General features: G+C 35.7%; 1 protein-coding gene and 1 pseudogene across 1 annotated transcript; both read left to right on the top strand.

The window, feature by feature from the left end:
* The first annotated feature begins 13773 nt into the window (after positions 1-13773).
* RASSF9 (Ras association domain family member 9) lies at positions 13774-57761 on the top strand. Its single transcript, XM_003809889.6, has 2 exons — positions 13774-14539; positions 45140-57761. The coding sequence occupies exons 1-2, from the start codon at positions 14493-14495 to the stop codon at positions 46398-46400; spliced, it is 1308 nt and encodes a 435-aa protein (XP_003809937.1). The 5' UTR covers positions 13774-14492; the 3' UTR covers positions 46401-57761.
* Positions 57762-65999: 8238 nt separating this feature from the next.
* On the top strand, positions 66000-69224 carry LOC100994334 (TM2 domain-containing protein 3-like; annotated as a pseudogene).
* Positions 69225-72089: the final 2865 nt, after the last annotated feature.

Below are 72089 nucleotides of genomic sequence, written 5' to 3'. Positions count from 1 at the left end.
CAGATGATGGTGTGGTTATGGAGAAAAGTGAATGCTTATATATTGTTGATGGGAATGTAAATGAGCTCAGACACTGTGGAAAGCAGTTTGGAGATTTCTCAAGGAATTCAAAAATAGAACTACTACCTTTCAACCTACCAACTCCATTACTGATTATATACCCAAAGGAAAATCAATTATTCTACCAAAATGACATGTCCAGTCATATGTTTATCATATTGTTACTCATGATAGCAAAGACATGGAATCAACTCATATGCCCATCAATGGTGGACTGGATAAAGAAAATGTGGTCCATGTATACCATGGAATACTACACAGCCATAAAAATAAACAAAATTGTTTCCTTTGCAGCAACATGGATATAGCTAAAGGTCATTATCCTAAGCAAATTATTGAATAAACAGAAAACCAAATACCACGTGTTCTCACTTATAAGAAAAAGCTCAACATTGGGTACACACAGACGTAAAGATGACAACAATAGACACTTGGAACTACTGGGGCCTGAGGGGAGAGAGAGGGGCAAGGGTTGAAAAACTATTTATTGTATACTATGCTTACAACCTGGGTGATGGGATCGAATGTGCCTAACCCTCAACTTCATGCAATATTTCCATGTAACAAACATGCACATATATCCTCTGAATCTAAAATAAATGTTGAAATTAAACATAAGTGGATTGCAGGCTCAAAATTAAATCCACACATTTATTACAGCCAATTGATTTTCAACAAAGATGCCAAGTATAACAATAGGAAAAAGGCAGGTTTTTCAATAAATGGTAATGGAAAAACTGATATGAACATGCAGAAGAATGAAATTAGATTCTTATATCACACTGTATAAAAAAACAGCTCAAAATGAACAAAAATCTTAAATATAACACTTCAAACTCTAAAACTGCTAGAAGAAAACATAAGGGAAAAACTTCATCATATTGGTCTGGGCAATGATTTCTTTAATAGGATGCCAAAAAAAAAAAAAAAAAACCAGACAACAAAAGTAGAAATAGACAAATGAGATTATATCAAACTAAAAAGATACTTCACAGCAAAGGAAACAATCAATATAGTTGTATTAGTCCATTCTGACACTACTGTAAAGAGCTGCCTAAGAGGGTAATTTATAAAGGAAAGAGTCTTAATTGACTCAGAGTTCTGCAGGGCTGGAGAGGTCTCAGGAACCATATAATCATGACAAAGGGGAAAGTAAACATGTCCTTCACATGGTGGCAGGAAGGAGAATTGCAGAGCAAAGTGAGGAAAGTGCAGAAACCCTTATAAAACCATGAGAACTCACTCGCTATCATGAGAACAGCATGGGGAAACATCCCCATGATCTAATCACCTCTCCACGGGGTCCCTCTCCCAACATGTGGGGGTTACAATTGGGATTACAATTTAAGATAGGATTTTGGTGTGGACACAGAGCCAGACCATATCAATAGTGAATATGCAATTGATAGAATGGGAGACAATATCTGCAAACTATGCATCTGTAAAGGTGCTAATATCCAAAATATATAAGTAACTCAACTCAATACCAAGTAAATAAATAAGCCAATTAAAAAATAGGCAAAAGGGCCAGGCGCAGTGGCTCACACCTGTAACCCCAGCACTTTGGGAGGCAGAAGTGGGCAGAACACCTGAAGTCGGGAGTTTGAGACCAGCCAGACCAACGTGGAAAAACCCTGTCTCTACCAAAAGAAAAAAAAAAAAATTAGCCAGGCATGGTGGTGCACGCCTGTAGTCCCAGCTACTAGGGAGGCTGAGGGATGAGAATCGCTTGAACCCAGGAGGTGGAGGTTGCGGTGAGCCGAGATCGCACCATTGCACTCCTGCCTGGGCAACAAGAGAACTCTGTCCAAAAAAATATATATATATATATGCAAAGGACTTGAACAGTTATTTCTCCCAATGAGACAAAATGCCCAACAAGTGTAAGTGTGTGTGTGTGTGTGTGTCTGTATGTAGTGCTCTACATCAAGGGAAATGCAAATTAAAAACACAATGAGATGTTGCCTCGCACCTGTTGGAATGACTATTATAAAAAAAAAGATAACAAGTGTTGACTAGGATGTGGGGAAAAGGAAGTCCTCACACAGTTAGTGGGAATGTAATTATGGAAAATTGTATGGAGGTCTCTCAAAAAATAAAAAAATAAAACTGCCATCTGATCCATTAATTTAACTACTGGGCATATATCCAAAGGAAAAGAGATCTGTATTTCAAAGAGATATCTGCACCTCTATGTTTATTGCAACATTATTCACAATAGCTAAAATGGGGAATCTACCAAAATGTCTATCAATGGATGAATGAATAAAGAAAATGTGATAAATATACACAATAAAATAGTATTTAGCTATAAAAATAAGGGAATTATATGGTTTTTGACAGCATGAATAAACCTGAAGGATGTTACATTAAGTGAAATAAGCCAGGTACGAAAGGAAAAATATGCATAATCTGAAAGAGTTGAACTCAGATAAGTAGAAAGTAGAACGATGGTTACCAGGGACTGGAATGGTTTTGGGGGTGGGTGTTTGGAAATGTTGATAACAGGACACAAAGTTTCAATTAGACAGGAGACATATGTTCAAGAGATCTATTGTACAACATATTGGCCATAGTTAACAATATATTGTATTCTTGAAAATACTGAATGGATGTAAAGGGTCCTTACGACAAAAATAACTATGTAAGGTGATACATATATTAATTAACCAAGTTAGTCATTCCACAATGTATGTATACTCCAAAAAATATTTTGTAAATAGTAAGAACATACAATTTTATCTGTTGATTTAAAAAATAAAAGTAAAATGTAGCAATTTTTAAAAATATACTAAGATCTTTACTACAGTGTTTGCTTTCACACCTTCAGGCCAAGACATTCTTTCATTGCACACAAGTGATTATAATCAGGAATTGTTTTGTGAGAATGAAGTCAGCAGAAAGGCTAGTAAATAATAAGAATGTTTTCTGGCACCTGGTTGTGGTAATACAATACTTTATCTCCACATTAATAATAGCTGGTATTTATGGAGTCATTGTTTTCTTACAGCATCTCTATGGGATTCAATTATATCCTGCTTTACAAATAGAGACACAGAGGCCCAGAGTTTGAATAAGCAGTTTGTGGTGGAACTGTGCTTCAAACACATGTAGTCTAGCTCAAGAGTCCACGTTCTCAACCGTTCTGCTATAAACATATGCAGGGTCCACAATATGTAAGTACCTGATATATAGATTCTTGGGATGGCAATACTTGTATTGAGATTGCTTGGGTGCAGCACTTCTTTCTCTCTCTTTTACTCTGCTTCCAGTGTGTGGTCAATGTCATTTTAACTAAGGCATTATTTATTTAGATGTGATAATGGAGTCAATCATGTTTCAGTGAAGTTTTGTCAGGTGGCTTTGAATAACTGTTCTTAATTTATTATTGTTAATGTACAGGGAGATTGCAATCTGGAACACAGTGGATGGCGTCTGCATTCAGAAATGTCATATTTGATTTTAGATTTTTAAGAATATAATTTATTACCATTCATTTAATATGACAAGATTTCACTTTTAAAAAGTCAGATTTTTAGGGTTTCTCTCTCGAAAAAATAATCAGAAACTGCAGAAATAATGGACCCATGTTCCACATAGGGGCAATCTGCTAGAGCTATCTAGGTCGCTATATTCATTAGCATAACCTGTTTAACACCCTTCAGAAATTTAGTTAGAGGCCATTGATATGTAGTTTCACTTGAAAGAAAAATATTCACTGACATCACTTTGTAAAATTGTCTACAGATCTACCTTATTCTTTTAAACATTTGTATCAAAAGGTCCATAACTGGGGTGTGTTTTTGTATTTAAACATTCACTTATTAAAGTACATTCAATATATTTCTTTATACAAGAGGCTGCCTATTGTAATTGCTAAAAGCACAGCTTTATATCTCTTCTCTGCCTCTTAGTAGCTTTGCAACCCCAAGCAAGTTATTTCACATCTCTTTTCCGAGTTTCCCTTATCATAAAACAGATTTGAACATGAGCCTATCTCATAGGCTTTTGTAAACATTAAGGCAAGTGCCTGACATATAATAGATAGTTGTTAGACAATTCATTTTTTACTATTGCATGCAATGATGCCAAAATATACCTTTTGGGGCATTTACAATGTTCAACTCCTTTAGGTTAGATTTTTAGAATTAGAACCATTAAGTAAAAAAAGAAAGAAATGTGCACTTTAAAGTTTTACAGATGTAATTTTGGAAAATTATTCCCCAAGCAGGGAGTTTCAATTAAATACACATCAATAGTGTGTGCCTGGTAGATACTGGGGAGGATTATTCTTTTAAAATTTGGCGAATCTAATATTTAAAAAGTGGCTTGCTTTTGTTGTTTTATGCTACCTTTCTCTGATACCTACTAAGTCTAATTGTAACAGTTATTTAACTCTGTGTAACAATTTACTCCAAAACTTAGCATCTTGGAACATTTATTAACTAAAGCAGTTTGTAAGAGTCAAGAATCTGGGAGCAGCTTTGCTAGATGCTAAGGCCTCAAGGTGTCTCACGAGATTGCAGGTAAACTGTAGACCAGGGCTGCCATCTCTGAAGGGACTGGAGTATCTAAATTGACTCCTATGGCTATTGGCAGGGGGCTTCAGTTCCTCACCATGTGCACCTCTCCATAGGGCTGGTCACAAAATGGCTTCCCCCAGAGCAAGACAGAAGCCAGTCTTTTAAAACCTAATACTGAAAATGATACACCATTACTTCTGCCAGTATTTGTTAGAAGCTAACCCACTTTTATTCATTACAAGTATTTTAATAAGACCTTCTACACTTGGCCAGGCACGGTGGCTCACACATGTAATCCCAGAACTTTAGAAGGCTGACGAGGGTGGGTCATTTGAGGTCAGGATTCAAGACCAGTCTGGCCAACATGGTTGAAACCCTGTCTCTACTAAAAATACAAAAATTAGCCGGGTGGTAGTGGTGCACGCCTGTAATCCCAGCTACTCGGGAAGCTGAGGCAGGAGAATTGCTTGATCCTGGGAAGTGGAGGTTTCAGTGAGCCGAGATTGACAAATGTGAACAGCTTACCTGCAGTTCTAGCTTTTTAGCTGCCCTGCTTTCTATTGCTCTCAAAGGTTTCAATCTCAAAAACTAGGTGAACAAAGTCAGATCTGCGACCACTGCCCTAACAAGCTCAGACCCCTGCAAGTGCAGAAGAAGTAACCTTAAGGTCATGTAGTCAAACATTACTTCCTGATGTTCTCTCAGAAACTCGCACACTTAGCTAGAATCTGAAGATCCATAGTGGTTGTATTTTGAGTGGTTTCCAGAAAAAAATCCTTGCTCATAAGCCTGCAGGTTTTTCTGTTGAACTCTAGTGAGAAAGCTGTAACCTGAGAAATTTCTTATGTCACAGGATCCGTCAGGTGTCGTTTTTCTGGCCAGAAACCTCTGTGAACAGTGGTATCTTTGCCGAGTTTTGCTTAGGTCCACTGGGTTTGTTCTGCCCACTCAGCCTGGTAGGCTGTGCTCGGCTCACGCTACCTGCCTGGATTCCATTCCTGCTAAGGGCAAGCCAGATGTGGAGTGGTGAGGTGTGTGAGAGCAAGGGAGCATGGGGTCCGACCACTGCACAAAGTCAGGCACGCTGGCTACTGCAGTGGATGGGCAGCTCCAGGTGCTGGCATGGGCACCAGCTCACTGAGAGGCTGTGGCTGGACCAGGTACGCTGCAAGCAGCTTCCATGGCTGACACTGGGGAATGTGGTGGTGCCGAGAAGCTTGGAGACTCCAGGACCTGCAGGGCCCCAAAGAGAGAGTAACAGCCCTGGCTCGGGGAGCTTCCCAGGTCTGGGGTCCCCGAAGGGCCATAGTTCTTCTCTCCCCTTCATCTGCAATGTGGTGAGCAAGGAGTGTTTCAGACCTGTTATAGCTCTTTCAACCCTGCCATTTGGCAGGTCCTGAGTTCTTGTCCTGCCTCCAGGAAGAATGAGGTATGTGGACAAGTAGAGGGTGAGCAAGTTGAAGAGGAGCTTTACTGAGTGCCAGAATAGCTCAGAGGAGACCCTGGAGTGGATAGCTCCTCTCTGCAGGCAGGTTGTCCCATCCAGTGTTCAACTGTCAGCTGAGAGGAGGCATTGGAGTAGGTAGCTCCTCTCTGCAGGCAAGTCATCCCATTGTCTCCCCAAATCTGGCTGAGTCTGGGGTTTCTATGGGCCTCAGAGGGGAGGAAGTACCTGCTGATTGGTCCATGGGCTGCCATGGGCGGGCACAGGATAAAACACCACAGGTTCCCTCTGTGGTCCAGGAGACTGGCGCCTGGCCCCCAGGCTTTAGGCTTTCCCCAGTCTGAAGGTGGGACTTCACAAGGGACCCATCCCTTTCTTCCTTGGAGCCTGTCTGCCTTCTACTGCTTTCTATGGTGCCCAGGCTGTTCATGAAGAAGGTCCAGGCAGGCCAGTGCCGAGCTTCCCTCAGTCCCCACTTGGCCTCCCTCTTGTGCTTATCAGAGCCCAAAGTCCAGAGGGGGCTGAGACAGCAGAGGTCTGGCATGTCAGTGCTGCCCCAAGTGTGCACACACCCGACTGGGCTGTGACAGCACCGGGGCTCAGCCCCAATCTTGCTCTGAGATCAGAGCGGTGCCGAGAGTTGGGAGAGGCCAGGCAGTTGGAGCTGACACCTTCAAGCCTGCTGAGGCATGAAAGGGGGTATTTCTGGATCCCCAAGACTTAGAGATGCCCAGGTCCTCAGTCACGGCTGGGGTAACTGCATCTGGGCCCGGAAGGGCGGGGCTCCCGCCTCTTTCCGGCCCCCAGGAGCACAGGGAGGCCCAGGTCTGCAGCTGTGACTTGGGTGGCTTCAGCTGTGCCCAGGAGGGCAGACAGGAGGCCTGCTCCCAGCCTCCAAGAGCACAGGAAGGCCCGGGTCCGCAGCCATGGTTTGGACAGCAGCAGTTGCTCCCAGGGAGCTCCTGCCCTGCCACCTCGGTAGGGCGGGGTTGCCACTTGTCCCTGGCTCCCGCTGGCTCTGTGGAGCATGCAACCCCGGCTGTGCCTTCCCATTGCAGCCTGAGCCGTGGCAGCGGCTGCTTCAGATGGTCTGCCACTGCTATTACTTACATTTGGATTTGGATCACTTTTAGCATCACTGGTATCTTTTCAGTTCAATAGGAAACCTTAATTCATTGAAAAATTCTGTAACATTGCTGCTCAAAGGGTAAGTGTGGATTCAGAACCCTGCGCTTCCCAGGAGGCTCCTAGGTGCAGGTGCAAATCATCCACCTCTTCTTCCAGAATACAAAAGCATAGTAAGAGGGGGTAGTTTTTACTCAAAGGGCAAATGGTACTATGGTGTCCTTCTCCAAGGAAAGTCAGCCCAATTTCATCTGCTTCATATTATTGGTGTATTAGTCTGCTGTCATGAGCAAATGACACAGACTGGGTGGCTTCAACAACATAAATTCATATTCTCACAGTTCTAGAGGCTAAAAGTCCGTAATCAAAGTGTCCAAAAATAGTTTCTGGTGAGGGTTCTCTTCCAGGCTTGTAGATGGCCACCGTCTCTGGCTGAATCCTCACACGACTTTTTATCTGTTTATGAGTAATGAGAGAGAGAACTCTGCTGTCTCTTCCTCCTCTTGTAAGAACACCAACCCTATCAGTTTAGAGACCCACCCGTATGCCCTCATTTAACTTTAATTATTGCCATAAAGGCTCTCTGTTTAAATACAGTCACATTGGGTTTAGGGCTTCAACATATGAATTTTGTGGAGGACACAATTCAATCAGTAACAATTAGTATTAGTGCTCTGATACATATGAGCCTATGATGTTCTCCAAATCATAAGGAAATAAAATTTGTACAGTGTTGAATTCACATTACATTCACAGAATCTTTAATAAGTCTTAAAAAGGAAAGAGTCCCAAATCTACTTAATAAAAGTAAAGTATCACTTAAGGAAAATTTCCAAAGGCAATTAAGTGATTATATTATAATTATAAATTATTATTTTTGTTAACAGCAATAGGTTGGTCTTGATTTGGTTTTGATTAATTATTCAATCATCACATAGCTCTCAACCTCACTTTTCTTATCTGTAAATTTGAGATTCTATTTTCTTTCCTGCTCAGCATGCTGTGACCAAATAAGACACCAAATATAAAAACGCCTATGTAAAGCACTACAACATAATATTACATCATTTACCATAGAAGGTGAATGTATATTTGGTGGTGTTTATATACTTACATGCACATATTTTATGTTATGTGCATATTTTGTGTTTTATAGCCTTCAAAATTTCTTCGAAGTAGAGCAATTTCCACCAGTAGCCAGGCTTATATGGATTTATCTCATCAGATACATTAGATACATACTCATTAACACATTAGATACATTAGATACATACTCATTAATAACAGTCATAGCTCCTAAGTGAAGACATTTGGCCTTTTATTTAGGACACAGGTATCTGGCCAACATTCAGCCAGTCAGCTACTCAAATATTAAGTTTAATTTATTAAAATATATTTTTAATGGAATCGCCTATTGTAACTGGATGACTAATTATACCATCTGACTATATGTAATTACTTCAAAGCTTAGTAGTGCCATTCTAAACTTCTATAGAGAATCAAAAGAGCATTGACACCATAGAAACCTAGAGTTGAAAGGGAATCCCTGCTTCTGAGATATACCTAATCCATTCAAGATAGTTATTTCTTCTTTGCTTAAAACCTTTTAGAGAGGTTAATTTACAACCCATGACACCTACTACCCATATTTAAAAGGCTTTGTGAGAGAAGCCTCATCCATTCCAATTTTTAGAGACAGTTTCCTATTACCATGAGCAAATTTAAGACAGGAACGAACTGCTGAAGAGAGGTACTTGTAGATAATGATAATAATTGTAGTAGCTCTGGTATTCTATTTAAGAATTTATTTTTACTGACTTTTGGGGGCTTTCCTACTTTTTGTTGTAAATGGCTCTGTTTTGCACAATGCCCTTTCGCCACAATCTGTTGTCTGAAGATTCTCACTCCAATTATGGTCCTACCCTCTGGCCAGCTCTAATTATTTCTGAGTTTTTCTCTCTCTTTTCCATACAAAAGAAGTTCTATTTTATTATTATTTGCTTGATTGAGAATGGGATTTTGAGTAAATCAGATAAACTGATTGATTATAACAAGCTCTCTAGTATGTTATTTCCTCACAGATTACCGTGTAAGTGGCGACAAATTGGCTCACAGTCAAGTATCTGTGTAATCAGAAGAATTTCAGCTCTGCTGTTTTTTTTATGAAGGCCCTGGGGACAACTGGCTGTTATCACAGATGCCTATTGTAATTATATCAGTAACCCAATTTAATAATTAAAATGTGAAAAGTAAATTTCTAGCAATAAGAAGAGAGCTCATCTGTATAAGAGATTTTTAGAAGAAAAATTCTCTCAGACTTATATTTAATAAGAAAATGAGGTTGCATTATTATTATTTTCTCCATTTATCAGATCAGAAAACTGAGGCTCGGAAGGTTAAATAATTTACCCAAGGTCTCTACTAGGAAGTGACAGAGCCGTGACATGGATCCTTGTCTGTACAGCTCCAAAACTTAACACTCTTAACTCTCACGCCATATCTGCCGCCCCTTTAGTGAAGTCATGTATACTAAAGCTAAAAGTCAGAAAAGCTTGTGTAATAAAGAGCCTTGAATGATAACCTACAGAGTTTGTGCTGAATTCTAAGAGTCTTTAAAGGATTTAAGATGAAAATGAGAGTGATATTTTTAAAACTTTAGTTTTATAACGTATTGCAGGAGGAAGAAAATCAAGACATTGATGTAAACGGTCAGGGAGCTGTACAAAGACTTTGCTCTCCATTCTTTGCATGCGTTAGATCAGCCCAAATAATTGTTAAATTTAATTGTCAGAAAGGAAATTAACACATCTTCATATGGGTCAGGTGCAGTGGTTCATACCTGTAATCCCAGCATATTGCGAGGCTGAGGCAGGTGGATCGCTTGATCCCAGGAGTTCGAGATCAGCTTGGACAACATGTCAAAACCCCATCTCTACAAAAAAATACAGAAAATAGCTGTGTGTGGTGGTGCATGTCTATAGTCCCAGCTACTCAGGAGGCTGAGGTGGAAGAATCACCTGAGTCCCTTAGGTCGAGGCTACAGTGAGCCAAGATCGGTGTCACTGCACTCCAGCTTGGGTGACAGAGTGACACTATCTCAAAACAAACAAACAAACAAATAAGACTTTATATGGTAACAGGCCGGGTCTCTACCAGACTACATGTTTTAACAATGCCTAGCTTTTGATATCAAGTCAACCAAAGATTAAATAATTTTCATTTAATTGCGGGGAATATACATTTATTCCTTTTCAGGTATAATGTGTCATCTTCAGTGTTGATTTTTCATATGTTAATCTATTTGTAAGGGAATACATCTTTTCTATCATTTTGGCTGAGCTTCATATCATAAATGAATGAAAGGACATTCTATTTTCTACTATCAAACCCTTTTTGCACATTTTATGTTTTAAGAAAAGTAGAAATTATATGGATAAGTAACCATTTTTCTTCTATAAAGACTTCTTATTTGTTCAGAAAAGGGATTAATGTATTCTCATAGTTTTTCAGGATGTAATTTTCAGGAAGGCAAAACATGAATTTCATACAATTATGTAGCGAGCAAGTGACAAAATTGACTTAACTCGTTAGTGAAGGATCCAGCAGAATTATAAAGCTGGTCCAAAAGAGAGTAAGAAAGACTGTTATGGATAAACAGTGAATTAAAGACAGAATGCTGAAAGAAAATTAAATAAAGGTAAAGTTGGTTGATGTTCTACAAGGCAATAAAACTACAATTTTTGTGTTATCTTTTCTACTAGATAAAATAATTAGTATTGCTACTGAACAACAAAATTTACTCTTTTTTTAAAAAACAATTTAACATCTAATCTCATGGACTCTCAGCCTAATAAAAATAGTAAGTAAGAAAAAACGCATTCTTCCAGAGAATCGTTGAAAGTGTCTATTAGACAATAGTCCATTATATCTTTGAAATAACATGCAGTCATCCATTTGTTTTATTTTCAAGTGTGAGATAATTTATCCAACCCTATAATAAAAACAGTACTTAGGTTAACACTATATGTCAGCAATTGGTATGCATTATTTCATTTAGTTCTCAGAATTAATATCAATTAGCATAAGACTTTTTCTGAAACTTATTATTTTCTTCCAAGAAGTTTTTATGAGAAAAACTTGAATGAGAGTTTGAATATTTTGAAGGTTATTGCTCTACATAGCCAAATTCATTTCTCAAAAAAGATATGCCAATTTTTAACATTTATGCAGAGTAGTATACTATGATCATAATATGAACACTATTGAGCATCATCATTTTAAAAAGTAGTCAATTTGGTAGATGTGAAACAAAGTCTTGTTTCAATGTAACTATACAATACCTAGTTACTAGTGAAGGTTACTTAAAAGTATTAGTACATATATGGGGTATATATTTATGGGGTACATGAGATATTTTGATACACGCATACAGTGTGTAATAATCACCTCAGGGTACATGAAGTTTTCAGTTCTTCAAGCATTCATTATTTGTGTTTCAAACATTTTAAATTGTACTCCTGTTATTCATTATTCTAAAATATACAACAAATTATTGCTGATTGTAGTCAATTTTTTAAAGCATGGTTTTAACTGGACATGGTGGAACATACCTGTAGTACTAGCTACTTAGATGAGAGACAAAACGATTTCCTGAGTTCAGGAGTTTGAGGCTGTAGTGTGTAACAATTGTGCCTGTGAATAGCCACTGCACTCTAGCCTGGGCCACACAGGAAGATCCTAACTCAAAAAAATAAAAAAATTAAAAATTAAAAAAAAACAATGGTTTTGTTACTTTCTTTTAAGATTGCTTTTGCTTATTTTTCTATTAAGGCATTAGTATTCATGTTGTTTTTATTCCTTTCCGCTTCTATCTGAGAGACATTAACCCTTTGTGCTTTTTCTTTCAGCTTTATTAAGGTATAATTGTCAAATAAAAATGGTATATATTTAATGTGTACAAACCCTTTTATGTGTAATTCTTATACATCAAAGAGCTTGTCATGAAAAATATTAACAGGGCATTTTGTGTGAGGATTAATGACACCTAAATGAAACTCATTTGTGATAACCTGAAACTCAACGCAAGATTATGCTAGTAAAGATATAGTGTTGTTTCCCCATTCCCCATTAAAACTCTTTTATTGAAAAATATAATACACATATGTATATAAATAATGTTAATAAGCATGGAGAACCAAAACTAAAGGAAACAGGGATATTTGTAAATGTGAAATTATTTGCAAATTGACTGCAACAATTATATTAATAAGTAAACAGTATAGCTTTAAGGGATTACATTTTGAACAACTTAGAATAACTAGGTAAATTTCCATAACAGTTTAAATCATTTCTTGTGAGGTGCTAGTAAAACAAAATCAAGAACGGAAACAGAAACACACCCAAGATTATGTAGCTTACGTTGCATGTGAAGTGCATATATACATAGCATGTAATACATATATATATATACACACACACATATATATAACTTATGTTTACAAAGATGAAGATGTTTATACAGATGTTTATACATGTATATATGTGTACATATATACATATATATACACAGAACATGTCATTACTATTTTTGGTGTCTTGATTTTCTCTGGAATCACTGACCATATCAAATTAATATGGGTATGTATTTTTTAGTTATCCTAACTCCCAGGGATATAAAAAGGTAACTAAACTTTAACATTGGCTATTGTAATGTTTTTCACTTCATAATGATTTGGGTGCATATATGGATATAATATATGATTTATTATATAAAATTATAAAGAAAATATTATAAATAATAAAATAGTATATGACACATGTGTATATGCACATACGGAAACATGAAATATAGATGAATAGAGAAAGATTATGATAATAAATAATGAAAAACATGATTTATCTGAGCACTGCATAAATCAGTGTGTATCAGAATCATGGAAGACCTTGACATTATTTTTTTGTTTGGTGTTGTTGGGGGTAGGGGATAAACTCCCAAAGTAAGTACGAGCCATTCATATTCTTTGCCAAGGCTCAGAAAGAACTCACAAGTTTGTTGGCTTTCTTTTCCCTCCCTCCCTCATCGTCTGCCTGGGAAGCCCATGATTAGAAGCCTGGCGGGGTGGAGGGTGGTGGGGTGGTTTTAGGAGGGGCAAAATCCCAGTAAAACACGTCCATGAGAAAGCTCTCCTGGCCCTTGCCCCTAAACAGTGCTTTCCCATGAGTGCCAGGTACCTGGTGGGAGCTGCGCTGGGCCTCCCACAGGCACCTGAACTCTCCCAGCTCCATTCCTCTGCCCTGCTTCTGGATTCGAGCTCTCCTGGGACCAGATGAAGCCCTCCCTCCCTTAGACTTCCACTTCACATTTCGAGTTCCAGCAGATCCCCTAGGTGTGTCTTCTTTACTCCTTGAGGGGCAGGAGCAGTTTGCTTTTCCTCTGAAATTCCCAGGGCTCTGAAGGCCCAATGAATGTCAAAGATGGGGTAGGGGTCAACATAAACGCCTTGGGAGTCAAACACTAAACTCCAGCTGGTTCCTAGACCAAACTGTGATGCATCAGCCCTGGAGCCCTGTGGTCCTTCAGGTCCTTCGACTTTTGCAAGATGAACTTGAGAGTGTGGAGGAGGGGCCTGGAAGAAACTCTTAAGACCGTGAACTCAGGGACTTAACAATTCTAAGTGGTGTGTGAGTCCACCTTGATCCGGTTTCCAGCTTCGCTCTCCCTAACATATTTTAAAGTCCTGACACCCTGGCAGGGGATCTGGGGTCGAATGAGTTGGCAAAGAGAGTTCTCAGCTCTCCCTCATGCTTGCCATGATCAGATGAGTTTTCACAGACTGAAGCTGACCAGGAGTTGGGGGATATTTACTTTTAATCCTTTTATGTGCGTTCAGTACACCTTGTGTGGTTGGGTGTGGAAAGCGGGGGAGGGTGGATTTCCAGATCGAGTGAAATTCCCATTCCATTGGTATTACCATGCTCGTGGGGTTGGCAGTTCTTTAAGTCTGCAAATAACTACAGAACACAATAGAGTCCTCCTCCCTTCCTCTCTCTCTCTTTCTTTTTTTTTCTTTTCCTGCTTCCAAACGCCTTCTTCGAGGCTGAAGCTGGGCAGGTCTCCAAAGGTGCAGCAGCCACAACAATCCCGCAGTTCAAAGTTAAGCAGCAGTTGCACAACTTCCAGCAACTTTCTCAGCCGGCTACTAATGAGCTGAAAGCCAGCAACATCCGAGGAGAAGAGAAAGCTTCCAGCCCTCCTCCCTTCACCCTGGAAATCCAGACACCCCCACCCCCACCCTCAGATCGCTTTAAGATAATTTCTTTATTCGTTTGCCCGACAGACCATGGCTCCCTTTGGAAGAAACTTGCTAAAGACTCGGCATAAAAACAGGTAAAGTCAAGCGTGTGAGTAAGTGTGTGTGTGTGTCTCTGTGTGTGTGTGTGTGTGTGTGTGTGTGTGTCTTGTGTGTGTAGTCTGGACCCTACCTGTGTAAGTATGTGTTTTGTGGTTGTTAGATTCTGATAAAAAAGGCTTCGTGGGGACAAAGTCCTAGCCTAAGGAGTTAGGCTAGTATGAACACCTAGATAGTAAGGATATTCTCCCAGTATTGATGATGGGAGTGACCAGCTCAAGGATCGCAGAGAATAAAGAGTGATTATATTTGACTCCTTTCTCCCCTTTTGACCAGTCCTGTTTCCACAACTAGCAACATAAACAGTTTCTCTTTTTGTTGCCCTGGGCATTTGAGGGTAGTACAATAAAAAGTGTCATTTTGTTTCAAACAGAACTTTAGAATATTGTAGAAATAATTAAAACTTTGATAAAGATGTAACTAGTATTTATAGCCACTAAGTAGGATGAAAAATAAAACTGCTGATACAATTCAGAAACAATGCTTTGGCTCCCCTGAGAGTGAGGCATTCCTGAAACCTGGAATGTTCCCAAAGTGGAAACACTCTGGAGAGAAACTTTGTTTAAACTGATTCTTTAAAAAATCTTTGAGAATTTTAGGTAGTTTTAAGCACTAAAGAAGGATTCAAGCAGCTATCCTCTCTAATCCTTATTATTACTGTTTTACTTTGATTTGATTTGATATTTCAAGCTTGAAATGCCCATAGTATAAATAAGTTACTCAAAACACACATACACACACGTATTTTTCTAGGGACAGTATGTCTGTAGCAGTCTTATTAAATATTTTATTTACACATCAAATGTTACATTTTCATGCCAAAAACTTGAGAATAAATTTAGACATGGGCTATATTTTTTAAAAATATATTTATTTTGGCATAGGGTCTTGTCCACCACTTTTCTCTCAATCATGCCTGTTTGTACTTGTCATAATTTGCTCAGTGCAGATTCAAAAGGATACAATTACATGGTAGGAAATGATATAATTATTTTAAAGTGTCTACATGACAATATAGAGTAATACAACTTTAAAGTAAATCTCCATACTTTATTTTGTGCACACATGTCTACTTTGAAAATCCTGTTTTTAACTCATTCCAAATGTATTCATGATTTAGCTGACAAAATTTCCTTTAGAAAGTAAATGGCCTTAATAAATACTGTAAAAGTTTCTAAGTAAGCTTTATTTTCTAATAATTTGACAATATTTCACAAATATGCTATTTATGGTAATTAAAGATAATGAAACTATATTAAAATAAAGTGGTTTGAGTATTTAAAATTTGTGTTTTGATGGTGACAATGCATTTAAAAATATTCTAGAATATTCCAGAAAAGCCTCCCCCAAGCCAAAAATAAAAATACTCTGTTTTTTAAATGATATTTTTGTAGTGGTATTTTTGTAGTATTATTTTGGCATTTGTTTAAATGTCATCAAAATGTATAAAAATACTCTGGAAAACTTTATGGTTTCATAAATCAAGTTGTGTTTCTGGCATACTATCCCTGCAGTCAGGGCTTTCTGTTTGTTTGTTTCAGGTTTTTTTGTTTTGCTTTAGCAATTTGAGATTTCTGTCATTGGTATGCCAAATACAGGGCAATAAAACTTTGCATGCGCCCCTGAGTTTCCCTCAGGGAAGTGCATTCTTCAATTTCATTACATCAGTTCTGCCACTCTACTATCTACTCTACCTATAAAACTAGCTTTCTTTCGAGGAGGTGAGTATACAAACATTTTTTAAAAGTTTTCTATGCAAAATTATGAAAAGGTGAAAATAAAAATAAAAAAGAGAATTTAATAGTGTTGAATTTCAAGTTTCTCAGAAAATGGAATGGCTTCTGAAGATGATATTTGTTATAAATGCAAATGTTTTGGAAAAGGTGGCAATAGTAAGGATATGCGTAAGCTTCTCTAATGAAAGTATTTCCCTCTACAGATTTGTATTTTTCAATCCTTAAGAAAGATTTAAACCACAGCAGTGGTCTAGGACACAAAAATATGGATATTTCAAATTAAGCAGTGAAAAGATCACAGAGTGTATTGAAATAGAATTAATATTTGTTTTGGTATTTAGTAATGCTATATACAGGGTCTTTTGTTTTGTTGTTTCACCTTAGCAGAGGTGAGACCACAGGTGAAAATTACTTGCAAGATTAAGTTTACTCATTTTGTTTACAGTTTCCGTAATGATTTGAATAACCACATTCTAAAGCACAGAAACAAAATATCTTTTCTTAAATGATGAGTGATTTATCCTTTCTTGGAAAATGTGATTTATGATAAGACAGTTATCTGATAAGAGTCACTATATTCTTCAAATACAGACATATAAAATTTATTGTACAATGTAAAGTAAGAATTTGGATAACAAATATATTTCTATGCCTTATGATATATAACAGGCAACAATAACAAAAAACTACTTGAGCATAATTGCATCTTTATCAGCAGGAAAATATATGAACTGTTAGAAGGAACATTGGGGATTAAAGATCATAAAATTTTGAGAAAGTCTGCTTACAGAATTTTTCTGCATGCTATTCTCTGCCTCTCTTTTCATTTTTGGTCACTCTTGGAGTGATATTTAATCACCCAAAATTGAACCTCATGAGATAGTACTATAAATGTGCTTATAATAAATGGATAGTTGAGAGTTTTAGAGACAGACAGGATGCAATTAAAACTTCAAAGTATGAGGCAATACAAAATTTTAGAAAATACAAACCATAAAGCTTGGAGAAGGTGGGGTCATATCTGTCTAGACACCATTGTGTTTTCATGTCCAGGACAGTGCCTGCCATGTGGTAGACCTACAATACAATTGTTTATTCAGTTTTGTAAACTGAATTATAATTTTTACTCAAACCATAAATATACTAATTATTTTATTCTCTATTCATCATGTGATATCAGCTGGTATTATATAAAAGTGAATACTTTTTAAAGGATTAGTTGATATTTAATATAATTCAAAACCTAAAGAGATGGACACATAATTATATGGATTTTGAAACCAACCTAATCTTATCCTACTACATACTTTTTTTTCTAAATTTAAAGATTATTTAGTTCAACAATTTGGGAAATAGTATTCAGGAAATTTGAGAATAATAGATGCCTAAATATAAAGCCTAAAAAGTTTGTATGCCCAAATATAATCAGGCTTTTCATTTCAAACTTTCATATAAAGACATGGAACCAACCTAAATTCTTTCTGTTTACAATGAGAGTTAATCTTTAGAATTTTTCTAACTGTAGTAATGTTTAATTGGAAGACTTCGGTTTTAAGAGAATCTGTTGCTTTTAGGAGATGAATTATTCATTTTGATTCCAGAAAAACAGAATATTCTATGACTGAATTCCAAAGATTCTTGATGCATATCTTCTTCATCAGACTTTTTGTTCAACATGAAGAATACAAATGTTTGAGAGTCTAGATATTTTTTCAGTAAGCTGTTCAAGTTCTGAAAGTGTTTTCTAAAAGTCGCGAGGGAACCAGTGTTCCTCACATAAAAGCTAAAGTAGTAAATAATGAAACACCAGTCCATTTGAGATTCATGTGGACATTCAACAATTGGATTTAGATTATGAACCTATTTACCATTCACATAGATTCCATTTGTGAATGTGATTGTCTTTATATTAGATTAGGTTTTCAAGGTAAGGATTGTTTTAATGTTAATGTGTCTAAATAGCAATCAGAAATTTTGTAAAAGTTCAGATAACTAGAATGTTATTATAAAGCTTTTTTTTGGAATACTTGGTTGTAAGGTATGATTTCTTAGTGTTTTAATTAATAAGATTTGGAGACAGAGAATTGGTTGGTACTTTCACCAAACCTTGCTAGAAGCATAACATTGCCATAATGAAATAGTGTCCAATATATTTTTCAAAATAGGAAATTAGAATAGTTTGCATAGGTGATTTGTAAGATAAAAAATAATGAATGTAAAAATATTGAATCCAGTTTAAAGGGCACTTAAAATTATTTTGAAGTGCTATTTAGTTTTCTCTTCATTTTCCCTTAAGTCATCTCAAGGGTTCCCTTCGGCTTTCACAAAACGTACTGATATATGAATATCCACCACAGGCTATAGCAGACATGCTTGTAATATCAACCTAAAATTAAAAGACTCCAAAAAATTTGCTTGTCCTGAATTTATTAGCATAAAATATTATAGCTTTATTGTTTTATAATTGATACATAAAATTTGCATTCCAGGTTGCTTTTGCATCAATTAGAACATATTTAGACAACAGTTCTTAAGGCCAAGTACATTATATTGTCACTAGAAGTAAATCATTCAATGATTGCTTCATCAGAAGAAAGAATTAAATTTTGTGGTTAGGGTAAAAGTTGCTGACAAGAAGGATGTCTTCTCTCTGTTATTAGAAGTATGGTAATTTGTGAATTCTGCAGAGTGGGAAATTATTATGCACTATTTTGTTTATCCTTCCAATCAAGATTTAAAATGTATCCAAAATTGTATGGAGAAGTGTCAGATATTTGAGTATGTAAATCTTCAAAATTCTCAGGAGTTCCTGAAAGTGATTTCCCCTGATTATACCTGGTAACTTAAGTAGTTATTAGTTGGCAGTGGATAGCTCATTAGGAACAATGACTGGAATGCTTTATCCCTAACAAAAATATCCTGAGAGCTGTGCCAAGGGTGAAATTGAGCTCTAGGTTAAACCTGAATTGTTTTTCAAGAAAATCTAAGCCAGCTTTGTACTACATAAAATGTATTATCTACAGTGTCAGTGCCTGACACATGTCAAGGCGAGAAGTACTTAAATTAATTTTTTGGAGAAAAGTTTTAAAAAGTTTGAAGCTGTCTAACAATTTAATTTAGATAATGTGTTCGTTGGCTGTATAACTCAGGAAGTTTTGATGTTATGTTGTTGGCGTGTAGTTCCAGGAGATCTGATGATAACTCTAAATAATTCACAAATATGTGGCTCTATTCTTTTGATAGTAGTTCTGAAAATGAAATAAGGTTGAAGTAAGGGTATGTGTTTACCTCTTGCAGGTGTATATGAATACCAGTCCTTGACAAGGAATCTCTTTGCCTCTTACATATCAGCTTTCTAAAATGAAACCTCATGATATCTGCACCATGTATATGTCAGAGGAAAAAGTTCAGCTTACTTCTGCATTCTAATGACTTTAATGTATGGTTGCTTAATTAATTTCTTGACATCCAAACACAACATTGGCAAAACACAACATTGATTTCTTAAATGCTAATTCTTTACTATTTTTAATATATTGTGACTCCATTCTTGTAGAGTCTGTTGTAGTACTACACCATCTAGAGAAAGTTTGTGTATTTGTTGGATAAAATTGAAAGCGATTACTAATATAAATGATCATACAAGTACAAAGTATTTATGCAAGTGGAGTAGAGCCTTGGGAAGATGTTTAGCACTGGCAGTAATAAACAAGATATTTCAAGTATAAGAATGAGCAATGCAAATTAAATCTGCTGACAAACAAGGAAAATTATACTCAGAGGTTTATATCTTCAGACTAGAATGCACCCTGCTTTTATAAATGAAGTGATTTAAGCATTCTGTTAAAAAAATCATTGAGTATAGGTCCAATCAGAGCAGGGACCTTACTTGTATCTTTCCTTCCTAGATAGCCAGAGAGTAAGTGCTCAAAAAATATTTGTTGATTGAATAAAGAAATTCAACATATACTCTTAAAATACAGCTGATCAGTAGTGCATTTATGTTAAGTGGATACATGGGTAACTTAAAGAATGAATCCATAAATGCAAGGTTGACCTCTCATCTTCCTTGCTCCTAGGCCCAGCTCCTGGCTTTCAAGTGGTAAAGGGCCATATCTAATAAACAGATGATATACAACTTTACCAGACTTTTGGTAGAAAAACAAATCAAGAATCATGGTCATTTGTTCTTCTCTATGGATGCTCTTACCTCCCCTCATCCCCCTAGAACACAGCCAGGTATGCATATGAGTGAAGTTGGGTGGGTGAGACTGAATGGGTTCCACAGACCTCACTGTTGAATGTGGAGCATATCTCCTACTCATTTGAGATAGTTTAGCAACACAGTTATAGGAATGTTCTGAGTGGCTACCTTTTAATTTTGTTTCTTTAGGATGGGTAAACTGTGTTTAGTACTGTACCAGACATGCAAAGACAAAACCCCATTCCTAAGAGATTAAACTCCTAATTGAGAAAACAGTATTATAGTAAAATAGTTCATGCAAGAACTTTTTTAAAATCACTCTTCCATGGAAAACTATCTTTGACAGGGTAGACAAAATCATAATTTTTGCAATATAATTAAGAAAATTAGAGTACAATCTCTTGGAGTTGATGAAGGCTATTCCTCTGTAGAGTAGGTGCTCAATAAATGTTGATTAACTCTATGTAGAAATATTTAAGAGAGGAGTAAATGGAGGTAAAGGAAAATAAAATGAGCATCATCATAATTAGCTAGCATTTATTAAACTCCCACAGGCGACAGGCTTGAACAAGAGAAGGGAATGCAATAAGATTTAGAAAAATATGTAGGAGGGGGCTGAATCACACAGGGCTAAGACTGACTCACATATGATAATCAAAAGAATCCAAGAAACGGGCAGTAATATGGTCAGTTTGGCAATCCATAATCTTAGTTGAGTTGGTGGAAAACAATATTTTACAATTACAATAGAAGTATTTAAAATAATTTTGTGTATTTATACAACATTGTCAGCTGAAAGTCAATGGCAGTTGACTTCTGTTTATTCTAATAATCATATTAAATTGGTCCGTGTATCAGATCTTGAAACTGAGTAACTCTACCATTTTATGAGTCTTTTAAATTTTATTTCCATTGATGCAGATAGTGGTCCAACTTCAGCAAATTTTCAGGCTCATTAATTATGGCGTATGACTGCTAGAAGCTTTGTGTGAGAGGCCTATTGATATGCCCTCTGGTGCATGTTTATTGTTCTCAACCAATGGTTGGGACATTTTGTAGCCACCTCATATACCTTTAGTTACTCTTAATGCTCCTTATTTACTCTGATCTTTTTCAGTCCCACTGGAATCCCTGAAATTATGGTTAAGTGTGGTAATTTAGCATTCAGTAGAAGAGCGTTTGTTTTGGGAAAACACAGTCTTCCACAGTAAAGCCTAAAAGGATATCTATTTCAGCTCTGCACATGAGACCTTGTGTTTTTCTGGAAGATAAGAGAGATTCTATTGATAAACCATGGACCTTTTTATGGGGTAGACATGTAATAACTACCTTCTCCTATGGAGAAGAATTATACATGATTAGTAAAAACACTTAAAAGGCCATAGTAGAATTTTGAGGTTTCATCTTTGTTAATAGTGCAGGAAACTACGCACATTACAGAGGTAGACCACAAAGTAGTCAGCTTTGTTCCTTGACTGCCTGTTCTTCCAGCAGTGAAAGTTGAGGAATTTCTTCCTAGAACTGTAATTAATAGCCATGAGACATAGATTAAGTTACTGTTTTAACAATGTTAAGAAATTTTTGTGGTTCTACTTTTAATTAGGAGAACTTGCTGTAATCACAATTTAGAAGATTAAGTAAAATGGTTGACTGTGGAATGTATTGTTTTACAGAATATGCTCATAATATTTTATTTTTCATTTTTGTGGGTACATAGTAAGTGTATATATATATTTATGTGATACATGAGATATTTTGATACAAGCATACAATGCATAATAATCACATCAGGATAAATGAGGTATCTACCACCTCAAATATTTATCCTTGTGTTACAATCTGATTACACTCTTTTAGTTATTTTAATATGTACAATTAAATTATTACTGCCTACAACCACACTGTTGTGCTATTAGATACTAGAAAACCTATTTTATCATCTCAGAAAAAAATATACATGATGTTCTAAGTAGATCACAAATCTCACTCTGTCAGACTTGTGATCTACTTAAATACACACACACATACACACATATATATTTATATCGAGTTATATTGTGAAATATTAATGATAAATCAGGTATGGATTATGTTTTTAAGGAGCTTGCTGATTAACAAGACACACAAGCCATATGTAAACAATTGAAATACAAAACAAGCATTTTAAAGTGTCATAATAAAATCCATATGTTGAATAATAAATATTTATTTACTTTGTAGTATGTGCCATATATTTTTCTAGATGCTAAGGATAAAGTAGTGAGAAAGATAATCAAGGTTTTTCCTCTGATCGAATGTATAATGCAGTGGTAGATGGACAGACAATGCAAAAACAATATGTGAATTAGACATTTGAGATAGTAATTACTGTTATCAGGAAAAACTAGATTCATGTAGTGGAGAGTGGTCTGGGAAGAGTTGCCTTGTTAGTTAAGACTGTAATGAACCAAAGAAATCAGGCATGTCAGGCTTGTGGTAGAAGACTGTTTTAGCCAGGTTGAACAGAAGGTATAAATGCACTGAGACAGAATATGGTTTGGAGCTGTGGAAAACATGAAGGAAAACCAGTTAGTAAGGGGCTTACGAGTAGGGAATGTAGTTGAGGACCTAGATGGAGTATGATTATTTAGATATTTGTGGATCATAAGGGATGTTGATTGTACTTTAAATGCAAGGGAAATCCATTGAAGGGTGCTAACCAGGGGAATTATAGAATCTTATTTACATTTTTCAAAAGGTCAACTTGCCTAGGATGTAGAGAGGTAATTGTAGTAGGACGAGGAGTGAAAGCAGGGACTCTAGTTGCGGTGACATTACAGTAGTATAGGCAAAATATGATGACTAGTGTAATGATAGTAGAGAAGGAATGTAGGTGACAAAATTGATACAGTTTAGAAAGAGAACTTAAATTTGTACTGAGTGAGTGAAGATGAAAAATGAGGGATGATTCTGAGGGTTTTAACAGGGATGATTCTGAAGATACTTGTCAAACAGCAGATGTTGGGAAGAATGTGTGGAAAATTAATGATTCTTCTCTAGCCTTGCTAAGTTTCAGATGCCAGTTAAATACATAAAGTAGAGGTATTCAGTAAGATATTGGGCCTGAAGCTCAAGACTGAGATAGAGTGGTATGTTAGGTGACAAGGAGAAGCAACCTCTGTGGGTTTTACAAAACAGCATCTATACTAGAATCTAAATGAGAGGGAAGATTAGAATATAAAAAGTTGGGAAAAAGAATATTGTAGGTAAAGGAGAAAGAGGAAGAAATGTAAAATATTTGGCATAATAGTATCAGTGAGTTTGTGAATGGCCAAACTGATTATTTTATTTTTTAAATTTAATTTAATTTTTCTTTATATTGTGGTGGGAACCATTGAAGGGCTATGAGCAAGAAAATGATATAATCATTATGTCACATAAATATTGAACTTGAAGAAATATATTTAAAAATATTGGAAGGGATGGGCCAGGCACGGTGGCTCATGCCTGTAATCCCAGCACTTTGGGAGGCTGAGGCAGGCAGATCACGAGGTCAGGAGATCGAGACCTGGCTAACATAGTGAAACCCCGACTCTACTAAAAATACAAAAAATTAGCCAGGCACGGTGGTGGGTGCCTGTAATCCCAGCTACTCGGGAGGCTGAGGCAGGAGAATGGCGTGAACCTGGGAGGCGGAGCTTGCAGTGAACCGAAGTCGTGCCACTGCACTCCAGCCTGGGCGACAGAGCGAGATTCTGCCTCAAAAAAAAAATATATATATATATTGGAAGGAATGGAGAAAGAATACGAGTGGGCCAGGTACGAGGGAGTTAAAGGACTTTCTTAAATAGAAAGAGAAGAATGATTCAAGAGTCACCATGGAGGCGGAATTTATAGGAATTCAAAATTCAATGCATGGGGCCAATATCAGGATGGAAAAAAGAACCATTGGTGACTAGATTTTGGTTCTGAGTAACTGGACATACATGTGTGTCATCATAAAGAACAGAAAATATGGCAGAGATAGGCTTGGTGAGGGAAGAACATCAGGGTGAAGAGTGAAGAAAATTAAGGTGTGATTTGAATGTTTCTAAATATTCCACCAGTAAACACCTGGTGTTTGGACACACTGCATCTGAGATGGGACTGTGAAAGCAGCCTTTCATCCAACCCACTCTCATCCCTCCTGACATTCATATGGGGCTGATTAATACAGAATAGCACAGTGCACCTGGAGTGGGGCTTTCAAGGCAAAACACAAACTGGTTTCCCAGTCAGGGCTGTCAGGCTGACTAATCTTATATTAATCACAGTCAGGCCACATAAGGCAGTCACCCTTTTAATGATCCTTTAATCATTACCTTTGGTTGAAATTGCTTTCAAACATAGCCATTATTTCCACTAGACTGTAAGGGTGTGTGTGTGTGTGTGTGTGTAAAGATCACATTATTTTTACCTTTTTATCTCCTAGAGAATGGTACAGAGAAAACTTGTGTAGATATTGAAGTTCAATAAACATTTTATTATTTAAATAAATACAGTGCAGATTTCTGGGGCAGCCAAATTATCTAGGACAAGAGTTGTCAAACTTTTTGTGTAAAAAACATAATAAATATTTTATATTTTCCCAGTCATAATGTCTCCATCTCAACTACTCTGTCCTTGTAGTATGAAAACAGCTATAGATAATACATAATGAAATTGATGTGGCTGTGTTTCAATAAAACTTTTATTTACAAAAACAGGTGGTGGGGCAGTTATAACCACGAGGTCCTTAGTTTTCAGACACTTGATCTAGATTATTGACTGAGAAATTCCCTTTATATATCTCCCTAAAACTCCCCCTTCTCATCTCTACCCCACTCCCAAGTTTAATACCTACTGTATTAGGCATTTAGACTTCAAAAGTGAGACTTAGCCCAGGACTTGACTGGCAAACTAGCAAAAAAGGATGCATTATCCAAAGTACAAAGTGCTGCTACTAAGTGTACATTAGATTTTGTAGAATTATCAACATGGTGAAACCCTGTCTCTACTAAAAATACAAAAATTAATCAGGCATAGTGGCACGTGCCTGTAATCCTAGCTACCAGGGAGGGTGAGGCAGGAGACTCACTTGAACCTGGGAGGTAGAGGTTGCAGTGAGCCGAGATCGCACCACTGTACTCCAGCCTGGTCACGGAGTGAGACTTCCTCTCATAAATAAATAAATAAATAAATAAATGAGCACACATTTCCATTTGGGTTTGTGGGAGTGGGGTTATTCAGAGAAGGTCAGAGAACTTTCCTGAAAGCAACACTTAACACCTAAAGCAGAGTAAGAGTTAGATGGAGAAGGGATCAAAGAGTGTTTCAGGACAAGGCAACAGGTTATGGAAAAGCTCGAAGTCAAAATAAAAGCGTAGCAGATGCAGTCCATTCCAGTCTAGCAATCAATAATGTAATATGTGTAACAGCAGGTTGTTCTCATAGTAGATCTGTCAGAGATCAGCAAGAAGTAAGGAATGGCTAACTCAATGTGTATATTAATTAATGCTTGGCTATGAGTTAGAGGAGTCAGATTATGGAAGCAATCCTAGGAGCAGACAAGAGATAGTGGGATAAAGAGAGACAGAGACAGGTTTAAAATGCAGGACTTAGAAATAGTTTAAAGATTTCAATAAAAAAATTTAAAAAATAGATTTGCAGTTTAAAAATGACAGTCTGGTAAGATTACGGGGCACAAATGTGAAGGGGAAAGATTTTATAACAACCTACAATATCTTACTGCAGTAATATATAGTAAAACAGAGTTATCTGAATTGTGGTAGGGGTGATGAATATGAGGGCAGATATTTGGGACATTTAAGAGAAAGGATAAAACAAACAGTGATTGGTTGTTAAAGTAAGAGGAGAGAGGCAAAGGAAAGTGTTTAGGAAAACTCAGTTTTCAAGCTGGGTAGACAGGTGGGGAACACTATTTTTGCATTCACTATAATTGCATTCAGTAGGATGGGAACTCAGGCAATGGAATAGTTTGATATTTTAGAGAAGAGTATGATGAATTAGTTTTCATGGGTCAAATTTGAGGTGTCTGTAAGTTATGAAAATGAAAATATCAAGATGCAAAAAAAAAAAAAAGTTGGGAATATAGGTCTAGAGCTCAAGGTCGTAATAGTTAGATTTGAGAACCATCATCATACAATTGGTTTACAGACTGCAACTATTATTGCAGTCACCCACAAGAATGTGTATAGTGAGACAAGAAATGAGTCACAGTCGAAAACCTAGGGGATGCCAATTGTATCAGTTATCACTTACTGCACAATAAAACACTCCCAAAATTAGTGGCTGAAAGAACAATTTATTATTTTCCATAATTCTGTGGGTCAGCAAGACTGGTTCTTCTGCTGGCTTCACCTGGGCTCTCTCATGAGCAGCTGATTGGCTGAGGGCTCAGTTCAGGTAGAGCAACTTGATTTCGATGGTTTGCCTCTTTTCTCTCCATATAATCTTTGAACTCAGGCTTTTTCATCAAACAGCAGTCTCAGGACTGCATTTCAAAAAGAATTAAGCAGAAGATACAAGGCTTCTTGAAGCCTGAACTCCAGAACATGCAAACATGTTTTTGCCACATTCCATTGGTCATAGCAAGTTCCAAGGTCTATTCAAGGGGTGAAGAAATAGAGAGCTTCTCTTAACGGGAAGAACTGTCAAGTGTTTGTGGCCATGCTAATCTTAACTTGCATGACATCCACATCTATTGACTATGTGGAAGAAGCAAGGTGCATGTGGGATCTGGGAAGAAGCAGCTGGAAAAGTAAAGGAAGATCCATGTGAGAATGGCATCGTAACAGTCAAGGAGAGGAAAGCTGCAAGAATGGGAGGAGGAGGTCACAATGCATTATGTTACAAAGAGGATATGTCAGATCAGTTCTGCAAGTGGCTGTTGGGTGTGGCAGTTAAGAGATTTCTGATAACCCTAAGAAGAAAAGTGGCTACTGAGGATGAGTGGAGGCAGTAGACTTTTTTTTTTTTTTGAGACGGAGTTTTGCTCTGTCGCCCAGGCTGGAGTGCAGTGGTGTGATCTCAGCTCACTGCAAGCTCCGCCTCCCAGGTTCACCCCATTCTCCTGCCTCAGCCTCCCGAGTAGCTGGGACTACAGGCGCCCACTAACACGCCCGGCTAAATTTTTGTATTTTTAGTGGAGACGGGGTTTCACCGCGTTAGCCAGGATGGTCTCAATCTCCTGACCTCGTGATCCGCCCGCCTCGGGCTCGCAAAGTGCTGGGATTACAGGCGTGAGCCACCGCGCCTGGCCGGCAGTAGACATTTTGTGGTGGGCTGAGGAGTTTCTGGAAAGTGATGTACTAGAGAGAATAACGATGGATTGCTATTTGGTGTGTGAAGGAAAGATAGTGGAGGGGAATATGTGGTCAAGCGAAGGTTCTTTTAATGTGACAAGATAGTAGAAAGAACCAGAGAAAAAGGTAGAAGATAAAAAGAGTTTACGAAGGGGTGAATTATAAAGCAAAGTCCTAGAAGAGGTGGCGACAGTAAAATTCAAAGCATATTAAAGAGTTTAAAACCTAGGGAAGAAAAATAAAGGCACAATACTTTTGATATAGATGATTAGTATTTTTCTCTTATCAATAATGTTCCCAAGAATAATATCTCTCCTTTTCCTTAACAAAATAGAATGGCAGGCCCTGATATACTCTCGTTTCTACAAGTTAATAATTTTCTTTTTCTCTTCAAGAAATTTATTTGTGATTAATGTAAATAGTTGATTATTCAGATGAAGCTTCCAACTGGAAGTTATTTTATTGCAGTTCATTACAGGGTATATTCAGAAAATGGAAGTCAGGGATAACGGGGCTCACCTCATGTTTTCAGCTATCCAACTGGATAACTGAAATTCCTGCATATGACTTATGTCCTTCAAGTTTACCAGCTTATCTCGGAATACATTTAGAGGGGAAGAGCAGGTGGTTGCAGGTAAATATAAGCTCAAAATCATTATCATTAGGAAATATCTTCCACTAAGAAGGCAAAGCCAATGTGGATTCGGCTGTCAAAAGAAAATCTCTTACTAATAGCTGAAATAACGATAGTTATCAGTAAACTAAACATTAAGGCTAGGTGACTTTCCTTTTAATAAGCACTTTTTTTGTTGCGAAATATTTCTTTACAAAATACCAATCAGTAAGGGCACTTTAGCAACCTCCCAGGTGCAGGTACACCCGAATTTCCAACAAGATTAGATATTTTCTCACCATTTCATCTGGTAAATAACACATGTTAAATATTTACATTTGGACTATAATCAATTTCCGGAATCTGAACTATGAGCTTAGTTTACTTAACCCCAAGTAGTTTCCAATACACATTCTTTACACATTCTCTTCCCTTTACCCTGTTCATGGGAATTATGTTCTATAGCTACCCAGCCACTATGGAATGTCTAGGGTTTTTCTTATCCCACATGACTGGTTTATAATATTACTTCTTTGAAAATTAAAGTAGCATTAGTAGAGCACAGAACTAATAAATACAAATAAACACACACACACACTCGTATATACACAAACATATATACCAAATTTTAATTTTCAAGATAATTTTTTCTTTTGTTTTTATTAAATGATGACTGTCCTAGGTTTTCATAGAGTCATTAATTTTCTGAAAGACTCCAATTTTCAAACTATTTTTAAAAAATGTTAATGGTTTGTGTTTGGAGGAAACTATTTTCATAGCACTATATTTCATGCTTTATCTGTCAAAACAGTGATTCAAATTTCCTTAGCAACCTAAGAAAAGAGCTGTATTATTTATGAGTTCTGTGTTTATCTCTCCCTAACATTGCAGCTCTATGATCCAAAAACTAATGTTACTTCAGAAGACATTTGCCACATACTGTGTAAAATTAATCAGTTAGTTTTGGGCCAGAGCTTCCTATTTCATGTGTGGCATATTTGCTTTACCTAAAATGCCTTCATTTTTTCTGAGGTGATTATTTTTTAAGTGTAGAAAATAGCCAAACAAACTTAGAATTTATTGGTCAATGTAGCTTTTTTTTTCTTTTATTTTTTATTTATTTATTTGTTTTTTGTTGCCAGGCTGGAGTGCAGTGGCGCCATCTTGGCTCACTGCAACCTCTACCTCCCGGGTTCAAGCAATTATCCTGTCTCAGCCTCCCAAGTAGCTGGGACTATAGGCCCATGCCACCACGCCTGACTAATTTTTGTATTTTTAGTAGAGACGGGGTTTCACCATGTTGGCCAGGATGGTCTGGATCTCTTGACCTCGTGATCTGCCCACCTCAGCCTCCCAAAGTGCTGGGATTATAGGCATGAGCCACCGCGCCCGGCCTCAATGTAGCTTTTAAAGGCTGAACAAGTGGGGGAACATATCATGCTTTGAAACTTACTAGAAATAAATTGAACAATTCTCTAAAACTTAAAGAAGACATTCAAAGGTCTCCTAGATTGATATTCAATACATATTCCTGAAAAAAATTTTTTAATGTTTTATGTAAGAGATCCCATCAGCATTTTAATAGAATTATATGCAGTCATACATTATTTACATGAGGGAAATATTATTTAATTTCTTGTTAGCAAATACAGGTGACTTCTGAGGAAAAAATGACATTTTTCATTTTATATTTCAAATTTCAGTTGAATTTGTGCATTATAGATGTTTCATGTAAACCTTAAATATTGTGAAATGTTGTGCCAAGGTCAAATACATTTAGAAAATTCTACATACTGAAATCATTTTCCTTTTCTTGGGGCTTTATGATGTAACAACATCATATTAAATGCCCTCAGAATTCCTAAAGTGAAGAAATTTCACTGTGTTCATCCAGGGGTTGGCAAACTTTCAGTAAATGACTAATAGTAAATATTTTAAGGTTTGTGAACCATAAGATCACTCTCTGTCAGATGCTCAACTCCGTCATTGCAGCATGAAAACAGCCATGTACAATATGTAAACAAATGAGCATGGCTGGTTTTCAATAAAACTTTATGGACACTGAAATTTGAATCCTATGTTTTTCATGTCTAAGCTGGTTATTTTCCTTTTAATTTTAAAAAACACTTAAAAATGTAAAATACATTCCTAGCCCATGAACCATACAAAAACTGGTGGTGGCCTGCATGTGATCAAAGGGCTATAGTTTGCCAACACTGTGGTAGCCAAATAATTTCCAAATTTATTTGAACGTCAAAACATTGACTTATCACCTATTTATCGAATAATGAACAAGTCTAAAGAAAACTAGAAAAATAACTGAACCAGTTATCCTTTTCAATTTTCCATTTCCAAAACTAGCAGAGACATTTTAGCTTTGTATGTTTAAATATCTAGACAAGGTACTAATTATTTACAAATATGAACTTGGCGTTCTGCTGGTCTTCATATAACCACATTATTGTTGTCTTCTTTCTTTTGGTTTTTCTAAAGCAGACAGGGAATTAGTCATTATAAATGCTAACTATCTATCAGTCACTGGCTTAGGAACTTCACATATATTGTGTAATTTAATATTTATCACAAACTTGTGATTAGGGTGTGTTATGTAGATGAGAAAATTGAAGCTTAGATGTGCATAATGATCTGTCTGTACTTATTCATTCACCCATCCATAAAATGGGCATAATTTTAGTACATCCTCATTGGTTTGGATTAAATAGGTTTGAACATGTAAAGCACTTAGAGCATAGCACATAGTAAGTGTTCATTAAATATTGGTATTTTTTATTAGAAAATAATTAAATATTAATTGTCTCCAGGTGCAGGAATGAATAGGTCATTTTAAATTTTCTTATTTAAAATCCATATTTTGCTAATTTTTACGATAAACATTGTAGTATAATCAAGAATGATTAAAGCGGCCAGGCACTGTGGCTCGTGCCTGTAATCCCAGCACCTTGGGAGGCTGAGGCATGAGGATCACTTAAGTATGGGACCAGCTCCAGCAACATAGTGAGACCCTGTCTCTAAAAAAAGAAAAAAAAAATGCTTAAAGCATTAAAAATTGCCTAGTATGTGAAAAAGCCAGTAATCAAACATGCATGCATTTGATTCCTTCCAAGTTACTCATTATGTTTTTTTGGAGGTTTACAATACCATGAAGAAACTTTGTTTAATCCAGTTTTTAAAAATATTTTTAGAAATCTGCATTGAACGGGCAATTCAACATTTTATTCCGGTGTTCACCACAGAAATTACAAAATAATTTTACAGTTCCTTTTTTTTTTTTTTTTTTTGACGGAGTCTCGCTGTCTCGCCCAGGCTGGAGTATAGTGGCGCGATATCAGCTCACTGCAAGCTCCACCTCCCGGGTTCATGCCATTCTCCTGCTTCTGCCTCCAGAGTAGCTGGGACTACAGGCGCCCGCCACCACGCCCGGCTAATTTTTGTGTTTTTAGTAGAGACGAGGTTTCACCATGTTGGCCAGGATGGTCTCGATTTCTTGACCTCATGATCCGCCCGCCTCGGCATCCCGAAGTGCTAGGATTACAGACGTGAGCCACCACGCCCGGCAAGTTTTATAGTTCCCTTTTAAACTGCTTTAAAAAATTAGGAGACTGTGTATGATGAGCCACTGGATTGCAAGAAAATCAATTATTGAATATTGCATTGTAGATAGGCTTCTATATTGATAATACATTGATGTAGTTGATAAATATATATTGTCTTATGTTTTTATGCCAAAAAAGCAAATTTTCTCAATAGGTTCAAATCGAACTCAGATATTATATTTTGTTTTCAGAAAAAAACTTACTAAAACATATTGATTATTATATTGGATTTACTAGAGAGTTCATCAGTGGTCTGACTCAATTATAATTCATTTATCTAAACTTATTTTACTCCACTTATTAGCTGAGGGTAGCATTGAACAAACAATCTCTTGTGCCTCAGTTTTCTAATCTGTAACATGGGTTTGATAATACAACCTATTTGATATGGTTGTAATGAAAAGTGAATTTATATGCATAAAGCATTTACAACACTTGCTGACATTTACTAAGCATACAATGAATATGCGTTATTATTATCCAATGTATCTTTTACCTATCCTCAACTGTTCTTTAGTTATCTTACTATTTTTTAAGTAGCTGTGCCTCAGCTACCATGCCCACATTAATCATGTTAAGGCACAGTTTGAATAGGCCTCCTTTACAGACAAGATCTAAATTACCACCTTCATCCCACATTAAATCTCTTGAAGCTCTTTCTACAAAGGGTTATGGAAGTTGTGAATGAATTGAAGGTATTGAGGACAACTTCTATGTCTTTTTTATTATTTGTTAAAGACTACTTAACTTTATTGTTGTTTTTCTTCTCTGAAATTGTGTAGTACATTTGTACAGAGCATATCTTATGATTTCTAGTAATGCTTAGTGTGGTCTTGAATTTTAAAAATTTATTTCTCTAAACATGTACTTTTTTCTTTCCAGCTATGTGACAATTTTCTGAATATAAAGATCACTTTATCTTCCATTTCTTTTATATCCTTAATACCAAATCATATTTGTTAAAACTGAAGTTCCATTAACAAATACATGTTGAAACAAATTATAATAATTTATATACCATAATTTAAAATGAACAATGTATTTGGTGGTAAAGTAACCTAGAACAAATGCAATTTACTTATATAAAAATTTTCATTAAAAATTGTACATTTAAGCATTTATTCTTACCCAATTTTCTCTCTAAATTTCTGCTTGGGTTTGGATCGCTTCTTTTCTCTAATTACAAAGACAACTAGTCATATTATACAAAAGATATATTTTTCTCTTACATAGTCATAATAAAGCTAAATTAATTTATTAGGTAAACCAATTGTAGTTGCACTCTAATAACTGATTCGTGGGAAAAGATAGTATTGAATTTAAAAGTATGATCTCTTAGTTTGAAAATGGCTGTGACATTGTATTTGACTCTTTAACATCTAAATGGATTATTCATGGCATCTTAAAACACTTTAAACTTCATAATTGGTATAGAGCTGGGTTTGCAAACTCAAATACAAGTTTACAATTTCTGGAACAGGGATTAAATTTAGTAAACTTGTTCTTTATAAATAAACACATCTTTATTATTTAATGTATTATATGCTTTTATTCAAAGCAGTGTGAATTTCTACACATTCTATACATTTAAGCCTGAGATAAATATACTGAAATATAATATTTTGTCTTCTTATTGTTTTATAGCTCCCATTCCTAACTCTATTTCCGAACTTGGCGTCTTTGAGTTATTCTATCTCCAAGTTTTGTTTGCTGGCATGTTTTTAATATGAGTGCCATATACAGTGAGCTGGTGAGGTTTTCAGTAGGCTGGACCTCATTCTCCATAAGACTCAGTAACTTATTTGCATAAGATGTTCTATCTAGAAAGGATTTTCATAACTGGCTTAGTCATTTATATTTTTCATAAAAAGTTTAATTTTTATGGAAAAGTTATTAAAATCTGTGCTTACTGCTTTGTCAGCTTCTCTGACCAGAAATCAATTTTTATCTCTGTATTATTATTTCATATTGCATATGTCAGAATATCAAACACATATAGGTGAATAATAGTTTGTACTAATTCTGGTTTTGTTTCATGCTATGACCTTAAATTGTGTGATGATATTAGGGTAAAATCAGCTTCCATCTACTGAGGATTATATTATTATAAGTGTACTGATATTTAACTGAAATTTTGAAGGGAATTACGTGTATTATGTTTTAAGAAAATATTAGAAAGATAATCCCCATTTCTCTACGGAAAGAAAATTTTGGCTGAAAACATTTATTTACCTTCTACAGCATGAAAAACATCAGGCTATGACACTATCTTAGCTTAGTCAACTACTGATAAAATGTAGAATATTAGTAACCATTGCTTTTTTTTTTTTTTTAACTTTTAAGTTCAGGGGTACCAGTGCAGGTTTGTTACGTAGGTAAACTTGTGTCATGGGGGTTTGTTATACAGATTATCCTCTCACCTAGGTATTAAGCCTAGTACCCATTAGTTATTTTGCCTGAACCTCTCCCTCCTCCCACTCTCTACCCTCTGAAAGGCCCCAGTGTGTGTTGTTGCCCTCTATATGTCCATGTGTTCTCATCATTTAGCTCCCACTTATAAGTGAGAACATGTGAGTACTTGGTTTTCTGTTTCTATGTTAGTTTGCCCAGGATAATGGACTCCATTTATATTCATATCCTTGTAAGGACATGATCTCATTCTTTTATAGCTGCATAGTATTCCATGGTGTATATGAACCACATTTTCTTTATCCAGTCTGCTGTTGATGGGCATTTAGGTTGATTCCATGTCTTTGCTATTGTGAATAGTGCTGCAATGAAATATGCGTATGTACATGCATTTTTATATCTAGCCTCTATAAGGAACTTAAACAAATTTACAAGAAAAAAACCAAACAATCCCATAAAAAAGTGGGCCAATGACATGAACAGATACTTTTCAAATGAAGACATACATGCGACCAACCATCATATGAATTAAAGGTCGACATCACTGATCATTAGAGAAATGCAAATCAAAACAACAGTGAGATACCATCTCACTCCAGTCAGAATGGCTATTATTTAAAAAATCAAAAATAACAGATGCTGGCAAGGTTGTGGAGAGAAAGGAATGCTTATACACTGTTGGTAGGAGTGTACATTAGTTCAGTCATTGTGGAAGACAGTGTGGCAATTCCTCAAAGAACTAAATTCAGAAATACCATTAGACTCAGCAATTCCATTACTGGGTATATACCCAAAGGAGCAACCATTGCTTTATATTCAGCAATCAGAAAGCACAAATAACCATATTTTTGTTTAGAATAATGCATGTCACCAATTCACATGAATAATGGTGACTTTGTGACCATATTAGATTCCAGAATGTCTTCTGGACAACAAAAGCAAAATATTATATTCAGTTTAATTTTATTGCTAAGCTATTTTTCAAAGGCTGTCCCTGACTTATTTAGACCTATCTTTATGCCTACAACTCCCCTAAACCAGAGGTTTTTGGGGTTTTTTTCTCTCTCTCTCATTTCGTACAGTTGTGTGTGGGGTTTCCCTTTCACCTTGTAAAGACTGCAAATAATTCCTTGGCCACCTCTTTCCTTAACCTTTGAGTGCCTAGAAATCTTCCTTCCTAATTCTGATCTTTGTTTGTCCCTTCTGTCCAGGACAGAAATAACAACTTCAAGGAAGACATATAAGAGAATTGCAATAACCCATTGTGCTGACTCACAGCCCTACCACAACCATCACTGCATGGGTCTCCACCATTCCGAGTATGTCATGTCATCCACACATCTTCTTTTTATCCCATAGCTCATTTCCCATATATAGTGGCCATATATTCAAATACAATTTCTTAATCAAGAAGAAAAATTTACAAGGCTATGAATGGAAGCCTTTCCATGAACTAAAATTAATCTTATTCCTTAGAACCAGCTCTGGAGTTAACAAAGGGAGGCCCAGTTGGGTAGAATTAATTATAGCAAGCATAAAGGTTGATGATGGGATGAAAAGGAGCAAAAAAAAAAAAAATTCCTATTCATATTTTGTTAAATAGAATGCCACCTTTAATCATGTTTTAGACTACTTGAGATTGGTGGGTCTCCCTGGCTTGCTATTTTTGCTTTAATAAATTTTACTCTTAGATTCCCTAGAAGTGGTAAGAAAAAGGGGTAAAAGGGGAGCTATGATGAAAATATGTTTTATTTTAAATCTGGAACAGGGCTTGTCAACAGTGCCACTATTGACATTTCAGGCCAGATAATCATTTGATGTGAGAGGCTGTCTTGTGCATTGTAGGATATTTATCTTCCTGGCTTCTACCCACTGGATACATACTGTTTGGTTTTAAATCTGGAACAGGGTGTGTCAACAGTGCCACCTGATGTGAAAACCAAAAATGTCTCTACACACTGTCACATATCTCCTGGGGGCAAATCACCCTTGGTAGGGAACCACTGAGATAAACTTCAGTTTAAAGAATAAACAATGGTAATAAGAAGGAAACAAAGACCAGTTTTGGGAAGCTGGCCAAGACTCAGATATGCCCCCAAAGCTTCACAGGCCTTATGCTTCAATCTGATGGAAGTTTCCATCACAATCTCTAGGCATAGGTGCCACCAATAGCTTGAAACTGAAAAGGTCCAGACTCTGATTTTCAAGCACGAAGTCTTGTTCTGCAGAGACTCAAGCAATAAAAGCATTTCCCTTGGAATCACTCCTTTACACAGTAGCTAGATTGTGTTAGTATTATACTTTCCAGGCTGGCCTAGGAAATAAAGAGTTATTTCGTATGTTCTATGGAAAAATACATTCAGAGTTCTCAATATTTTCCATAAATATTTACAGATTGCATCCTAGTCTTCATATAATGGGTTTTAGAAGCATATCTTATAATGTAATTATTCTTAATTAATAATTTAATATTTTATTTATTCTTATTATTTTGAAAGGGTTTGGTATTCATCCTGCTAAGTTTTATATATAAAATTTCAGCCAAAGTTTAGTGTCTACTATACACTAGGAAGAAATTTTGCTCTTTGATTGATTTTCCAGACCCCAACTTTAGTGCCTTTTATCTTTGGATCACTGAATAAAGATTGCCAAGTTATATCCATTTATCTTCATTTTTCTCTACCTCCACACTAAATTCTTTTTCTGTAAATATAAATTCTGTTGAATCTCCAATTTGATGTTACAATATCATAGACAATATTTTATCTTAAAACTTCAAGATTTAAACTTAATTTATTTCTTGATGCTTTGTGCTTAGTCAATTAAATTATTTTCAAAGAATATTTGATTGTATGAATCTTGCCTTTTTATTACAAGCCAACTCATTTTAATTCTGTGTAATTTTTTATGTTATTAATGCTAATTATCAATGGAGAACTATTTTAAGCTTTTTCTTCATAATAGAGTCAATGTAAAAAGTTTCATATTCAATTTTTCACTAATATTTCAGAATGAATATGGAAAAATATCCCTGAGGCTAACACATGTTGTTGAAAGTTTCATGTAGTATATAAATCCTCTTGAATTTATGATGAAGATATTCTGAAAAGGCAAAACCTGAATAATGAAACTGGTGTTGACGAATAACCAAGTATATATCTATCTTTTCAGTGAAATGTGCCTCATTAGCACAAATTTAGTCAAAATCAGAAAACTATAAATCAGGGGAAGATTAAAAACATTCTTGGCTCATCTTTGATCCAAAGTGTATACTAATGATTTTTAAAACGCCTCTTATTTGGTTAAGAGTTATTTTATTTTGGTAGAGTTCATGCCAATAAAAAAACAGACTAGTTGAAACAGGTGAAAAAACATTGTGCATAGGTTAGAAAATATTTATAAAATAATATTGCTAACTACTATAGTAAGTTCAATAAGATTACTGAATAAGAATACTAAAAACACTACACCTTTCTCTGTATTAAATAATAATAGTGGTAATTTTATTGTCATTCCTAATAACCTGTATTTATACAGTATATTTTCCACAATTTTCCAGTTCTATTACTCTTATTTTTATTTGCAGAAATATGCCAGACATCTATATTGCAGTATTATAGTGAAGAATATATAGAATTAGAAAAAAAGATTTAGCTAAATTTTTAAAATCTGATAGTAAAAACTGAGATAAAATCATAAATTTAAATTTTCAAGTCCAATCATTCCTGCTATATATTTTTCAAAATATTTACAAATGAATCTCATCAATATTTCAGGGGATATTAAATTAAAATGTATATTATAGCATTATGAACTTTAAAAAATTTCTCTTGTGTATATATTAATAATTTTCAAACATACTATGTGATTATAAACTATCTTTAAAATAAACAGAAGTATGCTAAGCAACAAAACAAAATATTTCTGTGAAAACCTTAGGATATATTTAATATTATCAAATTTAATAAGGTATCAAAAACACATATACAACTAAGAATAGTTATGTGCATAAGAAATTTCATAAATGTATACTACATATAGTTGTAGCATAATATGTGCATATAATAGTGTAACAAAATCTTTTGAATGATGTTTTGAATTGCTTTTCATTCAATTTCCAATAACTAAAAAGATAATTGTGTGGAGTAGTTATGAAATTGTGGGAGTCATAGTTTAGATATGACTAAAAGAGCATTTTCTCTTTTGTTAGGAACCATTCTTGAAATGGACAAACTAGTTCAAGTCAAGTCCAAACACAGCTATGATCTTATTCAATTTTGAACATATATTTCATTGTACAACTTCTTAAGTTTTATTGACTGTGATGAGTTTTAATCAGAACCAAAATGTGACATACCCTAATTAACACTGAGTAAGATGGTACTCTGAATTTTTATTTGTTCATTGTTTTTCCTGCTTAAAGTGGACATCTGGTGAATTACCTTGTTATATGTAATGGTGTAGATAACTGATTCAAATCTTTGTGACCATATAATTTATTAAAGAAAGTTCATGGATAATAAGCTATTAGGATGCTAAGTACTATACTTTGAAGCCATGACCCGATTGAATTCTGGCTTATGAAATTTTATATCTACTTGCAAATTGTGAAGATAACAGTTATCAAGTTAACCTAAAATTCAAAACCGAAACTGGCATAAATTGTGAGTGTGATAGTTACTTTATTCTGTTAAATGCACACTTTTTTGAGTAAATGCTTTTCCTCTATAATGTAACACAGGAGTAATAAATTTGGAATCCCATAATCCAGGAAATCTCTATTTTATAACCAGTTAATTTAAACTAACCTACACTTGCAAACAATTATGGTATTCCTATAGAGGTGCCCATCAGGATATCCACCTGTTGGTTACTCCCTTCCAGAGTATCTAGTGAGGATCACTCCTGGAACCAACATCAATATCAATTTTATCATCTGCCTTCAGTCTCAGTCCCTATTCCTCTAGTATTCCAGAGTCAGATACAGGGGATTCTCTCAATGCTTGCCTTTATACTGAATGTTCAAGAAGAAGATAATAGAATTAAAGGGAGGCAAAATTATGCCTTACCTAAAAGCATTCAACCCAGGAGTTTGATTAACTATAGTAGGTAAAACATTAATTTTATGAGGAAAAGTGCATTGAGTTCCAAGTGTTAATTTAAAAATAACTATTGACACATAATCAGTTCATATAAATTGGAAAATATTTGTAAGTGGGTAGTCTTAATGGCTATTGTAATCTACTTTCAGGGATTAGTTACAAGTTAAAGTATAAAGCCAGAGCTGGAAGGAACACTCCTACTTCCTAGCTTTGTGACCTTAGGCAAATGACTTTCCCTCTCCTTGCCTCAGTTCTGTCATCTGTAAAACTGGGATAATATTAGTAATGCCCTATACATGGGTTCTTAACTTCAGGGCTGTTGCAAACCAAGAAACCTCTAAAATAGAAATATCTTCATTGGATTGAAAATAGTAAATATCAATAAACATATTTCCAATGAACAGGAAAAAAATATTTGAGGTATTAAAAAGTATTCAGTGAGCAAGAGCAGAGTATGGTGAGCTGAAAAGGAAAAAAAGGAATAATAACAATCAAATTGGCAGTGGCATTGTTCATCAATGAAACTAAAACACTGAGATAAGAATAGAAAATGGATATGAACCTTGGGATATGAGATTTTATAAATTAAAAACAAAATAAAGCAATGTTTATCTGCTCAGCCCCAACAAACACACACACACAAAGCAAAGTAAAACAGAACAAATAACAATTTTACACATGCAATATATGTGCATATTTTATGCAATCCCCTGTTGCATTAGAATCAGAGGTTGTGTGTCTCAACTACTAGATCTGAATCCATTAGGTAAGAACTGTTTGTTACATGGTATTACATAACGAACCAAGCTATCTAGTCTAAATTTGTATGTTTAAACTTTAGTTGTGTTTGCGTTTGTAGATATTATTTCTACTAAATAGTAAATTTTCAAAGATTGAGATGGGAACATTTTATTTAGGCCCAGTTCGAGTGTTAAAATATTTATTTATATCAGACGACTGGATTTTCATGGGGCTGTGATCAAATGAAAGCGTTTATGTCTATAAAGTAATGATTATTTAAGATTTCTAAACTGGTTTAATTTTGATGGATATTTATTCCATATCCTTTCTATATTTTTTAATTTTTTTAACTTTATTAAATGATGCTAAGGGTCATAAGTCTATATCAGTCTAGCAACTGGGTGCTACTAATGTAATAAGGAATTTAGCGCTAGAACCACCAATAAACAAACAAAACGTTCCATTCCCAACCCTGGCACAGTTTCCCACCATAAGAGAGAAACATTTTCCTGTAAATCACACATGTCTTTGTATCATACACATTTCCCATGACAGTGCCAGCCACAGAAGAGGTGCTTAACAAACATTTGTGGAATAAATGAATAGAAACTCAGCCGCAGCCACATTATAAAATAAATATGGTTTATTTTAAATAAATCCTAAGTCTGCTATAAAGGAGACTCTAGGCTTGGTGAAGCATATAATAGTTATGAATGATTTATTGCCTGAATTCAGTAATAGATGGTTATTACTTTTAAATGTGCTCAGAAGTTTTAAAAATTGTTCTGTTTGAATGATTGTAAAATTTCCCCGAAATATTGAGAAATAGCTGACTGCAGAAAATAGAAGGACATTCGGGGCAGATTTAAAAAAGAAAAAAAGAAAATGATAGTTTTGGTGCCAGTCAGATTGTGAGGTTATTAATAAGGCATTACTTTTTTAGTATGTAACAGAACCAATGTGCATCATGATCATTAGTGTTCTTTCCATATGAGCTGAAAACTGGCAGATCTCTGGAGGAGGCCACAATACACAAGAATTTGATCCTTCCTAAGCAGGAAGGATTCCAATTGGAATAGGGGTCATGGGAGTATTGGGGAATTGTCACATACATCATCATCATCATCATCATCATTATTACTATTCTACTATTAAAAATGAATATATGCTCAGTTTCTGAGTCTCCTTCAGAGCTCTAGTGTAGGGATGAAGAATTTATATGTCTGCTACAGGAAATAGGGACTACTCTGAGGAGACAACAACAGAGGTTTTTGGTTACATGAGAGTTTTGTCAGCTAAGGGAGATACCCAGGTCAGCCAGAAATATTTTATTACTGCATCAACTATAGAACAAGATTTGACTAAAATTAAAAAGGCACAGAAGAGAACAATTTCTGCACACATTTCTTTATGGCTGCCTAGTGGAAAAAGTTCTTCCTTGATCATTTGAGTGCTCTAATGGGGCACTGTGGTTCATTCCATTGGTATCAAAGACTAATTTAAGTTCTTGCTAAAAAAGTGGTTCATATTATTTCCAAATTAATCCACATATCTAAATTATAAAACTTATAAATTTGTTTTTATAGTGTAGTGGTTAGAACTGCGGACTCTGGAGCCAGTTTTCTTGCTTATGTTTGAACCTTCATTGCACCACTCACTGTGTGACCTGAGGCAAGCTACCAACACCTCTTGTGCCTCTCTTTCTTTATCTGTAAAATGGGGATAATATTTTTACCTTCCTTACAGAATGGTGACAATTAAATTACTTAGTACATGCAAGAGATTCGAACAGTGCCTGGAACATTTTAGATACTTTATGATTGATAGTTACTATCTTTAATGCTATTTATTTTGAACAGGGTTTCTTTTAGAATTTAATCTTAAATACCAAAAAATAACATAAAACAAATTTGTCCTTAGTTTTAACATAATAACTATTAGCATTATAAGGTTGATAATTATGACCACTATTTAATTTTATTTTTACCATTATTTATTTTAAAATAAAATTTTGTAATTTAACATGCAATAAGTACATAGAATATTGTTTATTGCTTTTCAAATATCCTAGTTGAAGTAAATTAACTCTATGTGGTACAAAAAATGTTATACTAATTTTGGATATTGCATGCACATAATTAAAACATATTAAGTTAAGGATTTATTTAGAGCTGACTTGTGCTATATAGCCATAACACAGATAGTAGTTAGTATCACTTACTTAAAGAACTTACTTGTTTTTGTTTAGACAGTATTTGTGTCTTATTTCTCTACTAATCAAAATATGAAAGTAAGTTTGGTATTCTAATTTCTAACCTACTCTTTTGCTACTTGCAATTATTAAATGATGAATTATAAACATTGTCAAATATCATACTTACTTCAAAATATAATACTCAGTATTGAGTCATTAAGTGCAAAATATTTTATAAGAGAATTATCACAACTTGGTGTGATTTTTTGAGTAATAAACTACAACATTTTACTTCCTCCATGTGAATACTTATATTTTCCTGGAAATTTTTTGTTAGGAGTTGGACCTAATCTTTAGTGTTACTTGGCATCCCTGATGTATCTTTCACCTTTAGTAATAACTTTTTTACTTCATGTGAGTCAATAACCAAAGTATAAGAGTTAGTTAATTTAAAATAAAGATAACAACACAGAATTAATCACTATTGCTGCCAAAACATAAACACTATAAATTCTAAATGTTAAATTATTATAGAAGGCAGGGAAATTTTCTTTGGTAAGTGGTCCCTGGAGTCATATCCTTTGAGTGCACTATATAAATAAAGTGATAAATGATTTGACTTAACTTTCACAAGAAGCCAATTACTACTCAAAACTGTTATACCATCATAAATCACATTGTAGCATAACTAATTTCATGTCATTTGTTTCTTAGCATTCTTTTAAAGAGGCATTATGAAAGACACAGTCAACTTGATGCATAGTCGTGATGGAAAGTATGATCTTAAAAATGTTCCAATAGGTATGATCTAGACATCATGGAATTTTTGCTTCTTTTACTACCTGTGTCATTTTTTCTCCAGAGAACTGAAGTGTTTTTTTCCCCTTGACCTTCTATAGAACAGAGAAAAGTACTATCAAGCCCATATATACATGTATATTTACATAAATACATGTGTGTGCCTCTCCGTGCTGGGTAGGGGGGATCTATCTGTCTAATCATCTATATCCCAACTCTGATTCCTTTATGATATCTGTACTGTTAAAACTCTAGTCCAGGAAATCATCATCAATTTTCTAGACTGATGGAATAGGCTTCTTGCTTCTATTTTTTTCTATTTTCCAGTCCATTTCACAAACAGAAGACAGACATATGTAAAGCATAAATTAGTTTTACCTCTACTTAAAACTTTCCAGTTGCTTTAGCTTAGGAAGGTGTTAGCTAACACTTTGTTTGGCTTCCCCCTTCTCTAAAGTAGGGGATGGAGAAAGGAGATGTTGCTTTTCTCCATCCCCTCCGTTGCCTATTATTTAATCTCTCCTTCCCACCAGCAGCAATTTCCAACTCTGCTATCCTCAGCTTTCAACTACATTCACAGTATGGCTGTCCCTAGATCCTTATACTTCTGCTCATTGTTCCTGGAATTCTTTCCTGAGAACTCTGATTGCCTCTTTTTGATAATTGATACCCCTATTCAAATGTCACCTCCTTGGGGAAGACTGTCCTAAGCACTTTAAGTAAAATAGACCGCCCTTCTTCCAGGTCGTTTTCTATTCCTTTGCCCCATGTAATTTTCTTCATAGCATTTACTGTGATTTGATATTACATTAGTTACATATTCATGTCAGCATTCTTGTCTTCTTTGTTTATTACTATATCCTTAGTATCTTCAGGTGTGTCTGGCATATAGTTGGCATGAAATAAACAGTTGTTAATGAAAAAGAATGACGATTTTTCCATTTTGTACTATTTTTAACTCTATGATTTCACTATTGCTACCTATGCTTTAATTAAAATAGCCTCAGATTTCTTGAATGAAAGTTTGCTCTTCCCAGAGCACACTAGGAAATAAAAAGATAATTAAGATTCTTTCCATGGTTTTTATATTTTTCTTGCATTATATCTTCTGACTTTTTTTTTTTTTTTTTTTTTTGAGATGGAGTCTCACGCTGTTGCCCAGGCTGGAGTGCAGTGGCACAATCTCCACTCCCTGCAACCACCGCCTCCTGGATTAAAGCAATTCTCCTGCCTCAGCCTCCTGAGTAGCTGGAATTACAGGTGTCCATCACCACATCTGGCTAATTTTTGTATTTTTAGTAGAGATGGGGTTTATCCATGTTGGCCAGGCTGGTCTCAAGCTCCTGACCTCAGGTGATCCACCCGCCTCGGCCTGCGAAAGTGCTGGGATTACAGGCGTGAGCCACCACACCCGGCCAATCTTCTGACTCTTATTCTCAACTTAAAAATGCTTCTCTCGGCCAGGCGCAGTGGCTCACGCCTGTAATCCCAGCACTTTGGGAGGCCGAGACCGGTGGATCACAAGGTCAGGAGATCGAGACCATCCTGGCTAACATGGTGAAACCCCGTCTGTACTAAAAATACAAAAAAAAAATTAGCCGGGCCTGGTGGCAGGTGCCTGTAGTCCCAGCTACTGGAGAGGCTGAGGCAGGAGAATGGCGTGAACCCGGGAAGCGGAGCTTGCAATGAGCTGAGACCGCACCACTGCACTCCAGCCTGGGCGACAGAAAAAAAATGCCTCTCTCATTAAGGGTAAAAATCTAGAAAGCATATTAATGTTAAACCATCTTTCTGACTTTACACAGGCAATGACAGAAATATAATGTGCTTTTGTTTTTCTTTCAGATCTCCAACTAAAGACATGGATTCAGAAGAGAAGGAAATTGTGGTTTGGGTTTGCCAAGAAGAGAAGCTTGTCTGTGGGCTGACTAAACGCACCACCTCTGCTGATGTCATCCAGGCTTTGCTTGAGGAACATGAGGCTACGTTTGGAGAGAAACGATTTCTTCTGGGGAAGCCCAGTGATTACTGCATCATAGAGAAGTGGAGAGGCTCCGAAAGGGTTCTTCCTCCACTAACTAGAATCCTGAAGCTTTGGAAAGCGTGGGGAGATGAGCAGCCCAATATGCAATTTGTTTTGGTTAAAGCAGATGCTTTTCTTCCAGTTCCTTTGTGGCGGACAGCTGAAGCCAAATTAGTGCAAAACACAGAAAAATTGTGGGAGCTCAGCCCAGCAAACTACATGAAGACTTTACCACCAGATAAACAAAAAAGAATAGTCAGGAAAACTTTCCGGAAACTGGCTAAAATTAAGCAGGACACAGTTTCTCATGATCGAGATAATATGGAGACATTAGTTCATCTGATCATTTCCCAGGACCATACTATTCATCAGCAAGTCAAGAGAATGAAAGAGCTGGATCTGGAAATTGAAAAGTGTGAAGCTAAGTTCCATCTTGATCGAGTAGAAAATGATGGAGAAAACTATGTTCAGGATGCATATTTAATGCCCAGTTTCAGTGAAGTTGAGCAAAATCTAGACTTGCAGTATGAGGAAAACCAGACTCTGGAGGACCTGAGCGAAAGTGATGGAATTGAACAGCTGGAAGAACGACTGAAATATTACCGAATACTCATTGATAAGCTCTCTGCTGAAATAGAAAAAGAGGTAAAAAGTGTTTGCATTGATATAAATGAAGATGCGGAAGGGGAAGCTGCAAGTGAACTGGAAAGCTCTAATTTAGAGAGTGTTAAGTGTGATTTGGAGAAAAGCATGAAAGCTGGTTTGAAAATTCACTCTCATTTGAGTGGCATCCAGAAAGAGATTAAATACAGTGACTCATTGCTTCAGATGAAAGCAAAAGAATATGAACTCCTGGCCAAGGAATTCAATTCACTTCACATTAGCAACAAAGATGGGTGCCAGTTAAAGGAAAACAGAGCGAAGGAATCTGAGGTTCCCAGTAGCAATGGGGAGATTCCTCCCTTTACTCAAAGAGTATTTAGCAATTACACAAATGACACAGACTCGGACACTGGTATCAGTTCTAACCACAGTCAGGACTCCGAAACAACAGTAGGAGATGTGGTGCTGTTGTCAACATAGTTCCAATGGCTCCTTTCTGACCTGCTTTCATGTTTTAATGTTTGTTTAATTTAATAGGAAACCTCATTTTAAATATAACACCCAAAAAATGTAAATCATATTGTAGTATTCAATAGTTAATAAAAACTAGAGAAATGTGTTGTTTCTGATGTGAAATTTCCAAAGGAACTTTAATTATTGCAAGTTCAAGCAATGAACTATTTATCACGAATGCAGCACAAATAGCTTGTCGTTGTAGAACACAGAAATAATTTGATGGGAATCATATGATAGTCTTCCTTAGCATCTGTGGAAAACGATTTACATAAACTTTAAAAGCAATCCTCAATATCAGACAGTCCAAATATTCAAACATGAAGAAGTAGAATTAAAATGTGCTGTAATATATATTTTTCCAACACTGTATAATAGGAATTTTTAAATCTGTAAAGTATATGGGAGCTACTGTGTTGTAACTGCATTAATTCAAAGTTTGGTTCTTTTAATTGATCCTTAATAATGCAAGGTATCATGTATATCACTTCCTGAACCCTTCTACCTGTTGAGGCCTATGAAATAGGCTGCTGTTGGGACATGTATAAATACTGGCAGGGAATCAGACACATATAGGGTACAGATGAGGCAGGGCCAAGTGCTGCATACAAACAGCAATTTTTATAAAGAAGCCTCAATTTATTAAGAGCTATGTGTGGATGTTTGCTATCTGGCAATTCAGATCTCCTGACCAAACCCATGTTCATTCACTGAGTGAGGTATAGTGTGGGTTACAGAGAAAATCAGTCATAGTGTTATTTGTTTATGTCCTATCTACAAAAGTTGCAATGATGGAATTTGGAACCCTTCTGTGGATAAAATAGAATCTGCTATAATTATTAGCATTTTGTCTCTGAACCTACAGAGAGGAGACCACATGGACAAAAGACTTATTCTGCTATGCTATAACTCAGATTGTCTTATTTCTTCATCTAAAGTGCTTAAAAGAAACTTAGTTCCTAAAAAAGTACCAGCAAAATCCCAAACACACTAGTAAGAATCCAAGAAATTGAAGGGATTATTTAGGTCTCATCTTGACTGACAATCATTATTATGGCCTACTATGCTTGTGTTTTAATTAGAAATGTGCTTTCTTCTCTCTCCCTTCTTTGCTTACTTTCTTCTTATTTGCCTTCCTGTCTGCCTTACTTCCTCTCTTTTCCTGCCTTCATCTCTCCTTCTCCCGTCTTCTTTTTTTCCTTTGCTTCCTTCCTGCCAATGAACACATGATGCAATCATAATGAAATAATTATTTTTTATTGTACTGTTAACTGAATACTGCTGCAGTTTATTTTTATTTAGCTGATATCTTTCCTGTGTGTCACTGCACATGTAAGTAGAAATATTATTTTACTGAGTTTTAATATGTGGACATTGGTTAAGGGTCCCAATCCTTCTCATTTCTTCTCTTTTATTCTTTTGCATACTTTTAGTGCAGGTTTTAACTCAGTTTTCTTATAGTTTTACTTTCAAAATTTGAAAAGTATTTAATTTTTTAAAGCAACTTTATTGTTAACTCATTTAAAAAAATATATTGTTCCTTAAATTTTCTTAACATATTTGTTTGTTCCTGCCTTCTCCTGTCTTTTAACTCATCTTTGGGAAGACATTTAGAATTTTCTGATTGTTTCAGTTTCGTGAGCATTTATACTATCATTTCTTGTACCAAAATAGATATTTTCAGGTCTTATTTCAAGTTGGCTGGTAAGAAAAATAGAAATTTCCATTCTATGGAAAAATACAGTGATAAAGAGTAATAATTCTGACATCGGTTACATTTTTTTAAAAAAGATAAAATTGAATAGTCATCTGTGAAAGGAAAGTTCACCTGACTAAGAGTCCATAAAATTATTCAACAATATAAGCCACTGACATATTCATTGTTCACTAATGGGGATCAAATTCAGAAGATCATCATAAATGATAAACCCATTGTATCATTTTCCTACAGTGGAAGTCATCTCTTTGAATTATTCTTATCTTTAGTGAGAAAATACTGAAAGAACATGCTTATCTATTTGACTAATTATCTGAATTCAAAAGAGGTTCTGATAAGAAGTAGGCCTGGAGAGATAATTTCATCTTAGAAACTTTGAATTAACTTCTGCTTTTATACAGTTAAGCACAGTAATGCATTTAAGGCTCAATTCTTCTACATTTTACAGTAAATAATGTTTGTAAGTCTCAGAAAGCAGTACCATTGCTTTTTAAATTCATTTCAGAATTTCCATTTGCTCATTAGTTATACAAATGTATTTGTGCGTTTGATCACTACAATCATTAAGTTTTAATCCTTCATCAGCTACCATGGTGAACCTCTTAATTTACAGTTACATGTTAATATATTAACACAAATAGAAGTACTGAAATACAATGCCCTCATGTCTGGATACTGAACTATTTGTTATTAAATTAAGTGAGAATTGGAATTATAAGTATAGAACTTGATAGAAAGTGTAATGTTATTATCTATAGAAACGTTAAAGTATAAATTCTTGAGTAACCTGACAGGTTAACTATGAAATTGCTATATGCAGCTAGAAGAAACAAACCAAAGCTGACTATTCTTAATTTGTGTAACAGGACCTAGATTCATCCTTGGTCATCCTTCCACTTGGAATTCTCCTTTTTCTCCTTCTGCAATGCTCTGAAATCTTACCCTTTCCACAGTCTTTTTAATGTGCTAGCTCTTCTATGATATACGTTTGTTCCATTCAATTAGTTGGAATCTCATCTCTGAACCCAGAAATATTTTAGAGGTACTTCTCATAAGAAGCATTTTTATTCTGGCTTACGCTATATATATTTAAGCACTTACCTAATTCCCCTCCTTCAATGAATTCTTTTTTTTTTTTCTTGAGACGGAGTCTCACTCTGTAGCCCAGGCTGGAGTGCAGTGGCGCGATCTTGGCTCACTGCAAGCTCCGCCTCCCGGGTTCACGCCATTCTCCTGCCTCAGCCTCCTGAGTAGCTGGGACTACAGGCGCCCGCCACCACGCCAGGCTAATTTTTTTAGTAGAGACGGGGTTTCACCGTGTTAGCCAGGATGGTCTCGATGTCCTGACCTTGTGATCCACCCGTCTCGGCCTCCCAAAGTGCTGGGATTACAGGCGTGAGCCACCGTGCCCGACCAATGAATTCTTATTAAATTACTTTATCATCTGTCTTGTTAGCCTTACTCTTTCCTATTAACTTCTTTGCCCCCTGCTCCCTTTTTGAATTGAGTGGCTAAATTTTAGAGGTTTGTAGCTTTTGTGTGTGTGTGTGTGTGTTTTATAGATGGTAAATGATGCTTGTACATTTTGTACATGAATGAATACGTATTTTAGCAGACTTAAAACATTAACAGTAATTGACCTTATACATTTTGGGAAAGAAAAATTAAATCTTCATGCTACTATGATTTTTTAAAATGTGGCATCAATGTTTATTTTTAATAATAGTATTACTGACTTAATAAAGCCCAAATGTCTCTTTAAGCTGATTTAATGGTTATATTATAGAATTTTTTATTTCATTGTGTGCTTATGAGAAAAAACATATTTTAGAGTTGGGTTTTAAATGGTAGACACAGAAAGTAACTTTAAAATATCCTAAACAAAATATCTATTTCATTTTTCTTCTTAAGTAAAATAACAACACCTCATTAGTGTGTAGAAGCTATTCTAATCCATTAAAATTTTATTTTTATATTTATTTAAATATCTACTGTACATGACAAAATATATTTCTGTGGCTGCCTTTTATAATTATTTTCCAAGTAGACATAATCTATTTAAAACATATTTTTCTAGTGACAAAGAAATACATTTTATCCTGATATATAGTTTTTAAATACTAGGCTATTTCTTTTCATACTGCCTGATTGGTTTAATAAACATGATGTGACAAATATTAAGTATATATCATTTTATCATGTTGTAACTGATCCAAAATAATAAAAGAAATAATTATACCTTTCTTGTGATATTGTTTTGGGTGGTCTTTTATTTGGCTATATTAAAAATAAATCTTCTTTCAGGTTGAATTATATAATTGCTATCCTTTTTTTTTTTTTTTTTTTTGAGACAGAGTCTAGCTTTGTCACCCAGGCTGGAGTGCAGTGGTGCGATCTCGGCTCACTGCAACCTCTGCCTCCCGGGTTGGGTTCAAGCAATTGTCGAGTCTCAGCCTCCCGAGTAGCTGAGGCTACAGGCACCCACTACCACGCTTGGTAATTTCTTTTGTATTTTAGTAGAGACGGGCTTTCACCATGTTGCCCAAGATGGTCTCGAACTCCTGAGCTCAGGCAATTTGCCCCCTTGGCCTTCTAAACTGCTAGGATTACAGGCATGAGCCACCACACCCGACCATGAATTATATAATTGCTAATATAATGCACAATTTATTTTAAGATTAGTTATTTCATGAAAACGTAAATATACAGGAAGTAAGATTGAACAAAACTATTTATTAGGTTTTATACATATTTCTTCCAATTTATTGTGGAAGAATATGCAGACTCTTCCTCATATTTTTCTTACATAACTCCTTACTCATTCTGAGATGTGGTTATTCTGGAGATGGCCCTATATTGTTCATATAGAGATTCCTTACTGTGTTTGATAGCAGCAGGGAAACTCATTGTATCAATTATAATAATTTATTTAACTAATCCCCTCCTTATAGGCATTTGGATGTTTTCTGAAAATTTACTATTATAAACAACGTCATTCCATCAATGCATTTCTGTAAGACTAGATTGCCAGATGTAGGAATATTGGCTTAAAGGGTAACAGAGGCATTTTCAAATTTAATAAACATTGACAATTGATCTTTATAAAAATTAATCTTTTACTACCCAAGTTGTTAATGTACTCTTCCCACCCACAGAGTATGCTATTTGTCTTTTAATTTATCTTAAAGCAAAAAATTAAGTTATATAGTTGAATGTATGGATAAGTAACTCATAAAGTGGTTTTTGGTCATTTTTAAACAGGCCTTCACACTGCATGATAAATAATTTTTAAAATAATTTTTGAAATAATTTCTCTGATGCTTCTTTAGAGTGTATTCATGCTTTAGTTGTAAACTTTCAACCATCTGAAATTAAGTTCGTTACATGCTTAAACTTATGGAGATAATTGAATCTTGTTTAGGTAATTACAAGTTATTCCACATTATTTGCCAAATAACGTTGTGCCACTGTTTTTAAATACCCCCTTTATTGTGAACCGTATTCTGGTACATATTTTGAATCTATTTTTGGATTTTTTCTGCCATCCCATTGATTTGGCTGTGTATTCACGTTCAAGAGCTACATAATTTGAATTATTGTGACTTTATAATCCTTTTAAGATTTGGTATATTTTAATTATTTATATATTCCTATTACTCGTGTTTGTTTTAAAAAATTTTCCTGTTCTTTATAAATTTTGCAATATTTATAATCATCTTGCACAGCTACAAAAATAGTCTGTTGGTATTTTAAATTGAGAGCGTGCTAAATTTATGTATACATTTAGGGAAAACTGACTACTTTAATATTGAGACTTACTGTCTGAGAGCCTTATGTGTTTCCTTTTGTTCAAGTCTTCAATTGTGTCCCTCAGCAGGATTTAAAACTTTATTCTCTTCTTGCACAAGCAATATAAGATTTATTTCTGAATTTCATACCTTTTGTGTTACTGTCATAAATTAGGTTTGTTTCTCCTCATTAAATTATTCAACTGATAATTGTCTTCATCCAGGTTAAAATTTGGAAATTCCCTACTGATTGCTTGTTTTAAGCCCTCACTTCAGAACTATATTTTATCTACTGAATTCAATAATTTCACTGAATATAGTGGATTAATAGTACATTAGTTCTTTACAGTGCATTCATGCTTTAGTTTTAAACTTTCAACCACATATTCAAATGATTCCTGCTCTCATGCATGTAGACTTTCTTTCTTACATTATTTTGTATACCAGCAAAGTGAATTGAAAAAGTTAGGAAATTCTCTGAAATTTCAAACAAACAACTATCCTTACCCTAGAAAAACAAATTAACTGACTAACAAAATTAAGATCAAAACACATTTGAATGCAAAGAAGTCTAAGATTTTTACTAATTTGCATAGGATAGAATACCTAAATTTAATTAGTAATATTTGTAATGGCCATGACATAAATAAAAATAGAATGTCTAGTAATATTGTATCATTAGTCCACTTAGGAACTTTATGAGGCTATGAAATGAATGTTTGCATAAGAAAAATGCTTAACCTGCAGAGTTTCTCAGCTGTGGCATTATTGGCATTTTGGCAGGAGAGTTTTTTGTCTGCTAGACTCTCCCATTAACTGAAAAACATTTAGCACACCAGGATGCCTCCTACAAACTGGCAATGGTACTGCTATATACTGGGACAAGCAAAATTGTCTTCGTCTAACCCCTCCTCTCATCCCTAATGTTTCCAAGCATTCCCTAGAGGCTAGTATTGTCCTTGGTTGCAAATAATGAAGTCTTACGGGAGTTCAATTATTGTTATAATAAAATACCACTTATCTTTTAAAAATAAAATTAAAAGAAGAGTCAATGACATGAGCTTGGTATATTAAGTACAAATGCACAGAACAATCTGCTTAAAACAAAGGAAGGAGGGCCTTAGTAGATCAAGCCCAATAATAATTTACGAGACTGAGACATAAGCATAAAGATGGGAGACAATTTAGGTTTTTTTCTTGAATGATGATTGACATCATCCTCATTTGCCAGGAATTCAACAGCCCAAGTTGATTTCAAAGTCTACAGAATCTTGTTAATATGCTTCCATAGGTATGGTGCTTCAGAAAGTGCTAATCAAATGATCAGATATTGAAACAGTTGTCTTAGCACAAGTATTCTATAATTTCTGCTAGGATGAAATAAAAGTTCCAAAAGACTTAATTTGGGAAGAATATTTTTCTTCAGTTTTGTTTAATTCATACCTATAGGGGTAGTTAATGATAAATTAAAACACTAATTATTATTCTGAGATGAGAAAATGTTGCTTACAAGTTACTACTTAAAAATTCAAGCAACGGCCAAACAGAAAAGAAGACTAGAGGTTAGAGAACAAGTAGCAGTCATAAATACTAAATACGTCTATAAGGCCAGGTGTTGTGGTTCACACCTGTAATCCCAGTGCTTTGGGAGTCTGAGGCAGGAGGATTGCTTGAGGCCAGGGGTTTGAGACCAGCCAGGCCAACATAGAGAGACCCTGTCTCTACAAAACAAACAAAAAATCAAGACTAAATATGTCTATAATGACTCTGGTCTGTAAGTATCAGAATTTTAGGTATTTAGTTCTCATTTTCTCAGCATTGTTAGAGTTTATGCATTTCTATCATGTAACAGCCCCACCATTCCTATTATTGAAGAACTTTCCATTTGAAAATAAAGTGAATGAAATGGCCTTCCTTGATAAGTAAACCCCTAGATTTACTTACGGCAATTGGTGTAACATATTGGAAAATAATTTGGAAATAATAGTATAGATCAACAATTCACAGCTTTCAATCAGCATTCCTACAATTCATAATAAGTAGAGGGAAAATATTCCAAAATTTGTGAAAACATATATGCATGAAAGTATTTGTCTTAGCTTTATGCATAACAGCAAATTAAAATCCTGATAATACAGGAGGTGTTAAGTAGGTTCTCGGGTATTATTAGAATAAGTTCAGATTACTGAAATTTATAAATATTAATATTTCTCATTATAAGAATACAATAGTAAAATCTAGTTTAAAAGGAATTATTTCACAAATGCCTGTAAACAAACTATGTTAAAAATAAAAACTGCATACCTAAAAGCAAATCCATATGAAATTGGAAATGCAAAATTTTTCTGCAAGTTTTTGTTTTAACTTGATGATTTTAGGGATGACATATTTCTTTTCCACTATAAATATATTTCAAAATACAGGATCTTTATAATTTAAAAACTTTAAAAGTGTTTCCTATATGTAATATTCTTCTAACTTTCTTGTTTCTTTGCTGAGGCTCTTTAAAGGCTTTTTTGAACATCAAACAGTTGCAGCGTAATGGGTAATGTCAAAGTCAACTAACTGAGAACTGGAAACCTGAAGGCTGTAAACAATTTGAATTCTAGGATGTCAGATTCCAACCTAGAAAATAATTTAAAATAAAAAAATTAAAAAGCTAAATTAGATAACCTTTAGGGTTTTCAACTTGGTCAAATTATATTGAATAATTCCTTCAATAGATTTGGTACGTGCACAACAAATATTAGGTGTTTATTTATTGCACTTGGCTCTATTTATTTTATTTTATTCTTTATAGAACCACCTTAAGAAGAGGTTAAAGTAGCCTACTAATTGAAAAAGGAGGGAGTTAAAACTCAAAACTCTGCTTCTCCTGATATGTTCACTCTTATCTCTCATTTCTTTCCAGATTAGTTAGGGTGGGGCTGTAGGGTTGTTATTATTGGCCATGATAGACAAAAGAGTCATGATTATGTTAGCTAAACAATGTATGGCTAGGGAAAAAAGAACATCATTTGTGTTTCCAGAACAGAAAAAGCTATTCTGTAAATAGAGGTGGAGAGAATAGTAACTTGTATTATTTATTTTAATATCTCTAGTGTCCAACAGAGATTGGAACCTAATATTTGCCAATACATGTTAATAAAATTAGATATGTAACAAAAGGGCAAGCATAGTGCCTGGAACTTTATAGTTATTCTATAAATGTTAACTCTTGTTATTGTAAGTAATGAAAGAAAAGTTAAATGTCTAGTACGGGTAAAATATTGCTTACATACTTTATTTGAAATGAACACCACTTCCTCTCTTTCCTGTTTCCATCACTCAGGGCAAATACATTGGTACTTATACAGATGTAAAATCAAGGTATGGCTTTTCGACTTCAAATACTATTTTTGAAGTTTTAAAATTTATTCTAGGCTGGGAACAGTGGCTCACGCCTGTAATCTCAGCATCTTAGGAGGCTGAAGCAGGCAGATGACGAGGTCAGGAGTTCGAGACCATTCTGGCGAATATGGTGAAACCCTGTCTCTACTAAAAAAAAAAAAAATACAAACATTAGCTAGGCTTGGTGGCACGCGCCTGTAGTCCCAGCTACTCTGGAGGCTGAGGCAGAAGAATCGCTTGAACCCAGGAGACGGAAGTTGCAGTGAGCTGATATCGCACCACTGCACTACAGCCTGGGCGACAGGGTGAGATTTCATCTCAACAACAACAACAAAAAATTATTCTAAGTAGCATTTGTCATATCCCAGACAAGGGAACAGAAAAGTTTTATACATTTTCAGAACTGAAGCTAAGATTTTGAAATATTTGTTAGTATCCTGTGAAATTTGCAAGTCACTGTTCTCAAGTAAGTTCAGGTGCATGGCATGGTGATTGGTAATAATTGTTTTGCTTTCCAAGTACAAATCTTATCACAAAACCTCTAAATTACCTTAGACGGAAAGAGCCCGAAGATGGATATCAAAGCTATATATCCCTCTTTCAGCATCCACGCATACCACCCCACTCCTGAAGTAATCGTCCAAAAAATTATAAAATACCAAAATGTCAAATAATGTGAGGAACAGCAGTTTCACAAAGGATGAGGGTGGTAATGGTAACTGGGGTTTATCATTCAAAAGTAAGACAGACTAAGGAGGAAAATATCCTGCATTGGAGATTTAAATTTAGGTCAAGCCAAGTCATGAGTCTTTTGGAGGTAATTCCCAAACCTGTTTCCACAACAAACTCACAAAAAGTACTTGTTAAAAATGCAGATTCCTGAACTTCACCCTGGTGAATTTGATTGAGGTGGTCTGGATTGCAGCCCTAACTTTTGTGATTTTAAAATCTAGCCAAATGATTCTAAAGAAATGGCATTAGAGTGTGGTTTATTAACTCACAGCAGAGCTGATGACTAAACACTTTACCAAGCTAAATGAAGGGATGTGGAGAGAAGCATTCCTAAAGTGATGCATAGAGCTCATTGACTTGGAAGAAACATAAAAAGCACTAGGTCCCAAGCCAAGGGTAATTGGGAAACAGAAATGTATTAAAGGGCTGATCCGGAGACTCCAGGTGCCCAAAGGTTATTGTCTCTTTTTCAAATAGTGCCTAATCTAAGATGAAAATGATGGAATAAATTAGACTACTGTGGGAACTCCTGTTATCATATAAGTACTGCAGATATTTTTTATGTGTCTTACACTATTTTCCTGAAATATGACATTAACAGGGCTTGTATATTAGTTAATTGTCCAAAAGTGTCGTTTTTCTTGGCTCAAATTAAAAGTAATTTATTCTAAAAATAATTAAGACAAGTCTCCTTTAAGAAGCCGGACATATTTGGTTCAAATTTGGGTTCAAGCCCTAGTTACTTGCATGATTTTAATCAAATTATTCAACTATTCTGTTCATGAAGTTCTTCAACTGGAAAATTGTGATAATAATAATGCCTAACTTTTTGGAATGCTTTAAAGATAGGAGATGTAGCATGAAAAATACTCAGCATCTCACCTTGTATAGAGTAGACTCTTATTATTATAGCAACCATTATTAGTCCAATATTTTCTTGATTTTATAATGAAGGATGCATCACTATACATATGTCAAAAATATGTAAGTGCCCATCAGTTTGAACAGTAGGTTTTGCTGCAGTTTCTGCTCTTAGCTCTTGGGGATTATTTACAGGGTAACTATCTGTTCATTCTACTGTTATTTCATTTGAGTATTTATGCAACTTTCACTCCATCATAAAAGTTTATTTAATATATTTTACTACAGTCCATCATTGAAATAAAAGTTTGTATGTGGATAGGAAGAGAACAAAAACAGAGCTATGAGATCAGCTATAACACAAGCATTATAAGCAATGTATGTGTTCTTCCTTGAAGGATGACCACATTTATACTTAATTTGGGGCAATAGCCAAAAGTTTTCTAATACCTGATAAGACAGATAAAGTTGCACTGTATATGGTCATTGAAAAGATTTTCTATTCACAAAACAGGCTGAGCAATTAAAGGCAGTAGAAACATCCAAGTACCCCAGAATAGACCACAGAATTTTCCTTTTTTTTTTTTTTTTTTTTTTTGAGACGGAGTCTCGCTCTGTCACCCAGGCTGGAGTGCAGTGGTGGTGCAATCTCGGCTCACTGCAAGCTCCGCCTCCTGGGTTCACGCCATTCTCCTGCCTCAGCCTCCCGAGTAGCTGGGACTACAGGCGCCCGCCACCACGCCAGGCTAATTTTTTTGTATTTTTAGTAGAGACGGGGTTTCACCGTGTTAGCCAGGATGGTCTCGATCTCCTGACCTCGTGATCCGCCCGTCTCGGCCTCCCAAAGTGCTGGGATTACAGGCATGAGCCACTGCGCCCAGCCAGACCACAGAATTTTCAAAGAGAGGTTGATGTAACTTATGTATTATAAAGACTATCACTCAGGTATCAAATGACAATTTGTCAAAAAAAAATCTGCTTTATTTTTAGAAAAAAATCATTTTTCCAGTAATGCTTAATTATGTTGAGGAATCAAGTTATGGCCAAGGAGAATTGCAGATTGTTATATTCCATGTTTTTCTCAAAATAAAGAAATAAAGGTCGTAAATATTTGTTATGAAAACCAATATTTTATATGCATATGAATTAATCATAATTCTCAATGCTTAAAAGTAATATAGAACAACTTATAAATTCTTAATGAGAACACTTAGACTTAAATTGCTAATATAACATAGAAAAAAGGTACATGATTGTTGGCTAAAAATACTACAGCATGTATTTCTTTTATTCTTCAAAAACTGTTTTTAGAAAAACTGTATTATTATAAGTATAGTACAGATACCTTATTATTAAACACATATTTTATAATAGATAACATCAAGAGTGTCACATCAAAACTTCAATTTCCAAAAAATGCAAAAGATTGTAACAAAAAAATTATTGTGTAAATCTATCAATCAGGGAAAAATTTAAATTGCTATGCAAAGGAAAACTTGCTACGGCAAGTGTAAAAATTTGTCTCAGTGGTTTGTGTTGTTTTGTCTTGGTACTCTGTGTAAGTAATTATTTTTGTTTATTTGAAAAAAATTGCTTAAGAAACCACAGTGGAGTAGAGGATTCAAATTTTAACAAACAGATGTAAAATTTAAAAAAGTGATCAAAAATGAAAAATAACCCTGCAATATTGAGTTTTGAGACTTATAAAGTGAGAGTAAGCAGGTGACTCCTAGTGAGAAGTTAGCAATGGATTTTGAGGTCATACATTTGAATTGAATTGTTCCTTTTCTGAGCTTCACTTGAGTCATTATCCTCAAACCTCACTAGCATTCTTTTCATGCAAAAGTATTGTTTTATAATATTTTGGAGAATAAAAAAGATTCCACGTCCACCTATCAGAAAAAAAGTGGAGTTGAGAGAAGCTGGGGAAAGTAACATGCTGAGCAGAAAACAAATCATAATATGGGAGAACCCAGTTAATGGTTAGAAGTGGTATGTGTACTATAATCATTAAAAATATAGTGTCCTGTATTATTTTTATTTTTCTTGTTTGTATGTGGAGGTTGTAATTGCCATTTAGGCAAACAAACTTTTAAAGGCATCTGGTGTGCATTTAATTAACTCTACTGTTCACAATGGGCTGTTCGTGTGAAAGATATATAACGCAGTTATCTAGTCTCTTTTGTTGCATCCTTCCTTTTTGCTTCTCCTACAGAATGTCACATACAATATACCTGTTTATTAGTTAGATACAAAGTTCTTCATTGATAAGCCCAGGGAAAAGTAAATATTAATATGAATTTAAAGATTTATTCTATAGTCTTGGAAATATATCTAATAATTAGAATTATTATTAGAAAAATGTATTAAATCAATGTTTCATATGAAGTGTTTATCTTCAACATGAAATACACTAAATATTACCACTATTTGTAACAAGAGCTTTCAAAGACTCTCCTAAATATTCTTTCTAAAAGTATTTCAATGAAATAACTTACTATTTGAGGATTGTTTTAACAACTACAAAACACAGATAACTTAAAGTCTTCATGATTCTATGATATTAAGCAGCACCAATAATTTTGTATCTAATAGGGGCATATTTGCTAAGAATTTGGTAAACAAAATTTTAAATGTCATTTTTTAAAAAATTATACTTTAAGTTCTAGGGTACATGTGCATAACGTGCAGGTTTGTTAAATATGTGTACATGTGCCATGGTGGTGTGCTGCACCCATTAACTCGTCATTTACCTTAGGTATATCTCCTACTGCTATCCCTCCCCACTCCCCCCACCCCACAACAGGCCCCAGTGTGTGATGTTCCCCTTCCTGTGTCCAAGTGTTCTCATTGTTCAATTCCCACCTATGAGTGAGAACATGTGGTGTTTGGTTTTTTGTCCTTGTGATGGTTTGCTGAGAATGATGGTTTCCAGCTTCATCCATGTCCCTACAAAGGACATGAACTCATCCTTTTTTATGGCTGCATAGTATTCCATGGTGTATATGTGCCGCATTTTCTTAATCCAGTCTATCATTGATGGACATTTGGGTTGGTTCCAAGTCTATTGAATAATGCCACAACAAACATATGTGTGCATGTGTCTTTATAGCAGCATGATTTATAATCATTAGGTATATACCCAGTAATGGGATAGCTGGGTCAAATGGTATTTCTAGTTCTAGATCTTTGAGGAATCGCCACACTGTCTTCCACAATGGTTGAACTAGTTTACAGTCCCACCAACAGTGTAAAAGTGTTCCTATTTCTCCACATCCTCTCTAGCACCTGTTATTTCTTGACTTTTAATGATCGCCATTCTAACTGGTGTGAGATGGTATCTCATTGTGGTTTTGATTTCCATTTCTCTGATGGCCAGTGATGATGAGCATTTTTTCATGTGTGTTTTGGCTGCATAAATGTCTTCTTTTGAGAAGTGTCTGTTCATATCCTTCGCCCATTTGTTGATGGGGTTGTTTGATTTTTTCTTCTAAATTTGTTTGAGTTCATTGTAGATTCTGGATATTAGCCCTTTGTCAGATGAGTAGATTGCAAAAATTTTTTCCCATTCTGTATGTTGCCTGTTCACTCTGATAGTAGTTTCTTTTGCTGTGCAGAAGCTCTTTAGTTTAATTAGATCCCATTTGTCAATTTTGGCTTTTTTGCTATTGTTTTTGTTGTTTTAGACATGAAGTCCTTGCCCATGCCTATGTCCTGGATGGTATTGCCTAGGTTTTCTTCTAGGGTTTTTATGGCTTTAGGTCGAACATTTAAGTCTTTAATCCATCTTGAATTAATTTTTGTATAAGGTGTAAGGAAGGGATCCAGTTTCAGCTTTCTACATATGGCTAGCCAGTTTTCCCAGCACCATTTATTAAATAGGGAATCCTTTCCCCATTTCTTGTTTTTGTCAGGTTTGTCAAAGATCAGATGGTTGTAGATGTGTGTTATTATTTCTGAGGGCTCTGTTCTGTTCCATTTGTCTATATCTCTGTTTTGGTAACAGTACTATGCTGTTTTGGATACTGTAGCCTTGTAGTGTAGTTTGAAGTCAGGTAGCGTGATGCCTCCAGCTTTGTTCTTTTGGCTTAGGATTGACTTGGCGATGCAGGCTCTTTTTTGGTTCCATATGAACTTTAAAGTAGTTTTTTCCAATTCTGTGAAGAAAGTCATTGGTAGCTTGATGGGGATGGCATTGAATCTATAAATTAATTTGGGCAGTATGGCCATTTTCATGATATTGATTCTTCCTACCCATGAGCATGGAATATTCTTCCATTTGTTTGTGTCTTCTTTTATTTCGTTGAGCAGTGTTTTGTAGTTCTCCTTAAGGAGGTCCTTCACATCCTTTTTAAGTTGGATTCCTAGGTATTTTATTCTCTTTGAAACAATTGTGAACGGGAGTTCACTCATGGTTTGGCTCTCTGTTAGTCTGTTATTGTTGTATAAGAATGCTTGTGATTTTTGCACATTGATTTTGTATCCTGAGACTTTGCTGAAGTTGCTTATCAGCTTAGGAGATTTTGGGCTGAGACAATGGGGTTTTCTAGATATATAATCATGTCATCTGCAAACAGGGACAATTTGACTTCTTCTTTTCCTAATTGAATACCCTTTATTTCTTTCTCCTGCCTGATTGCCCTGGCCAGAACTTCCAACGCTATGTTGAATAGGAGTGGTGAGAGAGGGCATCCCTGTCTTGTGCCAGTTTTCAAAGGGAATGCTTCCAGTTTTTACCAATTCAGTATGTTATTGGCTGTGGGTCTGCATAAATAGCTCTTATTATTTTGAGATACGTCCCATCAATACCTAATTTATTGAGAGTTTTTAGCAGGAAGGGCTGTTGAATTTTGTCAAAGGCCTTTTCTGCATCTATTGAGATAATCATGTGGTTCTTGTCTTTGGTTCTGTTTATATGCTGCATTACTTTTATTGATTTGCATATGTTGAACCAGCCTTGCATCCCAGGAATGAAGCCCACTTGATCATGGTAGATAAGCTTTTTGATGTACTGCTGGATTCGGTTTGCCAGTATTTTGTTGAGGATTTTTGCAACGATGTTCATCAGGGATGTTGGTCTAAAATTCTCTTTTTTTTGGTTGTGTCTCTGCCAGACTTTGGTATCAGGATGATGCTGGCCTCATAAAATGAGTTAGGGAGGATTTCCTCTTTTTCTATTGATTGGAAGAGTTTCAGAAGAAATGGTACCAGCTCCTCCTTGTACCTCTGGTAGAACTCGGCCGTGAATCCGTCCGGTCCTGGACTTTTTTTGGTTTGTAAGCTATTAATTATTGCCTCAATTTCAGAGCCTGTTATTTGTCTATTCAGAGATTCAACTTCTTCCTGGTTTAGTCTTGGGAGAGTGTATGTGTCCAGGAATTTATCCATTTCTTCTAGATTTTCTAGTTTATTTGCATAGAGGTGTTTATAGTATTCTCTGATGGTAGTTTGTATTTCTGTGGGATCTGTGGTGATATCCCCTTTATCACTTTTTATTGCATCTATTTGATTCTTCTCTCTTTTCTTCTTTATTAGTCTTGCTAGTGGTCTATCAATTTTGTTGATCTTTTCAAAAAACCAGCTCCTGGATTCATTGATTTTTTGAAGCGTTTTTTGTGTCTCTATCTCCTTCAGTTCTGGTCTGATCTTAAGTTATTTCTTGCCTTCTGCTAGCTTTTGAATGTGTTTGTTCTTGTTTCTCTAGTTCTTTTCATTGTGATGCTAGGGTGTCAGTTTTAGATCTTTCCTGCTTTCTCTTGTGGGCATTTAGTGCTATAAACTTCCCTCTACACACTGCTTTAAATGTGTCCCTGAGATTCTGGTATGTGGTGTCTTTGTTCTCGTTGGTTTCAAAAAACATCTTTATTTCTGCCTTCATTTCGATATGTACCCAGTAGTCATTCAGGAGCAGGTTGCTCAGTTTCCATGTAGTTGAGCGGTTTTGAGTGAGTTTCTTAATCCTGAGTTCTAGTTTGATTGCACTGTGGTCTGATAGTTTGTTATAATTTCTGTTCTTTTACATTTGCTGAGGAGTGCTTTACTTCCAGCTATGTGGTCAATTTTGCAATAAGTGTGATGTGATGCTGAGAAGAATGTATATTCTGTTGATTTTAGGGGGGAGAGTTCTGTAGATGTCTATTAGGTCTGCTTGGTGCAGAGCTGAGTTTAATTCCTGGATATCCTTGTTAACTTTCTGTCTTGTTGATCTGTCTAATGTTGACAGTGGGGTGTTAAAGTCTCCCGTTATTATTGTGTGGGAGTCTAAGTCTCTTTGTAGGTCTCTAAGGACTTGCTTTATGAATCTGGGTGCTCCTGTATTGGGTGCATATATATTTAGGATAGTTAGCTCTTCTTGTTGAACTGATCCCTTTACCATTATGTAATGGCCTTCTTTGTCTTTTTTGATCTTTGTTGGTTTAAAGTCTGTTTTATCAGAGACTAGGATTGCAGCCCCTGCCTTTTTTGGTTTTCCATTTGCTTAGTAGATCTTCCTCCATCCTTTTATTTTGAGCCTATGTGTGTCTCTGCATGTGAGATGGGTCTCCTCAATACAGCACACTAATGGGTCTTAACTCTTTATCCAATTTGCGTCTGTGTCTTTTAATTGGAGCATTTAGCCTATTTACATTTAAGGTTAATATTGTTATGTGTGAATCTGATGCTGTCATTATGATGTTAGCTGGTTATTTTGCTCATTAGTTGATGCAGTTTCTTCCTAGCATCAATGGTCTTTACAGTTTGGCATGTTTTTGCAGTGGCTGGTAGCGGTTGTTCCTTTCCATGTTTAGTGCTTCCTTCAGGAGCTCTTGTGGGGCAGGCTTGGTGGTGACAAAATGTCTCAGCATTTGCTTGTCTATAAAGTATTTTATTTCTCCTTCACTTATTTAGCTTAGTTTGGCTGGATATGAAATTCTGGGTTAAAAATTCTTTTCTTTAAGAATGTTGAATATTGGCCCCCACTCTCTTCTGGCTTGTAGAGTTTCTGCCGAGAGATCCACTGTTAGTCTGATGGGCTTCCCTTTGTGGGTAACCCGACCTTTCTCTCTGGCTGCCCTTAACATTTTTTCCTTCATTTCAACTTTGGTGAATCTGACAAATATGTGTCTTGGAGTTGCTCTTCTCGAGGAGTATCTTTGTGGTGTTCTCTGTATTTCCTGAATTTGAATGTTGGCCTGCCTTGATAGGTTGGGGAAGTTCTCCTGGATAATATCCTGCAGATTGTTTTCCAACTTGGTTCCATTCTCCCCATCACTTTCAGGTACACCAACCAGACGTAGATTTGGTCTTTTCACATAGTCCCATATTTCTTGGAGCCTCTGATCATTTCTTTTTACTCTTTTTTCTCTAAACTTCTCTTATCACTTCATTTCATTCATTTGATCTTCAATCACTGATACCCTTACTTCCAGTTGATCAAATTGGCTACTGAAGCTTGTGCATTTGTCACGTAGTTCTCATGCCATGGTTTTCAGCTCCATCAGGTCATTTAAGGACTTCTCTACACTAGTTATTCTAGTTAGCCATTCGTCTAATCTTTTTTCATGGTTTTTAGCTTCTTTGCGATGGGTTCGAACTTCCTCCTTTAGCTCGGAGAAGTTTGATCGTCTGAAGCCTTCTTCTCTCAACTTGTCAAAGTCATTCTCCTTACAGCTTTGTTCCATTGTTGGCGAGGAGCTTCGTTCCTTTGGAGGGGGAGAGGCACTCTGATTTTTAGAATTTTCAGTTTTTCTGCTCTGTTTTTTCCCCATCTTTGTGGTTTTATCTACCTTTGGTCTTTGATGATGGTGACGTACAGATGGGGTTTTAATGTGGATGTCCTTTCTGTTTGTTAGTTTTCCTTCTAACAGTCAGGACCCTCAGCTGGAGGTCTGTTGGAGTTTGCTGGAGGTCCACTCCAGACCCTGTTTGCCTGGGTATCAGCAGCAGAGGCTGCAGAACAGCTAATATTGGTGAACAGCAAATGTTGCTGCCTGATCATTCCTCTGGAAGTTTCATCTCAGAGGAGTACCCGGCCGTGTGAGGTGTCAGTCTGCCCCTACTGGGGGGTGCCTCCCAGTTAGGCTACTCGGGGGTCAGTGACCCACTTGAGGAGGCAGTCAGTCCATTCTCAGATCTCAAACTCCATGCTGGGAGAACCACTACTTGCTTCAAAGCTAATAGACAGGGACATTTAAATCTGCAGAGGTTTCTGCTGCCTTTTGTTTGGCTATGCCCTGCCCCCAGAGGTGGAGTCTACAGAGGCAGGCAGGCCTCCTTGAGCTGTGGTGGGCTCCACCCAGTTTGAGCTTTCCGGCGGCTTTGTTTACCCACTCAAGCCTCAGCAATGGCGGGTGCCCCTCCCCCAGCCTCGATGCTGCCTTGCAGTTTGATCTCAGACTGCTGTGCTAGCAATGAGCGGGGCTCCATGGGCGTGGGAACCTCTTAGCCAGGCGTAGGATATAATCTCCTGGTATGCCGTTTGCTAAGACCATTGGAAAAGCACAGTGTTAGGGTGGGAGTGACCTGATTTTCCAGGTGCCGTCTGTCTCGGCTTTGCTTGGCTAGGAAAGGGAATTCCCTGACCCCTTGCACTTCCAGGGTGAGGCGATGCCTTGCCCTGCTTCAGCTCATGCTTGGTGCGCTGCACCCACTGTCCTGCACCCGCTGTCCAACAAGCCCCAGTAAGATGAATCCAGTACCTCAGTTGGAAATGCAGAAATCACCTGTCTTCTGCCTCACTCATGCTGGGAGCTTTAGACTGGAGCTCTTCCATCTCGGAACCTCCTAAAATGTCAATTTAACTTAACAACAATCTCCCACCGTGATTTCTTAAAAAGAAAAAACCTGATATAGGAAAAGAAATTTAAATGAAAAAGATAGAAGCAGCAAATTTCCATTCCATTTGGTAATCGTAGGAAATATTAGAACATTTATTACCTATAACACATGAGAGGAGAGCTTCAAGTGGCTTTATTTATATATCAAAAAGAAAGATAACTCCAGAGCCTGAAGAAGATGGAGGTAGTCAGATTATACAAATTTAAGCAAAACAGTTTTAAAAAGGATCAAATGGCATTTAAATTAAGATGCATTTTAGACATGGATTTTGACCTAATATATGGGGTGAGTTTCCAGAAATCTTGAGAAACATTTATAACATTTTTTAATATCTGTGAATAATCATCAATAACATTTAACCATCTTCCTCTAATATTACTTCACTTTAGTTAAGCTAGAGAGGAGGCAATTTATGACTGAACTTTGGCATGTAAGGAGTTACATTTTGAATATGGTACAGTTGGAAAGAGACTAGATCCTACCTTTATCTTAATGTATAATTTTAAAAGGATTATTTTAGCAATGAACATGTTGGATATACAAGTAATATATCATTCTTAGGTAGAAAATTACATGGCCATTATTTCACACACAAAATAATGAATTGCAATGACTGAGAATGAAGAATCCTCTAATTACTATAAAAATAAAAAATTATCTGCTTATTTTGAACTTAAAATCTTTCAGACTTTTCATACATACACAAAAAAAGCAGACTCTCATAGCTAGTGAAGTTAAAGTATGTGATATGAGTTAAATATTCAAAGCCTGATGCAACAATGTGTCATTACAAACAGACTTAATAGCATTTTGTGAAGGTCTCTGTCACCATGGAAGCTCAGCTGAAACTGGCTCTGCAAGTTTTTGTCTCCACTTTATTGCACCTAATACCACCATTAGCTAGGCTCAGGGGTAGTCACTACTTTAAGCTTTACCCCACTACCTTAAATTAATAATTAGAGCCCATGCTTAGTGTTCATCATTCCTCATAGATACAAATTAAATGAGGCTTGAAGAGTGTCTGCTTTGTCCATGCTAAGTGAGTAACGAGTTTTTATGCATAATGCCAAGGAAATTTTTCTAGGTGGTTAGAACAAGAATACACAAGTCAGGAAAAGAAAACAAGAAAAAAAGATTGATGATAGCTTTCCTAAGCAATCAGTGCTCAATTGTCAAATATGTGAATCACCTGGCTGCTGCTTTCTCCTCATTTTGCCTGCATTTTGAGAGATTTAACAGTTAACTCTGTTAACCAGACATCAGTTATTCAAATTGGCCTTTTCAGAATCTCCTCAGACTCATTACTCTACCAACTACTCATATTCAATGTCTCCAAGACCTGTTAATTTTTGTCATGTATTTCTCAGAAATTCAATCTTTCTTTTATCAGAGTCTTTTTTAAGTTAGGTCTGGGAGGAATTTATAAGTTTATGTACTCCAAATCCATCATGTTACAAGATCAAAAAGAATACCAGACAACTGAAGGTTTTTAGATAGTTCATAGTGAAATTATTACTGAAATTAAGACCTTTGAACTCTCAGAGTGCTTTTTTTCTTCTTCAAGTTGCCTCAAGGAAAGTGGATTCCTCACATTTCTCTGTTAATGCAATACTTACTGTCTTAATTCTGAAAAATAATACACTCAGCTTTAGCTAAATTATAACATTTTCCTTAATTATAATATTCTCTTTCTTAGAAAAAAAAAACACATAGAAAGTATCACATTGCCTAGGAAGAACTTGAGTCTGGAGTTTAATTCTCCTGTAACTCACACCAGGTATCCATAGAAACAACGAAGGGACAGTTGCAATATCCTATTTATCTTTGTTCAACTATCTCTTCATGCTCAGTCACTAGAAAAATGCCTACAATTGACAAATGTTTAATGAACATTGATTGAATTCAAATTCATTAGTCATTTGACAACTAGCAGCACAATTAGAAGATCTATATCTTTTCATCTGTTTCAACAAACGGTTCACATTTTCCTGTGTATCTCCTACGGGAAAATACCAGTTATTTCCAAAGTAGCAAAAAAGAAATGGATATAAATATTATAAACATTGGGCAATATTTATAGAAGCATTATTCCTTATATAGCATTAATTTTAAAATGTTTCCTTGTTGGTCTGTTGCTTTATTGCAGTGAATATATTTAAATTGCCCATGATTTATGAGCACTGACAGAAATGTACCTCATCTATGTAGAACCTTCTTAGTGATGTCTTTGCACTACCACAATGTTTCTTCAGTGAGTGCATTTAGTCACTCCAAACTGGTGATGGAAGTGAAAGATGAGACTTCTTCTCTATGGGAACCACATCAAGTAAATCCTATCATTCATTCATTCATTCACTCAACAAATGTTTGTTGCTAGTGGCTCTCAGTTTTTTCCATCCTTTCATCTTTAAGAGAGGAGTGACACAGGGACATTCCAGAAGTTATCTGTGAAGCTACCCTCTGGAGCATGAGTCACTGTGAGGAGTTGGCCCGCCTGTTTCCCTCACCCTACCCTTGCTACCACTCCCAAGGGACAGCATGGGAGACAGAGTTCACTCAAGGTGACAAATCTTCAAACCAATTTGTTTATTCAGGCTCTCCCAGTAATCCATTATCATAGATAATTAAGAGTTGACTGTACTCTAATTATAACAAAGACATCCTGAGGTTTCGTCTGTAACCTAGAACGCACAACTGAGGATGGGCGAGGAAGCTGAATTTGGATAGACCTGAACTTCAGGTAGCACATTTAGCAAAGAGAGTCAGAGGAGGGAGAGTAGATCATAGTATAATAAATGATATGAAAACAAAAACAATTATGACTAAGAAAACAAAATTATGGGTGGCTGTTAACAGCTCAGCTGTGGGGTCCCCACTGCCTGTGCCATGTGCTGCTTTTACTCTCAGAGTGCTACTTCCTGTTAGGCAGTGAAAGTACCGAAATTACACCTTTTATGTTCAAGCAATGGTTTGTGTAGCAGGTATTCTGCAGAATTTATAGACTGCACAACAAATGTCCTCTGTGTCTATGGGAAGCTAGTCACTTTTGACTGTACAGTGAAACCTTCTGTTGCCTGTGTTGATTAGGAGTTAAAATCCCAAAGTAACTTTCTCATCAACATGACTTGATTTTGATGGAAGCCTCCAGAAACAGAATATGAATGTTTCAATTCTACCAGCTGCATGAGGTCCTGTCCTCAACGGCATTATGCTGCCAAATACATGATAAACACATTCATGACTTGGGTAACTACTTTTTTCAAAATGCTGCACTGAAATTGGGCTGGAGGCTATAAGTGGTCTATTGTTCTGGCTCTAAGCATCACCCTTGGTGGCTTTGGAGCAGACCATTTCCACCTCAACCAGTGGCAAGAAGGCCTTGGCAAGCTCTTCAGCTTCAGTGGCCTGGAAATATGGACACTAATAGACATCTTGCTAATTGGAGTTGGCTACATTGGACCAGCAGATGGCTCTTGATACATTTAGCTGTGATTATGTGCTTTGAAGAGGAGCAATGTTTAGTAAAAGCCCTTTTGCCTGTAGGAGTTGATGCGGTGTGAGTGATGCATTTGTATATTTTTAATGTGCAGCACTTGTACTTTGATTGTCTTGATGAAGTAAAAAAGAGAAATGAAACACTGAAAAAATTAGAAGAAGAAACAGAATATTCTAAATATTGGAAGAAACACACCTACACAATATTTATAGTATATACAGTAATAATCTCACTTTAATACAGTAGTTTCTTGATGCTTTACAGAAACCTCAAAGTATATTTCATTCATGACATTGGCCAACCATCATAACTCATATGGAAGAAAGTTAAAAACAATTTACCTACATTTTAGTGATGTTGAAACTAAGACACATCAGTTATTTTTCTCCCAGCATTTCCATATGGTTAAAATTGTAGGCAGAGAATAAGATCCAGTTTTAAACCATATCTGCATTTTGATTTCCAGAAATTATGTTAATTGATTTTTTCCTTTCCTTGTTTTATTTTTTCTTCTCTCTCTCTCTCTCTCTGTCTCTCTCTCTCTCTCTCTCTGTGTGTGTGTGTGTGTGTGTGTGTGTGTGTGTGTGTGTGTTTTAATACTGGAAGTTATTTGGCTCTGTTCTTTCAGCCACAAATTAGAAGCTCCCACAAAAATCCTCTGTAATTTAGACTTGCAAAACTTTGATCTGTACTCTGAAGATTTTGTAATTTATTTAGCAAAACCCATTAAACAAATATTTGATGAGCCCTACAATGAATATAATACATGTTAAGTATGTGGTAGTAACAAAAGAAGTATGATTCAAGACGGGGCACAGTCCCTAAGAGCTTGTTGAGGAGGCAAAACACACAACCATAAAAGAGTTGAGTGAAGATGATAAAAAATAACAACACAAATTTTAGAACTATATGGAAGGAAAAATCAGGAAAGGTAGTTAACATTTTTGAGGACTAATATTTAGCTAGGAACTTTGCAATTACTATCGTATTTCAATTTCAAACTCTGAGAGAAAGATGTCATCTCAACCTTACAGGTATAAAAAAACCCAAGCAACCAACCTGAGACCAAAAGAGGATAAGAAAATTTCCCACTATAACAAGATCAGATTTGAAACTAAATCAAAGATCTTATTTTGGTCCCCGAGGGACTTGGAAAGTTGAACATAAAGAGAAAGAGAAAAAAAACAGTATAAGCAATGGGATAAAAAGATGAGTGAAGAAGCAAAAGATCTGAGGAGTCTAGACTTGTTAAATGAAACAGGCTTGGGGACAGTGAGAAATAAATATTGCATGAGCTTGTACTTAATTTTAGTAGCTAACAAATTGGCAATAATACCATGAAACTGTTTTCTGAAAATATTATTCTGAAAAGGTATACTGAATAGATACAATTGTAAAAGTCTAAGCAGGAGGCAATGTGGCATTAACAGGTCGCTACGGTTGGGGTTATTGAACAAAATATATGAGATGCTCAGTAATATTATCTGTAAGAAAGCATTTGAATATGTCGGTTATAGCGGAGCTAGAAGACAAAAAATAATATAAAATTGTAAATTCATCAGAACTTAGTATGATCACAAACAGATAAAATATTACAGATTCAGATTTGTTGATTTCAAGGCATTGTTTGAATTGAAAAGTCAATTGCTATAAGCAAGAGAAATCCACAGAGCAGTGACTTAAGCCTAGGCTGTTCATTATAATGACTTTAAGAAGATTATAAAGATCCCAATATATATGCTATACCCAGATCAATTAAATCAGGATACTTGGGGGTAAATATAATCATTAATAATTTTAAAAATCTTCCCAGTATGCAGCCACAGTTAAGAAGCAATACCATAGAGCATGAAAATTGAAGGTATGGATATGAATGAGATCAGCAGGTGGTGGAGTATGTAAATACACACTGTAGAATCGTGAATCAGCGAAGTAGACAAACAGGAGACCACAGAGAGGTAGGAAAAACTGAATAATGCAAGATCCTGAGGGCCAAACAAGAAAAGAAGCCAAATAAGCAGGGATACTCAATAGGCCAACTGTTCATACACAATTAGGATGAGAACTGAAAGAGGTTTCAGGTTTGTTGAGAAGGAAGTTAACTGCTGGCTAGAGAATTAACTTTCAGGAATGAGGTGAATATCATATTATAATTAATTGAGAGAATGAGTGCTGAAAAAGGGGAGCTAGTTTGTGCGAACTAGTTTTTGGAAAAGAAGTGGTCTGGGGGCTGAGGAAGAAAGAAATGAATTGAAGTAATTTGATATTTCCTGATTTTTTACCTATGAGCAGTTAAAACTGAAGGGAAGGAAGTAAGAAATAGAAAAAGATTAAACATGTAATCGAAAGAAGACCAATAAAATAGAGTCCTGGAGAAAGTTAAGGAACAGTGAGATGCAAATGCATACAGAGGATTAGTCCTGGTGAACAGAATGGCGCCATATTCTTGGATAATAAAATGAATTAGGAAGAACGACTTTTTTGTGTTGTTTTGTTTTGTTATTCTTATTTTTTAGTTTTGTTTTATTTTTGACGTTGCCTTTTTCACATGTTCTAAGAATGACTTTGAATTCTCTAAAAATTAGAACACATGGTCATTTTCTTAGGGTTTCAAAGTGGGATATGTACTTTTAGGAGAGTTAAGAAGGTCTGGGATAGTTTATGTGCAAACTTTGGTAATGTTATCAAGAAGACACACACGCAAAGATTTCAGAGTAACAGTGAGGGCTCAGTAGGGATGCCTACTTTATTAGCATAGCTTTGAGACTTCTTTCAATAAGGTTCTGCTCTTAGGGAAATTGGGGGTAGGGTGACTGTGAAGTAAGTTTGCTGTGCATATGATTCATATCTGGAAA

The sequence above is a fragment of the Pan paniscus genome, chromosome 10 (genome assembly GCF_029289425.2).
Source record: "Pan paniscus chromosome 10, NHGRI_mPanPan1-v2.0_pri, whole genome shotgun sequence".
NCBI classification, from domain to species: Eukaryota; Metazoa; Chordata; class Mammalia; order Primates; family Hominidae; genus Pan; species Pan paniscus.
The sequence above is the reverse complement of the archived record's forward strand: the minus strand, read 5'-3'. Positions and strand labels throughout refer to the sequence as shown.

Coding starts and splice junctions, on each gene's coding strand:
- RASSF9 (XM_003809889.6), top strand. CDS start 14,493: ATGGCTCCCTTTGGAAGAAACTTGCTAAAGACTCGGCATAAAAACAG. Junction 14,540..45,139: donor AAGACTCGGCATAAAAACAG/GTAAAGTCAAGC, acceptor TTTTTCTTTCAG/ATCTCCAACTAAAGACATGG.